The sequence below is a fragment of the Pelophylax lessonae genome (genome assembly GCF_965119305.1).
Source record: "Pelophylax lessonae genome assembly, chromosome: 9".
NCBI lineage: Eukaryota > Metazoa > Chordata > Amphibia > Anura > Ranidae > Pelophylax > Pelophylax lessonae.
Window position 1 is genome coordinate 3,207,081 of NC_138776.1, and position 72,089 is coordinate 3,279,169.

Here is a 72,089-nt window from a genome sequence, read left to right on the forward strand (position 1 = left end):
GGAGCATTTGGTAAACTTTGTTTATACTGCAATGTGGGTATTTGGATGTATCCAAATCTCCAAATAATGAAAAATTCATCCGAATATTTATTCGGAACGAAACGAGCCGCACATGTCTACTTCTCTTCCTGTGCTGGCGATGTGACAGGAAGTGAGAGGAAATCCATACAAAGTTGTGCGGTTGTCACTGTGACAGGAAGTGAGAGGAAATCCATACAAAGTTGTGCGGTTGTCACTGTGACAGGAAGTGAGAGGAAATCCATACAAAGTTGTGCGGTTGTTATGGGACCGGTGTCCCCGCTGGAAGACCTCCCCTGATCTCCACTTCTGGTGACAAATCCAACATTTTGGATCGCACCTCACTTCCTGTTTCAGTGACAACGGTCATCAGGACAAATATAAGGGTGAAATCCCCAGCAATAATCATCTGACAGGGCTTCTAACCCATCAACACTCTTTCTTAATCAAAAGTTTTAGCTCTAAATAAGACTAAACCTGCCTAATCCAACAATGCTACATGAAATATGACACTGTCAGAGCTTCATTTATGAAAGGCAGCAGATAGAACACTGTCAGTCACCCCTTCTGTGCCCCCTTTCCTCATTCTGACAGTCAGTGCATCCTCTCCAGAAGCCTGATCTGACATTTCAGCTGGTGTGCAGAGGATTCTGGGAATTGAATGTAAAGAGGTGCTGCAGCAGTGTACAGTATACAGATATGGGATTGTTTCATGATAAAAAAACCTGAGATATAAAAGTGCTTCCAACTGTCACCTCCTGTGCAGGATTTACATTTATAGGAAGGCTGTGATTGGTTGCTGCTGGAATGTGTGGCTCGGAGCGAAAACCTTCATAACCCCCGAGATATTCTTACATTTCTGGATGACTTTCTGTATCCGGGATAATGGATAAATCTAGGGGTGAGACCCCCCAGGGGGGACACAGCTGACAATAAAGATCTGTCAGGGGGTCTAACCCCTCATTACTCTTTCATAACCATAAAAATACATTTTGTCTATAGATGGACTTCAATGACTGGACGATGAGCCGGGAATTCCCCTTCATTCCCATTATTATATAAGTATATAAGTGTATAAATATAAGTGTGTATATATATATAGTAACAGTATATATGTTGTACAATGGGGTTGTGTTATACATAGGTTGTATACTATAACACACACAAATTATATATAATATATACATATAGCGTATATGCACTGCATGGTTTCTATGAGTTATATGTGGTTGCTATGGGTTATCCATGTAATCTATAGACAAAATTGTGTGTTGTTATGTTGTTGCTATGGAATCTGCCCGGTTGCTATGGACTATCCACAGACATCTAGAAGTGGGTTTTCTAGTTAAGAGGCTGGTATCTCTGTAACTATCTATGCTGTACCCTGTTGTTATGGACATTGCACTGTTGCTATGCAGTCTGTACAGCTTGCTATGGTCTGTGCATTTGGTATTATGGGTTGTCCATGGATAGTAGCAGTTTTATAGTAATGGATTGGGGTCTGTGTATATATATATATATTTACACTGGGGCTATGTGTTCATATGTTGTATACTATAACACAAACATATAGCATATATGCACTAAACAGTTGCTATGGGCTGTGCGCGGTTGCTATGGGCTGTGTGCGGTTGCTATGGGCTATTTATGTAATCAATAGACAAAAATGTAAAAAAAATATATATATATTTTCTCAATATTGACCTTTTAGCTTTCAGAACCATGGATAGGATTTAGAAGAAAGGGCAACCTGGGATGGGGGGAGGGCAGGGGAGGAGGGGCGGGGCGTATGATGGGGGGTCCTGTGTATTTTGGGGGTCCTCCACGGATCCTAATAATAATCATTTTCCCACAAAGACATTCATTTGGATCTAAAAGTTTATATTTATTTCTCTGTGGGGAATATTATCACTATATATACATGTAATATACATTCAGTCTGGTGTATACTGTGGGGGTGACTTGTGTTTTTCTGTTGTTGCTATGGAATCTGCTCGGTTGCTATGGAATATGCCTGGTTGCTATGGACTATCCATGGACATCTAGAGGTGGGTTTCTAGTAATAGGTTGGTATCTCTGTAACTATCTATGTTGTACCCTGTTGCTATGGACCTTGCGCTGTTGCTATGCAGTCTGTAAAGCTTGCTATGGTTTGTGTGTTGGTATTATGGGTTGTCCATGGATGTCTAGAGGTGGGTTTTCTAGTAATGGGTTTGTATCTCTGTAACCATCTATGGTGTTGCTATGGACATTGCACTGTTGCTATGGAGTCTGAATGGTTGCTATGGTCTGTGCATTGGTATTATGGGTTGTCCATGGATGTCTAGAGGCGGTTTTATAATAATGGATTGGTGTCTGTGTAACTATATAATGTTGTACACCGGGCTATGTTATACATACAGTATATATATATCTTAGATTGTAAGCTCTAAGGAGCAGGGCCCTCTGATTCCTCCTGTATTAAAGTGTATTTGTATTGTCTACCCTCAAGTTGTACAGCGCTGCGTAAACTGTCGGCACTATATAAATACTATACAATAATATATATATATATACTGTATACACACTTTCAATCTGGTGTATACTGTGGGGGAGACTTATGTTTTTCTCTTGTTGCTATGGAATCTGCCTGGTTGCTATGTAGTCTGCATGGTTACTATGGGCTATCTATTGACATCTAGAGAGTTTTCTGGTAAGGGGTTGGTATCTCTGTAACTATCTACAGTATATTGTACCCTGTTGCTATGGACATTGCGCTGTTGCTATACATGTGTACATATGGGGGGGGGGTGACCTATCATCAATGTCCATGGCAACCCCTATACATGTGTACATATGGGGGGGGGGTGACCTGTCATCAATGTCCATGGCAACCCCTATACATGTGTACATATGGGGGGGGGGACCTGTCATCAATGTCCATGGCAACCCCTATACATGTGTACATATGGGGGGGGGGGTGACCTGTCATCAATGTCCATGGCAACCCCTATACATGTGTACATATGGGGGGGGGGGGACCTATCATCAATGTCCATGGCAACCCCTATACATGTGTACATATGGGGGGGGGGACCTGTCATCAATGTCCATGGCAACCCCTATACATGTGTACATATGGGGGGGGGGACCTGTCATCAATGTCCATGGCAACCCCTATACATGTGTACATATGGGGGGGGGGACCTGTCATCAATGTCCATGGCAACCCCTATACATGTGTACATATGGGGGGGGGGTGACCTATCATCAATGTCCATGACAACCCCTATATATGTGTACATATGGGGGGGGGGGGGGTGACCTGTCATCAATGTCCATGACAACCCCTATATATGTGTACATATGGGGGGGGGGGTGACCTATCATCAATGTCCATGGCAACCCCTATACATGTGTACATATGGGGGGGGGGGACCTGTCATCAATGTCCAGGACATAGTTGCCAACATTTGAAAAAAATTTCCAGGGACACTTTGCAGCACAGCTATCAATTACTTACCACACCCACTTCAATGAAGCTCCGCCCACTCTGCATAATTAATCTCTGCCTACTTATCAGATTATAGGGTCTACTTCATAAAGAGAATTACAGGAAATTGAAAAGGGAATTAAAAATGTAAGGCCAAAGTAGCAGAGTTGGAATAATTCTCCCATTCAGCTGCACTTCTTCTCATCACAATTCCCTGCAATTCTAAAGTGTGAAATGTGCTCAGGTGTGACCATAGAAAACATGGAATATGGAAATATAAATAAAGTGCAAGGTGTAAATAAGTATGATTATACTATCTGCTATAATTAGGTTTTATTGTAATTATTTACACCTTTCACTTTATTTATACTTCCATATTCCATGTTTTCTATGGTCACACCTGAGCACATTTCACACTTTATTCACCTGTCTCTGAATTCAGCCCTCTGTAGGGGGATAATTTTCATTTACATAAAACAATGCGGCATCCTTTCCTTCCTAACACATTACCCAGTCCATACCAGTATAGATCCTAACACATTACCCAGTCCATACCAGTATAGATCCTAACACATTACCCAGTCCATACCAGTATAGATCCTAACACATTACCCAGTCCATACCAGTATAGATCCTCACACATTACCCAGTCCATACCAGTATAGATCCTAACACATTACCCAGTCCATATCATCCTAACACATTACCCAGTCCATACCAGTATAGATTCTAACACATTACCCAGTCCATACCAGTATAGATCCTAACACATTACCCAGTCCATACCAGTATAGATCCTAACACATTACCCAGTCCATACCAGTATAGATCCTAACACATCACCCAGTCCATACCAGTATAGATCCTAACACATTACCCAGTCCATACAATCCTACACATTACCCAGTCCATACCAGTATAGATCCTAACACATTACCCAGTCCATACCAGTATAGATCCTAACACATTACCGAGTCCATACCAGTATAGATTCTAACACATTACCCAGTTCACACCAGTATAGATCCTAACACATTACCCAGTCCATACCATCCTAACACATTACAGAGTCCATACCAGTATAGTCCAAACCAGTATAGATCCTAACACATTACCCAGTCCATATTATCCTAACACATTACCCAGTCCATACCAGTATAGATCCTAACACATTACCCAGTCCATATTATCCTAACACATTACCCAGTACATACCAGTATAGATCCTAACACATTACCCAGTCCATACCAGTATAGATCCTAACACATTACCCAGTCCATACCAGTATAGATCCTAACACATTACCCAGTCCATATCATCCTACACATTACCCAGTCCATACCAGTATAGATCCTAACACATTACCCAGTCCATACCAGTATAGATCCTAACACATTACCCAGTCCATACCAGTATAGATCCTCACACATTACCCAGTCCATACCAGTATAGATCCTAACACATTACCCAGTCCATATCATCCTAACACATTACCCAGTCCATACCAGTATAGATTCTAACACATTACCCAGTCCATACCAGTATAGATCCTAACACATTACCCAGTCCATACCAGTATAGATCCTAACACATTACCCAGTCCATACCAGTATAGATCCTAACACATTACCCAGTCCATACCAGTATAGATCCTAACACATTACCCAGTCCATACAATCCTACACATTACCCAGTCCATACCAGTATAGATCCTAACACATTACCCAGTCCATACCAGTATAGATCCTAACACATTACCGAGTCCATACCAGTATAGATTCTAACACATTACCCAGTTCACACCAGTATAGATCCTAACACATTACCCAGTCCATACCATCCTAACACATTACAGAGTCCATACCAGTATAGTCCAAACCAGTATAGATCCTAACACATTACCCAGTCCATATTATCCTAACACATTACCCAGTCCATACCAGTATAGATCCTAACACATTACCCAGTCCATATTATCCTAACACATTACCCAGTACATACCAGTATAGATCCTAACACATTACCCAGTCCATACCAGTATAGATCCTAACACATTACCCAGTCCATACCAGTATAGATCCTAACACATTACCCAGTCCATATCATCCTACACATTACCCAGTCCATACCAGTATAGATCCTAACACATTACCCAGTCCATACCAGTATAGATCCTAACACATTACCCAGTCCATACCAGTATAGATCCTAACACATTACCCAGTCCATATCATCCTAACACATTACCCAGTCCATACCAGTATAGATTCTAACACATTACCCAGTCCATACCAGTATAGATCCTAACACATTACCCAGTCCATACCAGTATAGATCCTAACACATTACCCAGTCCATACCAGTATAGATCCTAACACATTACCCAGTCCATACCAGTATAGATCCTAACACATTACCCAGTCCATATCATCCTAACACATTATCCAGTCCATACCAGTATAGATCCTAACACATTACCCAGTCCATACAATCCTACACATTACCCAGTCCATACCAGTATAGATCCTAACACATTACCCAGTCCATACCAGTATAGATCCTAACACATTACCGAGTCCATACCAGTATAGATTCTAACACATTACCCAGTTCACACCAGTATAGATCCTAACACATTACCCAGTCCATACCATCCTAACACATTACAGAGTCCATACCAGTATAGTCCAAACCAGTATAGATCCTAACACATTACCCAGTCCATATTATCCTAACACATTACCCAGTCCATACCAGTATAGATCCTAACACATTACCCAGTCCATATTATCCTAACACATTACCCAGTACATACCAGTATAGATCCTAACACATTACCCAGTCCATACCAGTATAGATCCTAACACATTACCCAGTCCATACCAGTATAGATCCTAACACATTACCCAGTCCATATCATCCTACACATTACCCAGTCCATACCAGTATAGATCCTAACACATTACCCAGTCCATACCAGTATAGATCCTAACACATTACCCAGTCCATACCAGTATAGATCCTAACACATTACCCAGTCCATACCAATATAGATCCTAACACATTACCCAGTCCATACCAGTATAGATCCTAACACATTACCCAGTCCATACCAGTATAGATCCTAACACATTACCCAGTCCATACCATCCTTACACATTACAGAGTCCATACCAGTATAGTCCAAACCAGTATAGATCCTAACACATTACCCAGTCCATATTATCCTAACACATTACCCAGTCCATACCAGTATAGATCCTAACACATTACCCAGTCCATACCAGTATAGATCCTAACACATTACCCAGTCCATACCAGTATAGATTCTAACACATTACCCAGTCCATACCGGTATAGATCCTAACACATTACCCAGTCCATACCAGTATAGATCCTCACACATTACCGAGTCCATACCAGTATAGATTCTAACACATTACCCAGTTCACACCAGTATAGATCCTAACACATTACCCAGTCCCTACCAGTATAGATCCTAACACATTACCCAGTCTATACCATCCTAACACATTACAGAGTCCATACCAATATAGATCCTAACACATTACCCAGTCCATACCAGTATAGATCCTAACACATACCAAGTCCATACCAGTATAAATATACAGCATGAGATTTTTCCCATTGAGGATTGAGGTCTGTTTTCATTTTTTTGAGCAATATATATATATATGCACACACATACACGGATATGTACACACATTTATCTAGAGCTAGAAAACTATATATATGTATCAATTAACAGGTGTAAAAATTATATCTATAAAAAAACATTATTAATAGTAGTAATTAATGGAGTGAGAGGCCTCCAGCTTGTCGGAAGGTGCTCTGCCTCCCCCTGCTGGTGGATTTCGGAAAGTGCACCATGCTGACACCCTGCCTCCGGTGACATGTTAAATTTGCGATAGGCGGGAAGAGTGAGCGGGCACAGAGAGAGAGAGAGACAACCTGCTGCCAGAACTACAACTCCTAGCTGGGGTGAGAGCGACACTGTGTGGCACAAAATGTAAAAAAAAAAAAATGATTTACATTGTCCCTGATTAACAGGGACAATGTAAATTACCCGGGACAGGCTCCTATTTGCCGGGATTGTCCCGGGAAAAACGGGGCAGTTGGCAGGTATGCCATGGTAACCCCTATACATGTGTACATATGGGGGGGGAGGGGTGACCTGTCATCAGTGGGGTGGAAGGATCCAATGAAAGGGTGTCAGTTATTTTCTATCTATGAATATCCACAACACTTACCAATCCCGGTGTCGGTATTTCGGGGCGGTCCATTGGCTTTACAGCCGGAACCAATACATGTAAGAACGGCTCTGACGCAGCGGCGCACAAAAGCCCTCCCCCTCTTCATTTTGGGGGTCTTCTTGGTTGAGGTATCTGCAGGCGGCTCACTGATACCTCCTTCCATAGCTGATCTTCCTATGGGGGGTTTCTCTTTGGTGTTTTTCAGAGAAAAAATCTTTTTACATTTAAATTGGTTCATTATTAAGAATAATGAAAAACGCTTTAAACGTCCAACGATGAAATCCAATGAAATTCAATTCAAATCGAATCAAATCCAATGAAATCGCAGGAAATCTCTGAGCAGAGATAAAGACAGGTCTTCACTGGTCAGCGTCAACACTTGTCTCACCGATCTCCCGCCGCTGCCGCTCCTTATATAGGCTCAGCCTACTCTGACTCCTCCCACTGGTCATGTGACCTTTTGTTTCTTTTAAATCTCATGGTGGCAAAAAAAATAACTGACATTTTTTCTTAAAGGAGCCTCGTCCTTGTTTATGAGCTGTGTGAATTCAGGCTGTAGGCTCAGTATACGGATCTAATAGGGATACGGCTCCGGTAATAACCGGTTTTTCTGGAAGTGACAGTTATTTTCACTGACATTTAACCCTTACAGTCCCATGGCTTAAATAAAGATCTGTATTCCTATGATAAGACGGTGAATGGAGCCTCAGAAACCCCTCCCCCGACATCAAATCTTCCCAATTATTTCACCATTCTTACTAAACTATTATTTTTACGTTTAACCCTTTAACTGACAAACCATTTTTTTCCTTTCAGCTTTTAACCCTTTCCCTGCCAAACTATATATTTCATTGTTTTAATCTTTTAACTGTAAAAAAACAATGTTTCCCCCCCCGTTTCGTTTATTAACCCTTTCACTGCCAAACCAAATAACCCCCTCCACACAAAGTTTAACCCTTTCACTGCCAAATCTAGTATAGGTCCTAACACATTACCCAGTCCATATCATCCTACACATTACCCAGTCCATACCAGTATAGATCCTAACACATTACCCAGTAAATACCAGTATAGATCCTAACACATTACCCAGTCCATACCAGTATAGATCCTAACACATTACCCAGTCCATACCAGTATAGATCCTAACACAATACCCAGTCCATACCAGTATAGATCCTAACACATTACCCAGTCCATACCAGTATAGATCCTAACACATTACCCAGTCCATACCATCCTACACTCCTACACATTACCCAGTCCATACCAGTATAGATCCTAACACATTACCCAGTCCATACCAGTATAGATCCTAACACATTACCCAGTGCATATCATCCTACACATTACCCAGTCCATACCAGTATAGATCCTAACACATTACCCAGTCCATACCAGTATAGATCCTAACACATTACCCAGTCCATATCATCCTACACATTACCCAGTCCATACCAGTATAGATCCTAACACATTACCCAGTCCATACCAGTATAGATCCTAACACATTACCCAGTCCATACCAGTATAGATCCTAACACATTACCCAGTCCATACCATCCTCACACATTACCCAGTCCATACCAGTATAGATCCTAACACATTACCCAGTCCATACCAGTATAGATCCTAACACATTACCCAGTCCATACCAGTATAGATCCTAACACATTACCGAGTCCATACCAGTATAGATTCTAACACATTACCCAGTTCACACCAGTATAGATCCTAACACATTACCCAGTCCATACCAGTATAGATCCTAACACATTACCCAGTCCATACCAATATAGATCCTAACACATTACCCAGTCCATATCATCCTAACACATTACCCAGTCCATACCAGTATAGATCCTAACACATTACCCAGTCCATACCATCCTACACATTACCCAGTCCATACCAGTATAGATCCTAACACATTACCCAGTCCATACCAGTATAGATCCTAACACATTACCCAGTCCATACCAGTATAGATCCTAACACATTACAGAGTCCATACCAGTATAGATTCTAACACATTACCCAGTTCACACCAGTATAGATCCTAACACATTACCCAGTCCATACCATCCTAACACATTACAGAGTCCATACCAGTATAGTCCAAACCAGTATAGATCCTAACACATTACCCAGTCCATATTATCCTAACACATTACCCAGTCCATACCAGTATAGATCCTAACACATTACCCAGTCCATATTATCCTAACACATTACCCAGTACATACCAGTATAGATCCTAACACATTACCCAGTCCATACCAGTATAGATTCTAACACATTACCCAGTTCACACCAGTATAGATCCTAACACATTACCCAGTCCATATCATCCTAACACATTACCCAGTCCATACCAGTATAGATTCTAACACATTACCCAGTCCATACCATCCTACACATTACCCAGTCCATACCAGTATAGATCCTAACACATTACCCAGTCCATACCAGTATAGATCCTAACACATTACCCAGTCCATACCAGTATAGATCCTAACACATTACCCAGTCCATACCAGTATAGATCCTAACACATTACCGAGTCCATACCAGTATAGATTCTAACACATTACCCAGTTCACACCATTATAGATCCTAACACATTACCCAGTCCATACCATCCTAACACATTACAGAGTCCATACCAGTATAGTCCAAACCAGTATAGATCGTAACACATTACCCAGTCCATATTATCCTAAAACATTACCCATTCCATACCAGTATAGATCCTAACACATTACCCAGTCCATACCAGTATAGATCCTAACACATTACCAAGTCCATATCATCCTAACACATTACCCAGTCCATACCAGTATAGATCCTACACATTACCCAGTCCATACCAGTATAGATCCTAACACATTACCCAGTCCATACCAGTATAGATCCTAACACATTACCCAGTCCATACCAGTATAGATCCTAACACATTACCGAGTCCATACCAGTATAGATTCTAACACATTACCCAGTTCACACCAGTATAGATCCTAACACATTACCGAGTCCATACCAGTATAGATCCTAACACATTACCCAGTCCATATTATCCTAACACATTACCCAGTCCATACCAGTATAGATCCTAACACATTACCCAGTCCATATTATCCTAACACATTACCCAGTACATACCAGTATAGATCCTAACACATTACCTAGTCCATACCAGTATAGATCCTAACACATTACCCAGTCCATACCAGTATAGATCCTAACACATTACCCAGTCCATACCAGTATAGATCCTAACACATTACCCAGTCCATATCATCCTAACACATTACCCAGTCCATACCAGTATAGATCCTCACACATTACCCAGTCCATACCAGTATAGATCCTAACACATTACCGAGTCCATACCAGTATAGATTCAAACACATTACCCAGTTCACACCAGTATAGATCCTAACACATTACCCAGTCCCTACCAGTATAGATCCTAACACATTACCCAGTCCATACCAGTATAGATCCTAACACAGTACCCAGTCCATACCAGTATAAATATCCAGCATGAGATTTTTCCCATTGAGGATTGAGGTCTGTTTTCATTTTTTTGAGCAATATATATATATATATACATACACATACACGGATATGTACACACATTTATCTAGAGCTAGAAAACTATATATATGTATCAATTAACAGGTGTAAAAATTATATCTATAAAAAAACATTATTAATAGTAGTAATTAATGGAGTGAGAGGCCTCCAGCTTGTCGGAAGGTGCTCTGCCTCCCCCTGCTGGTGGATTTCGGAAAGTGCACCATGCTGACACCCTGCCTCCGGTGACATGTTAAATTTGCGATAGGCGGGAAGAGTGAGCGGGCACAGAGAGAGAGAGACAACCTGCTGCCAGAACTACAACTCCTAGCTGGGGTGAGAGCAACACTGTGTGGCACAAAATTTAAAAAAAAAAAATGATTTACATTGTCCCTGATTAACAGGGACAATGTAAATTACCCGGGACAGGCTCCTATTTGCCGGGATTGTCCCGGGAAAAACGGGGCAGTTGGCAGGTATGCCATGGTAACCCCTATACATGTGTACATATGGGGGGGGGAGGGGTGACCTGTCATCAGTGGGGTGGGAGGATCCAATGAAAGGGTGTCAGTTATTTTCTATCTATGAATATCCACAACACTTACCAATCCCGGTGTCGGTATTTCGGGGCGGTCCATTGGCTTTACAGCCGGAACCAATACATGTAAGAACGGCTCTGACGCAGCGGCGAACAAAAGCCCTCCCCCTCTTCATTTTGGGGGACTTCTTGGTTGGGGTATCTGCAGGCGGCTCACTGATACCTCCTTCCATAGCTGATCTTCCTATGGGGGGTTTCTCTTTGGTGTTTTTCAGAGAAAAAATCTTTTTACATTTAAATTGGTTCATTATTAAGAATAATGAAAAACGCTTTAAACGTCCAACGATGAAATCCAATGAAATTCAATTCAAATCGAATCAAATCCAATGAAATCGCAGGAAATCTCTGAGCAGAGATAAAGACAGGTCTTCACTGGTCAGCGTCAACACTTGTCTCACCGATCTCCCGCCGCTGCCGCTCCTTATATAGGCTCAGCCTACTCTGACTCCTCCCACTGGTCATGTGACCTTTTGTTTTTTTTAAATCTCATGGTGGCAAAAAAAATAACTGACATTTTTTCTTAAAGGAGCCTCGTCCTTGTTTGTGAGCTGTGTGAATTCAGGCTGTAGGCTCAGTATACGGATCTAATAGGGATACGGCTCCGGTAATAACCGGTTTTTCTGGAAGTGACAGTTATTTTCACTGACATTTAACCCTTACAGTCCCATGGCTTAAATAAAGATCTGTATTCCTATGATAAGACGGTGAATGGAGCCTCATAAACCCCTCCCCCGACATCAAATCTTCCCAATTATTTCATCATTCTTACTAAACTATTATTTTTACATGTTTAACCCTTTAACTGACAAACCATTTTTTTTCCTTTCAGCTTTTAACCGTTTCCCTGCCAAACTATATATTTCATTGTTTTAATCTTTTAACTGTAAAAAAACAATGTTTTCCCCCCCGTTTCGTTTATTAGCCCTTTCACTGCCAAACCAAATAACCCCCTCCACACAAAGTTTAACCCTTTCACTGCCAAATCTAGTATAGATCCTAACACATTACCCAGTCCATATCATCCTACACATTACCCAGTCCATACCAGTATAGATCCTAACACATTACCCAGTAAATACCAGTATAGATCCTAACACATTACCCAGTCCATACCAGTATAGATCCTAACACATTACCCAGTCCATACCAGTATAGATCCTAACACATTACCCAGTCCATATCATCCTACACATTACCCAGTCCATACCAGTATAGATCCTAACACATTACCCAGTCCATACCAGTATAGATCCTAACACATTACCCAGTCCATACCATCCTACACATTACCCAGTCCATACCAGTATAGATCCTCACACATTACCCAGTCCATATCATCCTACACATTACCCAGTCCATACCAGTATAGATCCTAACACATTACCCAGTCCATACCAGTATAGATCCTAACACATTACCCAGTCCATATCATCCTACACATTACCCAGTCCATACCAGTATAGATCCTAACACATTACCCAATCCATGCCAGTATAGATCCTAACACATTACCCAGTCCATACCAGTATAGATCCTAACACATTACCCAGTCCATACCAGTATAGATCCTAACACATTACCGAGTCCATACCAGTATAGATTCTAACACATTACCCAGTTCACGCCAGTATAGATCCTAACACATTACCCAGTCCATACCATCCTAACACATTACAGAGTCCATACCAGTATAGTCCAAACCAGTATAGATCCTAACACATTACCCAGTCCATATTATCCTAACACATTACCCAGTCCATACCAGTATAGATCCTCACACATTACCCAGTCCATATCATCCTACACATTACCCAGTCCATACCAGTATAGATCCTAACACATTGCCCAGTCCATACCAGTATAGATCCTAACACATTACCCAGTCCATATCATCCTAACACATTACCCAGTCCATACCAGTATAGATCCTAACACATTACCCAGTCCATACCAGTATAGATCCTAACACATTGCCCAGTCCATACCAGTATAGATCCTAACACATTACCCAGTCCATACCAGTATAGATCCTCACACATTACCCAGTCCATACCAGTATAGATCCTAACACATTACCCAGTCCATATCATCCTAACACATTACCCAGTCCATACCAGTATAGATCCTAACACATTACCCAGTCCATACCATCCTACACATTACCCAGTCCATACCAGTATAGATCCTAACACATTACCCAGTCCATAGCAGTATAGATCCTAACACATTACCCAGTCCATACCAGTATAGATCCTAACATATTACCGAGTCCATACCAGTATAGATTCTAACACATTACCCAGTTCACACCAGTATAGATCCTAACACATTACCCAGTCCATACCATCCTAACACATTACAGAGTCCATACCAGTATAGTCCAAACCAGTATAGATCCTAACACATTACCCAGTCCATATTATCCTAACACATTACCCAGTACATACCAGTATAGATCCTAACACATTACCCAGTCCATACCAGTATAGATCCTAACACATTACCCAGTCCATACCAGTATAGATCCTAACACATTACCCAGTCCATACCAGTATAGATCCTAACACATTACCCAGTCCATACCAGTATAGATCCTAACACATTACCCAGTCCATATCATCCTAACACATTACCCAGTCCATACCAGTATAGATCCTAACACATTACCCAGTCCATACCATCCTAAACATTACCCAGTCCATACCAGTATAGATCCTAACACATTACCCAGTCCATACCAGTATAGATCCTAACACATTACTCAGTCCATACCAGTATAGATCCTAACACATTACCCAGTCAATACCAGTATAGATCCTAACACATTACCGAGTCCATACCAGTATAGATTCTAACACATTACCCAGTTCACACCAGTATAGATCCTAACACATTACCCAGTCCATACCATCCTACACATTACCCAGTCCATACCAGTATAGATCCTAACACATTACCCAGTCCATACCATCCTACACATTACCCAGTCCATACCAGTATAGATCCTAACACATTACCCAGTCCATACCAGTATAGATCCTAACACATTACCCAGTCCATACCAGTATAGATCCTAACACATTACCGAGTCCATACCAGTATAGATTCTAACACATTACCCAGTTCACACCAGTATAGATCCTAACACATTACCCAGTCCATACCATCCTAACACATTACAGAGTCCATACCAGTATAGTCCAAACCAGTATAGATCCTAACACATTACCCAGTCCATATTATCCTAACACATTACCCAGTCCATACCAGTATAGATCCTAACACATTACCCAGTCCATATTATCCTAACACATTACCCAGTACATACCAGTATAGATCCTAACACATTACCCAGTCCATACCAGTATAGATCCTAACACATTACCCAGTCCATATCATCCTAACACATTACCCAGTCCATACCAGTATAGATCCTAACACATTACCCAGTCCATACCATCCTACACATTACCCAGTCCATACCAGTATAGATCCTAACACATTACCCAGTCCATACCAGTATAGATCCTAACACATTACCCAGTCCATACCAGTATAGATCCTAACACATTACCGAGTCCATACCAGTAAAGATTCTAACACATTACCCAGTTCACACCAGTATAGATCATAACACATCACCCAGTCCATACCATCCTAACACATTACAGAGTCCATACCAGTATAGTCCAAACCAGTATAGATCCTAACACATTACCCAGTCCATATTATCCTAACACATTACCCAGTCCATACCAGTATAGATCCTAACACATTACCCAGTCCATACCAGTATAGATCCTAACACATTACCCAGTCCATACCAGTATAGATCCTAACACATTACCCAGTCCATACCAGTATAGATCCTAACACATTACCCAGTCCATATCATCCTAACACATTACCGAGTCCATACCAGTATAGATCCTAACACATTACCCAGTCCATACCAGTATAGATCCTAACACATTACCCAGTCCATACCAGTATAGATCCTAACACATTACCCAGTCCATACCAGTATAGATCCTAACACATTACCGAGTCCATACCAGTATAGATTCTAACACATTACCCAGTTCACACCAGTATAGATCCTAACACATTACCCAGTCCATATCATCCTAACACATTACCGAGTCCATACCAGTATAGATCCTAACACATTACCCAGTCCATACCAGTATAGATCCTAACACATTACCCAGTCCATACCAGTATAGATCCTAACACATTACCCAGTCCATACCAGTATAGATCCTAACACATTACCCAGTCCATACCAGTATAGATCCTAACACATTACCGAGTCCATACCAGTATAGATCCTCACACATTACCCAGTCCATACCAGTATAGATCCTAACACATTACCGAGTCCATACCAGTATAGATTCTAACACATTACCCAGTTCACACCAGTATAGATCCTAACACATTACCCAGTCCCTACCAGTATAGATCCTAACACATTACCCAGTCTATACCATCCTAACACATTACAGAGTCCATACCAATATAGATCCTAACACATTACCCAGTCCATACCAGTATAGATCCTAACACATACCAAGTCCATACCAGTATAAATATCCAGCATGAGATTTTTCTCATTGAGGATTGAGGTCTGTTTTCATTTTTTTGAGCAATATATATATATATATACACACACATACACGGATATGTACACACATTTATCTAGAGCTAGAAAACTATATATATGTATCAATTAACAGGTGTAAAAATTATATCTATAAAAAAACATTATTAATAGTAGTAATTAATGGAGTGAGAGGCCTCCAGCTTGTCGGAAGGTGCTCTGCCTCCCCCTGCTGGTGGATTTCGGAAAGTGCACCATGCTGACACCCTGCCTCCGGTGACATGTTAAATTTGCGATAGGCGGGAAGAGTGAGCGGGCACAGAGAGAGAGAGACAACCTGCTGCCAGAACTACAACTCCTAGCTGGGGTGAGAGCAACACTGTGTGGCACAAAATTTAAAAAAAAAAAATGATTTACATTGTCCCTGATTAACAGGGACAATGTAAATTACCCGGGACAGGCTCCTATTTGCCGGGATTGTCCCGGGAAAAACGGGGCAGTTGGCAGGTATGCCATGGTAACCCCTATACATGTGTACATATGGGGGGGGGAGGGGTGACCTGTCATCAATGTATATGACAACCCCTATACATGTGTACATATGGGGGGGAGGGGTGACCTGTCATCAATGGGGTGGGAGGATCCAATGAAAGGGTGTCAGTTATTTTCTATCTATGAATATCCACAACACTTACCAATCCCGGTGTCGGTATTTCGGGGCGGTCCATTGGCTTTACGGCCGGAGCCAATATATCTAAGAACGGCTCTGACGCAGCCGCGCACAAAAGCCCTCCCCCTCTTCATTTTGGGGGGCTTCTTGGTTGGGGTGTCTGCAGGCGGCTCACTGATACCTCCTTCCATAGCTGATCTTCCTATGGGGGGTTTCTCTTTGGTGTTTTTCAGAGAAAAAATCTTTTTACATTTAAATTGGTTCATTATTAAGAATAATGAAAAACGCTTTAAACGTCCAACGATGAAATCCAATGAAATTCAATTCAAATCGAATCAAATCCAATGAAATCGCAGGAAATCTCTGAGCAGAGATAAAGACAGGTCTTCACTGGTCAGCGTCAACACTTGTCTCACCGATCTCCCGCCGCTGCCGCTCCTTATATAGGCTCAGCCTACTCTGACTCCTCCCACTGGTCATGTGACCTTTTGTTTTTTTTAAATCTCATGGTGGCAAAAAAAATAACTGACATTTTTTCTTAAAGGAGCCTCGTCCTTGTTTGTGAGCTGTGTGAATTCAGGCTGTAGGCTCAGTATACGGATCTAATAGGGATACGGCTCCGGTAATAACCGGTTTTTCTGGAAGTGACAGTTATTTTCACTGACATTTAACCCTTACAGTCCCATGGCTTAAATAAAGATCTGTATTCCTATGATAAGACGGTGAATGGAGCCTCATAAACCCCTCCCCCGACATCAAATCTTCCCAATTATTTCATCATTCTTACTAAACTATTATTTTTACATGTTTAACCCTTTAACTGACAAACCTTTTTTTTTCCTTTCAGCTTTTAACCCTTTCCCTGCTAAACTATATATTTCATTGTTTTAATCTTTTAACTGTAAAAAACAATGTTTCCCCCCCCCCCCCCCCGTTTCGTTTATTAACCCTTTCACTGCCAAACCAAATAACCCCCTCCACACAAAGTTTAACCCTTTCACTGCCAAATCTTATTTTTTCTTTCAGCTTTTAACCCTTTCACTACCAAACTATATATTTCATTTTTTTAACCCTTTAACTGCAAAAACCAATGTTTTCCCTCCTTTCATTTATTAACCCTTTCACTGCCAAACCAAATAACCCCCTCCACACACACACTTTAACCCTTTCACGGCCAAATCTTTTTTTTTTTTTTTTATATATATATATGTTAAAATATAAATAGTGGGAGGGGCTTAAAGGTGTTAAACAGAACATGTAAGAGTCCCACAGACATGTATAAACCTCAGCACAATTATTTAAAAAATAAAACTCTTCCATTGTGTAGATTGGAAATAAACGCAGAGCTGACACTTCATCTGAGCCGACCATAAAGGGTTATTTCACATTTTACCTAAGAATAATAAATGTCAATTTTTTGGCAGGTAAAAAAATATAAATTTCCTTTTTTTTGTTTTAGGATCCTGTAAATCATTGCAGTGAGATTATCAGATCCCGGGATCCATGCCGCTCTCCTTCACACTGACAGTTTAATCACAAAAATCGGTTGGCAGCTAACAGGTGAGGAGAGAGAGATGGGGGGGGGGAGACTTGGCTCCTCCCTGTATACACTCTAAGATTTATCATTTGTTTCTCTTGATTTAAAAATCTGCAGATTTCTGTTTACATGACAAAAGCCAGCAATGTCCATGACAACCCCTATACATGTGAACATATGGGGGGGGGGGGGTGACCTGTCATCAATATCCATGGCAACCCCTATACATGTGTACATATGGGGGGGGACCTGTCATCAATGTCCATGGTAACCCCTATACATGTGTACATATGGGGGGGAACCTGTCATCAATGTCCATGGTAACCCCTATACATGTGTACATATGGGGGGGAGGGGTGACCTGTCATCAATATCCATGGTAACCCCTATACATGTGTACACAGGGCCGGTAAAAGGGGGGGGCGGAAGGTGCGGGTGCCATGGGCAGCACAATTTAGTGGAGGAAGGGGGGCGCAGCGCAGGTGAAGTATATGCGACTAACACACTGGGCGGGCGAGCGGCCGCTAATAGCTGCAATGAAGTGAGCCCTTCACTTCCCTGTCAGGTGGGTATCTCCGCTGACAGGGAAGTGAAGGGCTTACTTCGTTATAGCTATTAGCGGCCGCTCGCCTGCCCAGTGTGTTAGTTCATACCAGGGTGGACTGATCCATCTGACCGAGTGCCCAGGACCAGTGGGGGGGGCCCCATGAGAGGCTCCTGGGGATGAAGTCAGTGCTGGATCAACTTCCGGCATTGTTATTTACCGTGAAGATTCTAGTCAGCTTGCGCTTCTGTTCTTTCTGCCTTCAGTTCTCCGAATTCCCTGCCCGCCTCCTCTCTCCCCGCTCGCCTTCTCTCTCCCCGCCCGCCTCCTCTCTCCCTGCCCTCCTTCTCTCTCCCAGCCCGCCTTCTCTCTCCCCGCCCGCCTCCTCTCTCCCCGCCCGCCTCCTCTCTCCCTGCCCGCCTCCTCTCTCCCAGCCCGCCTTCTCTCTCCCCGCCCGCCTCCTCTCTCCCCGCCCGCGTTCTCTCTCCCCGCCCGCTTCCTCTCTCCCCGCCCGCCTTCTCTCTCCCCGCCCGCCTCCTCTCTCCCAGCCCGCCTTCTCTCTCCCCGCCCGCCTCCTCTCTCCCAGCCCGCCTTCTCTCTCCCCGCCCGCCTCCTCTCTCCCCGCCCGCCTTCTCTCTCCCCGCCCGCCTCCTCTCTCCCCGCCCGCCTTCTCTCTCCCTGCCCGCTTCCTCTCTCCCCGCCCGCCTTCTCTCTCCCCGCCCGCCTCCTCTCTCCCAGCCCGCCTTCTCTCTCCCCGCCCGCCTCCTCTCTCCCCGCCCGCCTTCTCTCTCCCCGCCCGCCTTCTCTCTCCCCGCCCGCCTCCTCTCTCCCCGCCCGCCTTCTCTCTCCCCGCCCGCCTCCTCTCTCCCCGCCCGCCTCCTCTCTCCCAGCCCACCTTCTCTCTCCCCGCCCGCCTCCTCTCTCCCAGCCCGCCTCCTCTCTCCCCGCCCGCCTTCTCTCTCCCCGCCCGCTTCCTCTCTCCCCGCCCGCCTTCTCTCTCCCCGCCCGCCTCCTCTCTCCCAGCCCGACTCCTCTCTCCCCGCCCCCCTTCTCTCTCCCCGCCCGCTTCCTCTCTCCCCGCCCGCCTTCTCTCTCCCCGCCCGCCTCCTCTCTCCCAGCCCGCCTTCTCTCTCCCCGCCCGCCTCCTCTCTCCCCGCCCGCCTTCTCTCTCCCAGCCCGCCTTCTCTTTCCCCGCCCGCCTTCTCTCTCCCCGCCCGCCTCCTCTCTCCCCGCCCGCCTTCTCTCTCCCAGCCCGCCTTCTTTCTCCCCACCCGCCTCCTCTCTCTTTTTTTTTTACCAAACATATGTAGCAGAAAACAAATTGGCTAAAATGTTATTAAAAAAATTTGATTTTTTACATTTTTTTATTAGGAATGTCATATAGCGGAATGTGAATAATATATTTTTTTTTTTTCAGAATTGTCGCTCTTTTTTTGTTTATAGCTCAAAATATAAAAATCGCACAAGTGATCAAATACCACCAAAAGAAATCTCTGTTTATGGGGAAAAAAGGACATCAATTTTATTTGGGTACAGCTTCGCACGACCGCGCAATTGTCCGTTAAAGTAACACAGTGCTCAATCAAAAATTATGGCCTGGTCATTAAGGGGGGAAAATCATCCGGTCCAGAAGTGGTTAAAATGCATTGTAAATCCTGTATTATAATAAAAATAATGATAATATTAATTATAATTTTTTCCAATTATTGCGTTTGAAAAACCGCTGCACAAATATCATGTGACTTAAAAGTGTGCAATGCCCACGATTTTATTCTCTTGGGCCTCTGCTAAAAAATATATATATATATATAATGTGTGGGGGTTCTGAGTAGTTTACTAGTAAAAAAAAAATGTTTTTACATGTAGGAGAGGAATGCACGAATTGGCCCAGAAGCGGTTAAATGAAGACACTGTATTACCAAAAGTTTTGGGACGCCGGCCTTTACACACAGATCAACTTTAACCACTTTACCACCGGAGGATTTTGCTGTCTTACGTCCAGGCCACTTTTTGCGATTCGGCGCTGTGCAACTTTAACTGACAATTAAAGTTTTACGTCGCCGTACCCAAACAAAATTTACGTCCTTTTTTTCCCACAAACAGAGCTTTCTTTTGGTGGTATTTGATCACCTGTGCGTTTTTTACTTTTTGCGCTATAAACAAAAAAAGAGCGTAAATTTTGAAAAAATAACAATATTTTTCACATTTTTTTATATGAAATTCCCCCCAAAAAAATGTAAAAATCAAAATTTTTTTACATTTTTGGCCAATTTGTTTTCTGCTACCTGTGTTTGGTAAAAAAAAAAAAATCACAATAAGCGTATTTTGATTGGTTTGCGCAAAAGTTATTGCGTTTACTAACTAAGGGAAAGATTTTTGTCATTTTTAGTGGGGTTTTTTTAACGAATAATGGCGGCGATCTGCGATTTTTTTTTTTTTGCGGGACTGCGACATTACGGCAGACAGATCGGACCCTTGACTGACATTTTTGACACTTTTGGGGGTACCAGTGACATTTCTACAGTAATCAGTGCTATATATATGCACTGTTACTGTAAAAATGACACTGGCAGGGAAGGGGTTAACTTTATTGGAGAGGGAGGGGTTAATGTATGCCTGGTGCTTACTGACGTGTGTGGGGGGAGGGGACTGAGTGACACAGGGACAGATCGCATGTTGAGCTATGCTGAACCCTGCAATCTGACCCTGCCTGTCACTTAGGAGATCCGCCCGCTTTGTTTACACAAGTGGGCGGATCTCCACACTCGATTCCCAGACGATCGGGGAAGAGCAGCGGCGATCGCCACCGCTCCTCCCCTGGCCCGACTCCCGCTGTGACTGAAAACAGCGGGAGCGAGCCTCCGGCGGCGCGCGCGCGCCGCCGAGGAAGGGGAGTGTCTGGCGATAACGAACCACTTTGCAGCAGTAGAGCTCTAGTGAGCAGACGCCAAGTGGTTAATGGCATCCCAGTCTTAGTCCGTAGGGTTCAATATTGAGTTGGCTCCACCCTTTGCAGCTATAACAGCTTCAACTCTTCTGGGAAGGCTGTCCACAAGGTTTAGGAGTGTCTATGGGAATGTTTCACCATTCTTCCAGAAGGCACTGATGTTGGACGAGAAGGCCTGGCTTGCAGTCGCCGCTGTAATTCATGCCAAAGGTGTTCTATCAGGTTGAGGTCAGGACTCTGTGCAGACCAGTCAAGTTCCTCCAACCCCAAACTCGCTCATCCATGTCTTTATGGATCTTGCTATGTGCACTGGTCCAAACCATTTGGTGGAGGGGGGGGGGTTATAGTGTGGGGGTGTTTTTCAGGGGTTATCTTAGCAGTGATCCTTAGATACTGGAGAACGTCAAGCATGCCTTCCATGGTTGAATGGGCCATTGAGGTGGACAAAATCAGAGACCTGGAATACCTTCCAGGTGCTATGCAACAATTCTCTATCACCTGGACCTCATGGTCTGTATTCCGGGCCTCGGCGGATTTCACCGGATGGGCTGAAGGCCCCTCTAATGATATTGTATGCCAGCTGTAGCCGAGTGCGTGACCCTCCCCCCCCCCCCTCCTGATTTACCCCTCTGTCCTCCTGTACCTCTTTTTTCCCATTATACACTCTTCCCCTAGACCCTAATTTTTGGTTGACATTAACCCTCCTAAACATCTGATACATAATATCCTTCCCCAATCTAACAATAGAAATTATCCCTTCAGCTCAACAATTATATGGAGAACAGGGGCGTAACTACAGGGGTTGCAGGGGTTGCAACTGCAACCGGGCCCCATGCTCCAAGGGGCCTGTGTAGCTCCCCTGTACACCTGGATAGGAGGAGAGGCGGGGGCAGCATGTAGAGAAATCACTGCCCTCCTTTTTCCTCCTGTAGCTGCAGGAGGAAAATGGAGGAGATTGGTTCCTCTGTATGCTGCCCCCGCCGCTCCTCCTATCCAGTTCACTTGTGTTCTGCTGTCTCTGGGCCCCTGTGTGCTCCCCTGCCCCCCCCCCCCACTGTGCTCCCTCCCCTCTCCTCCCGGCTGCTGCAGGGGATGTGCCACAATAGAGAAGCAGGAAGGGGTCGGTAAAAATGTAATTTACCAGCTCCTTCCTTTTCTGAAAGGACAGAGTCATAGTCAGTCACATTGTAAAAATAAAATAAAATGAAATGATAAAAAATAATACAATTAAAATACCAAAAAATAAAAACTACTGACACCAGTGGGTGAACTTCCAGGATCACAAAGGTCACACTTGCAACCGGGCCCTGGCATTCCACCACCGTGGGGAGGCCCCAAGATGGCAGGAAGGGGGGCCCACTGCAGAACCTGTGAAAGGGTCCCACTGCGGGTCCATAATAAAGGACCCTGCAACGAGAGTAAAGGGCCTCAGGATCAGTGGGAAGAGCCCCAGGCTTGAAGAGTAGTGACAGTAACACTTTTTGGCTCTGAGGAAGAGGATCCTCCCTCGAAATGCGTCAGCTAGCCAGACATTTGCGGATACCAGTATGTCATCCAGCACAGGGGTACACTGGCTAGGTTGGAGACGACCGGTTCCATTGTGTTACATGTGTGCAATCATCATTTGTGTGTGAGTACAATGTATGTTGCTTTTGGATATTAATAAATCTTTTTAGTGGTAATGAATGAGGTCGGGGCGCCTCTTTCTTGTTGTTGTTTTTCAGTGTATTTTGGATACCTTTGTTCCTGAGGGGGGCGGCAAGACCTAAAGACCACATAAGATCATTCCTCCTTTGTCACATTCCACCCGAGTGCAGGAGAATTTGTGTTTGTTGTTTATCTCAATTCTCGCCTATAGCTCACAATGTTTTATACTTTACATGTCATGCTTTCATTGTTTTCACAAAGTTTCATGTTTCTTGCCTCGATTTGACTGTTACACGTAAACGCCTCTGGAGAATGTTTTGTCTGCTTTTATATGACTTTTTCTCAATAAAATAAGATTGAACTAAAAATGACTGCTGTTTCCCTTTAAATGAAGGCATCGCTTCTGTGCAGAGCGTTTTCAGGAAGCGTCATGTGACTTGCAGAAATGTGAAAGTGAAAGACAACAAATGAGAATGAATTCGCCGTTTTAAGTGTCGGTGTGCGGTGTGAATGTACGGTGCGTACCATCCGATCGCTCCCCTCTTCTCCCTCCTCTCATCCCTACTCTCTGATCTCTTTGTAGACTTTGTTTGGTTACATTGAATCTGTCTTATTTCTGTGTTTATAAATGATTTCTTTGTGAAGTTTGTTACGTTGTATCCAATGTTTAATATTGTGTGTCTGTCGATGATTTCTTTTTTAATGTTGTTTTGTTATGTTCTATCCCTTTTATTATTCTGTTTATAGATGATTTCTTTGTAAATGTTGTTTTGTTACATTGTATCCAGTGTTTATTATTGTGGTCGATTTCTTTGTAAACGTTGTCTTGTTACATTGGGGGCTATTTACTAAAGCTAAAGTGTGCAAAATCAGTCATTTCTGCAGGGAAACCAATCAGCTTCGAACTTCAGTTTGTTTAATTAAGCTTGGGCAATAAAACCTGGAAGCTGATTGGTTTCTATGCAGAAGTGTGACTGACTTTGCACTCTGTAGCTTTAGTAAACAAACCCCATTGTATCCTTTAATTCTGTTTATAGATGATTTCTTTGTGAATTTTATACGTTGGTATCCAGTGTTTACTATTCTGGATGATTTATTTGTAAACGTTGTCTTGTTACATTGTATCCTTTTTATTATTCTATTTATAGATGATCTTTTTGTGAAGTTTTGTACGTTGTATCCAGTGTTTATTATTCTGGATGATTTCTTTGTTTTGTTACATTGTATCCTTTTTATTATTGTGCTTATAGATGATCTCTTTGTGAATTTTATACATTGTATCCAGTGTTTATTATTGTGGATGATTTCTTTGTAAGCGTTGTCTTGTTACATTGTATCCTTTTTATTATACTGTTTATAGATGATTTCTTTGTGAAGTTTTGTACGTTGTATCCAGTGTTTACTATTCTGGATGATTTCTTTGTTTTGTTACATTGTATCCTTTTTATTATTCTGCTTATAGATGATTTCTTTGTGAATTTTATACGTTGTATCCAGTGTTTACTATTCTGGATGATTTCTTTGTTTTGTTACGTTGTATCCTTTTTATTATTCTGCTTATAGATGATTTCTTTGTGAATTTTATACGTTGTATCCAGTGTTTATTATTGTGAATGATTTCTTTCTAAACATTATCTTGTTACATTGTATCCTTTTTATTATACTGTTTATAGATGATCTCTCTGTGAAGTTTTGTACATTGTATCCAGTGTTTATTATTCTGGATGATGTCTTTGTTTTGTTACATTGTGTTGTTTGTATTGTTGCGCTGTGACGGGTGTCACTCACTGTGTTGATCTTGCAGGGTGACGTTATCTGACGGTTTGTGTGGTGACATCAGAGATCGGCGTACATTTGTGGTGATCCCGGCCGGACCGAACCCAACATGGAGACGATTGGACCTCTACTCCTCGGCCTGATCCTGACACTGAGCAGTGAGAAACCACATGGGGGAGGGGTAAAAGGGTGGGGGATTTTTAGATGCAGGAAGGAGGAAGTGAATAAAAAAATGACGTACCATGTACATAATGTAATACAGAAAGGGGGGGGGTGAGGGGGTAATTACAATGCACAGGGCCCCCGTAGTAAAATGATGATGCCCCCCCTAGGGTTGCCACCTCATCCCTTTAATCCAGGACACATATGAATTACACGGGCTCTGAGGATGATATAATGCACATCAGGCACCAAGTGAGTTTATTTACCACCTTAATCAGACACAGAACCTGTAATTAATGTGTCCTGGTAAAAAGGGATGAGGTGGCAACCCTACCCCCCCCCCCTCCCCTCCCCCGGTGACTTCTCTCTGTGACACCTGGCAATGCCAATTGGGACAACAGTGTGATTGATCCAAACAGCTGAACACCCAGGGTGAGCCTCCAAAGTAGGACAAAACTGTCACATATAAAACATTCAGGTGCGACTTTTGAGGGTCACCATTGAAGTCTGCGGCCCTCAAATCGCATGAGTCACGCCAAAGTAAGGCATGAACTACTATGAAGTCACTGCGACCTTAACCAGTTCTTGACCCAGAAGATTTACCCCCTTAATGACCAGGCCATTTATTGCGATTCAGCACTGCTTTAACTGACAATTGCCCAGTCGTGCGACGTTGTACCTAAATAAAATTGACGTCCTTTTTTTCCCCCACAAACAGAGCTTTCTTTTGGTGGTATTTGATCACCTCTGCAGCGTTTATTTTTTGCGCTATAAATAAAAAAAGAGCGACAATTCTGAAAAAAAAAAATATTTTTTTCTACTTTCTGCTATAAAACATTCCCAATAAAAAAATAATAATTTTTTCCACATTTTTGTCCAATTTGTATTCTGCAATGTCGCAGTCCCGCTAAAATCGCCGCCGCCATTACTAGTAAAAAAAAGAAATATATAAAAATGGCATAAACTAGTTTGCAGACGCAATAACTTTTGCACAAACCAATCACCAATCAATATACACTTATTGGGATTTTTTTTACCATTGGGAATTTTTCTTTTTGTAAAAACATGAAAGATGTTACACCGAGTAAATAGATACCTAACATGTCACGCTTTAACCACTTCTGGACTGGAAGATTTTACCTCCTTAATGACCAGGGCATTTTTTGCAATTCGGCACTGCGTTACTTTAACTGACAATTGCGCATTTGTCATTATTACTGTAACAGTGCATATTTTTAGCACTGATTACTGCAGTAATGTCACTGGTACCCCCAAAAGTGTCAAAAATGTCAGTCAAGGGTCCGATCTGTCCGCCGCAATGTCGCAGTCCCGCAAAAATCCCTGATCCTCGCCATTACTAATAAAGAAAAATAAATAAAAATGACATAACTCTTTCCCGTAGTTAGTAGACGCGATAACTTTTGCGCAAACCAATCAAAATACGCTTATTGGGATATTTTTTTTTTTTTACCAAAAATATGTAGCAGAAAACAAATTGCCCTAAAAGGATGAAAAATTTTGATTTCTCAATTTTTTTTTTTTTTTTGGGGGGGTGGGGGGAATATTATATAGCAGAATGTGAAAAATATTGTTTTTGTTTCAGAATTGTCGCTCTTTTTTGTTTACAGCGCAAAAAAAAAAAAAATTGCACAGGGGATCAAATACCACCAAAAGAAATCTCTGTTTGTGGGGGGAAAAAGGACGTCAATTTTATTTGGGTACAGCGTCACAAACTAACGCAGTGCCAAAATGCCCAAAAAAATAGCCTGTTCATTAAGGCGGCAAATCCTTCCGGTCCAGAAGTGGTTAAAGTGTTGGTGTGTGTAAAGGACGGCGTCCCAATACTTTTGGTTATATAGTGTACAGTAAACCCCTCTCCATTGCGGGGGTTACGTTCCACACCCACCTGCGAAAAGTGAAAATCCGCAAAATAGAAATACCGTATTTAAATACACCCTGGGCATGTTTTATAACTTTTACAGTATTTTTAAAAGCGTTTTAAGGTCTTTAACCACTTAAGCCCCGGAAGATTTTACCCCCTTCCTGACCAGGGCCTATTTTGCGATTCGGCACTGGGTGACTTTAACAGACAATTGTGCAGTCGTGCGACGCTGTACCTAAACAAATTTGACGTCCTTTTTTTCCCACAAACAGAGCTTTCTTTTGGTGGTATTTGATCACCTGTGCGATTTTTACTTTTTGCGCTATAAACAAAAAAAGAGCGTCAATTTTGCAAAAATAACAATATTTTTCACATTTTTTTTATATGAAATTCCCCAAAAAAAATGTAAAAATCTAAATTTTTTAACATTTTAGGCCAATTTGTTTTCTGCTACATATGTTTGGTAAAAAAAAAATCGCAATAAGCGTAGTTTGATTGGTTTGCGCAAACGTTATTGCGTTTACTAACTAAGGGAAAGATTTTTGTCATTTATATTTATTTTTTTTTAACGAGTAATGGCGGCGATCTGCGATTTTTTTTTTGCATGACTGCGACATTGCGGCGGACAGATCGGACCCTTGACTGATATTTTTGACACTTTTGGGGGGACCAGTGACATTACTACAGTAATCAGTGCTATACATATGCACTGTCACTGTAAAAATGACACTGGCAGGGAAGGGGTTAACTTTATTATAGATGCAGTGACTATGTGTGTCCCTAGGGGCGTGCTTCTAACTGTGATTGGATGTGGCTTTTCATGTAACAGCAGAGATCTACGGTCCTACATAGCAGGACCGTATGATCTCTGCAGTTACACAGGGGAGAATGACAGATGGCTTTGTTTACATCAGCCGCCTGCCTTTCTCCCGGTGTAACCGACGATCGCGAGTGAGCGGCGGACATCGGGAGCGGGCCTCCGGCGGCGCGCGCTCGCTCCCTAGAGCCTCACAGCTAGTGACGTACCCCTACGTCACTTTGCCAGTGAGGGGCTGACTGCCGCCATATATAGTCGTGCGGCAGTCGGCAAGTGGTTAACATCTTCTGGACCGGAAGGATTTTCCCCCTTAAAGACCAGGCCATATTTTGCGATTCGGCACCGCGTTATTTTAACTGGCAATTGCACAGTCGTGCGCAGCTGTACTTAAATAAATTTGGCGTCCTTTTTTCCCACAAATAGAGCTTTCTTTTGGTGGTATTTGATCCCCTGTGCGACTTTTATTTTTTGCGCTATAACCAAAAAAAAGCGACAATTTTGAAAAAAAAAATATATTTTTCACATTCTGCTATATGAAATTCTCAAAAAAAAATGTAAAAATCAAAATTTTTAACATTTTAGGCCAATTTGTTTTCTGCTACATATTTTTGGTAAAATAATTCGCAATAAGCGCATTTTGATTGGTTTGTGCAAAAGTTATCACCTCTACTAACTACGGGAAATGGGATATGCGATTTTTAGTGGAAACATTTAGTTGCAACATTGCGGCGGACAGATCGGACCCCTAAGTGACGTTTTTTACTTTTTTGTGGGTACCAGTGACATTATTACAGTCATCAGTGCTAAAAATATGCACTGTCACTGTAATAATGCCATTGGCAGGGAAGGGGTTAACCAGTGCTGTATTTTGGCCTAGGCCAACAAGGCCCAGGCCTAGGGCGGCACTTTGCAGGGGGGAAGCAAAATATCTGCCCCCACCTCCACCTGAGAGTCTATTGGCCACTGTTTGCTAGAGCCAGCTGGCATCTAGCAACCAGTGACGTCACGGCCATGACTCCCTAGCCCTGGCCATGATTCAAAGTGGAGGAAGATTTAACTTCCTCCTCCTCCGCACCTAGAGCTCGTGGGGCCCAAAGAGTCCTGCCGGTCCGGTGACAGTGGGGTGCAGGGCAACAAAATAAAATCCACCAATCTAACGCCTACAGCAGCTGCTGCTGCTGAGCTGCGACGTCTTCACACAGCGAGCGGACAGCCGGCTGGCCTTGGAGGATAGCTAGAACTGAGAGCCTGCGAGGGAAAAGACCTCCACTGCCACAGCGCCACCCTGTCCTAAGCAGCAGCGGGTGCAGCATCTTCCCAGAGCCTGCACTCCATCTCAAACCTCCTCTCCGCTCCCAGCTGGGACATCAACAGGCTGACCGAGGGCCCAAAAGACGAGGACAGGTGGGAGGTGGGTGCATCACACACACCTACCCACAGACAGGGGGGAACAGGAGTGACTGCAGGCAGGGCTAGGGGGTCTCCCACTCCTCTCTCTCCCCCCCCTCTCTCTCTCTCACCCCCCCCTCTCTCTCTCATCCTCCCTCTCTCACCCCCCTCTCTCACACCCTCCCTTACCCATCCCCCTCTCTCTATCCCACCCCCTCTCACCCACCCCCCACTCTCTCTCTCTCACCCCCCCCCTCATGAGATCTCAGTGGTTCTTGCTGGGACTTGTAGTCCTTCAATTTTGGAGGGCGTCACATCCGTTAAACAGGAAGGGGTGGGCAAATTTAAATAGGAGGGGGGGGGGGGCCCAATTTTAGTCTTGCCTAGGGCAGCACAAAACCAAAATACACCACTGGGGTTAACCCTGTGGGTGATCAAAGGGTTAACGTGAGCCTAGAGGAGTGATTCTAGCTGTATAGGGGCGTGGCTTGTGAAATGACCATAGAGACATGTAATCCTATATAGAAGGATCACAGGCGCTCTGTGTTTATTCCAGAGAGAAGAACGGTCAGCTGTGTTTACAACATCTGACCGTTCTTCTCTCTCAGCGGGGAGCGATCGCGGGTGTCAGACGGCAATCGGAGCCGCCTGCCCCGTGCATCCGAGTCCCCGCTGCCGATTGGGGGCAGGAGCGAACCACCGGCGGCGCACACTCACCCCCTGGCAGCCTGCTCGCGTCAGACATAGACCTACGTTGATTCGCGCAGCAGAGCCACAGTGCTGCAGTAAAAAGGCGGCGGCTTGTCAGGAACCGATTAAACACACTTTTAAAACAATAGAAACACATTTAAACCCATAAAAGATACTGAGAGAGCAAAAGCAATGGAAAACACAAAAATATTTAATTAATAACAAATTAATTAATATAATAATATTAATAGGTCTTACAGAAAAAAACGGGAAATACCGGGACTGCGAGAACTGAACCGCGATATAACGGGGGTTTACTGTACGGGTGTCGGGGGTTAAGGGCAGACACTGGAGTACTAAGTCCCTTTCTGTTTCAGGTTCCCAGATCCGATGTGCGGCGTTACCCCAGAGCCAGCACCCCGTAGACGTCCTCCTCCCCTGTGAATACGTCCTCCTGGAACCAGGAGCCGCCGGCCTTTCATTTACACGACAAAAGGTGACGCTCGTCCTTCGCAACCTGACCGTAACAGAAGAACAGCAGTCGGAGACTATGCCGGAATATCAGACACCAGAAGACACAGAGGTCCCTATTCTCGAGGTCAAAGGTCAGTATTTATCATTTAAGGGTTACGGCAAGTTCATACGCTGGCAGCTGACATTTTTTTTTTTTTTTTACCTGATATCTTTTTATGAACTAAATGAGGAGGGGTTAGCCTTCATTCATCTCTGTAGCTATAGGCATTGTGAAGAAATTAATTTTCAAAATTTATAACAGAGGTGGGGCAGAATCTTGGCAGCCTGCTGGCTCTCTAATGTGAATTCACAGGAGGTATTCTTTATTTGTTAGAAATTCAGTGAAACCCGACTGTTTGTGACCTTCTGACAGGGGCTGACTGGCAACTTAGTACAAAATAGAGGCCCATGGTGCAGCAACTCATCCCTTCTCCCACTCCCCATCTTCCTGGCCTCCTCCTGACCCCCATTCCAGGCTGAAGCTCCGCTCTAGGTACTCTCTACTCACTGGCCGAATACGGGTTCCCGACCTGGCTACCAGGGAGGGGTTGGGGGGAGCTGGGACAGCTTGGCCAGGGGGGTCACCAGGGGAGGAGAGTCTCCAGTGGGGCATAGAACCGGCCTCTGCTCAGTCCCAGTTTACACCATCCATGCTTGGGGGGGGGGGGGGTCTGCGCTCTGTCCTTGTCATCATCCCGCACTCAGTAGGTCAGTGGTGGGGACTTTGTTCTTTCTTCACCAGGGATCCTTTAGGCATGTCTGTGGCAGAAGCAGGGCGGCCTTTTTATGGGGAATCAGAATGGCCTGGGGGGCAATTGCCCCCCTGCCCACTGGCCCAGTCCTCCCCTGGCTTCTGAGGATCTTTGATAATGAATTACTTCACAGTACAAACAGCTACAGAGGTCAGTGATGGCTTGTGTTAAAGTAGAACTAAAGTTATGAGAGGCGGCCTAAATAGATGGTTGGTGGGTACAAAGGCAAAATACGATATTCAGAAATTCTATGAGACTTCACCGAAGAAGAGGACTGGGTAGTTGGTATAGGGGCCCCCGGAAGGCAGTGACGGGGCCTGGGAAGACGGTGTAGGGGCCTGGGAAGACAGTGTAGGGGCCCGGGAAGACGGTGTAGGGGCCCTTGGAAGATGGTGTAGGGGCCCGGGAAGACGGTGTAGGGGCCTGGGAAGTTGGTGTAGGGGCCTGGGAAGACGGTGTAGGTGCCCGGGAAGACGGTGTAGGGGCCTGGGTAGACGGTGTAAGGGCCTGGGAAGATGGTGTAGGGGCCTGGGAAGACGGTGTAGGGGCCTGGGAAGACGGTGTGACGGCCCAGTAAGATGGTGTAGGGGCCCAGGAAGATGGTGTAGGGGCCTAGGAAGACGGTGTAGGGGCCTGGGAAGACGGTGTGACGGCCCAGGAGGATGGTGTAGGGGCCTGGGAAGATGGTGTAGGGGCCCGGGAAGATGGTGTAGGGGCCTGGGAAGACAGTGTAAGGGTCCGGGAAGACAGTGTAGGGGCCCCATACTGAGGTGTCTGCATGTACAAGGGAGAATCAAATTCCTCCTATATTATACAGCAAGTATATCTCACTCCACGTAGAATGGCTTCCTTTATTCACTCTGTTATATGTGCTGAACGTTAACTACTACAAGCCGCCATCTTTCACTTTATTTAGACTTTCACCATTGTGAATTCATTTTTGGCGCAGATTTACAAATTCAAATATGACTTTATGGTATACTCCATTCTACTTACCCCCAGGGTGTGTAGAGAACACTAGAGGAAATGTATTTATCCCCATGGAATGTAGAGATGCAATGTAACAATTGCAGAGCACGCTAGAGGGAATTTATTTACCCCCAAGGTATGTAGAGATACAATGTAACAATTACTGAGCAGGCTAGAGGGAATTTATTTACCCCCAGGGTATGTAGAGAACGCTAGAGGAAATGTATTTACCCCCAGGGAATGTAGAGATACAATGTAACAATTGCAGAGCATGCTAGAGGGAATTTATTTACCCCCAGGGTATGTAGAGAACGCTAGAGGAAATGTATTTACCCCCAGGGAATGTCCTGTATCTCTCTCGCTCCTTGCAGAGAAAAAAACAAGTGTGTGTAAAAAGATGAAGTAAATAATAATGATAAAAAAAAAAAAAAATACCTAGATCAAGGCTTGATCTAGGTCAGTGCCAGGGTTAGTATTTGGGACAAGGTGAAAGGTCAGCATCAGTATTATTTTTATTTACAGGATGTATTTTTTTTTAATTTTCAGGTTTTTTTTTTTTTTAGTATCAGTGTCAGTGTGTTTAGGTAGGATAACAAAAACAAAATCATTTTTGGGCTAAATTAAAGGTACAAACATCAACTGAAATACACATATGTGGTATGGCTGCGATCGTCAGGGGCAGGAGAATTTAATTTGAGTTGCTCTTTGGTTTTGGTAGTAGCAAGGAATCTACAGCTAAATTTAAAAAAAAAAAATAAAAAAAAAAATATATATATATATTTTTTTTTTTTTGCTAGTTTTCCTTTGATAATAAAAGCAAAATCAGGAGATATCGATTACTATTTACCACCAAATGAAAGCATGATTTGTCCCAAAAGAAAAACACGCTATAATCCCCCTGGATGCACAAAGTAGTTGATACTTCCGTATCTCTCGCTCCTTGCAGAGAAAGAAAAAAAAAAAGCGTGTGTAAAAAGATTAAATAAATAATAATGATAAAAAAATACCTAGATCAAGGCTTGATCTAGGTCAGTGCCAGGCAGAGATGTATAGTAACGAAGTAGAACTACTTCACTACTGTACTTAAGTACCGAAATGCGGTATCTGTACTTTCCTAGAGTAGAATTTTTTTCTCCTACTTCTACTTTTACTTCACTACATTTTTTCGATGATTTCGATACTTCTACTCAAGTATTTTTTTTTTTTTGTGCTGCATAGTTACTCGTTACTTTTAAAAAATTACCACTGCCAGAACAGTAGATGGCAGGTTGCATAAAGCTCAAAAAATGTGTATAATGTCATTTGTAAATCAGCGCATACGAAAATAAAGGCTGTGTATAATAAAAGCTGCTATACCAAATCTTTCCAATAAAAAGAAAATATGAAACAAATAAATGGTGCTACAGCGCTTAAAGTGCATCAAGAAACTACTAACAAACACAGGTTAATCATTTGAATAAATCATTTGAAATAATAAAAAACAATATGATGTTCAAACTTTTGACTTCTTTCGTTAATAACTACATAACACAGTACTTGTACTTCTACTTTCAGTACTTGTGTCAGTGTCAGTGTGTTTTAGGTAGGATAACAAAAATAAAATCATTTTTCGGCTAAATTAAAGGTACAAACATCAACTGAAATACACATATGTGGTATCGCTGCGATCGTCAGGGGCAGGAGAATTTAATTTGGGTTACTCTTTGGTAGGAGGTTTTGGTAGTAGCAAGAAATCTACAGCTAAAAAAAAAAAAAAAAAAATTATATATATATTTATTTATTTATTTATTTTACTATTTAAAAACAAAATCAGGAGATATCCATTACACCCCGTTCACACTGGGGCGACGCTACTTCCCAGGGCGACCTGTGAAGTCGCGGTGCACTGCTCGCACCGCGACCTCGGAGCGGCCGGCACGGACTTCATAACATTGAAGTCAATGCAGGTCGCTCCGGGTCGCCCCAAAGAAGCTCCGGACCCTTTTTCTAAGTCGGAGCGACTTGTGTCGCTCCTATTAGAACGGGTCCACAGCTTCCCTATGGAAGGCGACCTACGGCGACCTGTCAGGCGACCAGGTCGCCTGACAGGTCGCCCCAGTGTGAACGGGCTCTTACTATTTACCAGCAAATGAAAGCACGATTTGTCCCAAAAGAAAAACACGCTATAATCCCCCTGGATGCAGTAGTTGATACTTATTTACTAAATTTACTAAAGGGGTTTATTTACTGAAGCTACAGAGTGCAAAATCAGTCACACTTCTGCATCGAAACCAATTAGCTTCCAGGTTTTATTGCCCAAGCTTAATTAAACAAACTGAAGTTAGAAGGGGATTGGTTTCTCTGCAGAAGTGTGACTTTGCAACCTCTAGCTTTAGTAATAGTAATAAAATATATATATATATATATATATATATATATATATATATATATATATATATATATACAGTAAAACCTTGGTTTGAGAGTAACTTGGTTTGAGAGCGCTTTGCAAGACAAGCACATTTTTTAAATAAATTTTGTCTTGATATACAAGTAGCGTCATGTATAAAAAAGAAGAGAGGAGCCTCTAAAGTGTAGCAATATTGTTACATTTAATGAAGGTTCAATATTTAGCAACTCACATGGTTGATGATTAAAAGAGGCACATCTAAATATGCAGGCATCTGGGGTAAAGCTGTCCACATAGATCATCGCACAGCCATCTTCATCATCCCTTCCCCGCTGCACTCCACGAGTGATTCAAAGTCTCACTTTCAGATCACTCTACTGCAGGCTATTCTTCCCAGTCAGGATTGCAGACTGACAGTGGTGAGAGCCGGTGGTTCAGAAGAGGCTCCTCTTATCTCTCTTATATTCTGTAGCTCTGCTAGATTTTGATTCTAATCCCCTTGGGAAGGCTGCATATTGTGTATGGACATTTTATGGTTACACAACCTATCACATTGCTATAATCTTTGTATATAGACTATAAACCAAAGGACTTGTGGAACGAATCATCGGAGTTTCCATTATTTCTTATGGGGAAATTTGATTTGATATAAGAATGCTTTGGATTACAAGCATGTTTCCAGAACCAATTATGCTCGCAATCCAAGGTTTTACTGTATTACAATTTTTGGTTAATTTTTCTTGGATAATAAAAACGAAATCAGGAGATATCCATTACTATTTACCACCAAATGAAAGCACGATTTGTCCCAAAAGAAAAACACGCAAACAAGTAGTTGATACTTCGTATCTCTCGCTCCTTGCAGAGAAAAAAAAAAAGTGTGTGTAAAAAGATTAAATAAATAATAATGATAAAAAAAAATACCTAGATCAAGGCTTGATCTAGGTCAGTGCCAGGGTTAGTATGTGGGAGGTGAAAGTGAAAGGTCAGCATCAGTATTACTTTTTTTACAGGATTTATTTTTTTATTTTTCAGTTTTCTGGGGTTTTTATTTTTTAGTATCAGGCCCCGTTCACATAGGGGCGACGCTACTTCGCACCGCGACCTCCGAGGTCGCGGTGCGAGCAGCTCGCCGCGATCTCGGAGCGGCCGCCACGGACTTCATAACATTGAAGTCTATGGCGGTCGCCTCCGGGTCGCCCCAAAGAAGCTCCGGACCCTTTTTCTAAGTCGGAGCGACTTGTGTCGCTCCTATTAGAACGGGTCCGCAGCTTCCCTATGGGAGGCGACCTACGGCGACCTGTGAGGCGACCAGGTCGCCTCACAGGTCGCCTTAGGCTGCATTCACACTTGAGCGTAGCGTTTTTTTACCGCGATTTTACCGCGATTTTTACCGCGATTTTACCGCGATTTTTTCAGGCGTTTTTCATTGACATCTATCAAAAACGCTGGTAATCAGCCCAAAAAGAAGCTCATGTACTTTTTTCAGCTACAGGCGTTTTGCAAAACGCTCAGATGTGAACAGGGGTCATTTAAATGAATGGGGTTTTACTTGTTGGGCGTTTTGGAAGCGTTTCTTTTGAGCGTTTTTGGAGCTGAAAACGCTCAGGTGTGAATGGAGCCTTAGTGTGAACGGGGGCTCAGTGTCAGTGTATTTTAGGAAGGATAACAAAAACAAAAACATTTTTGGCCGGTACTACAGGTACAAACATCAACTGAAATACACATATGTGGTATCACTGCGATCGTCAGGAGCAGGAGAATTTAATTTGAGTTGCTCTTTGGTGGAGGGTTATGGTAGTAGCAAGAAATATACAGCTACATTTTAAAAAAATGTATATATATTTTTTACTTTGATAAATGAAATCAGGAGAAATCCATTACTATTTACCACCAAATGAAAGCATGATTTGTTTCCAAAAAAAAAAAAAAAAAATTGGAAAATATTTGGAAAAAATTTGGAAAAATTTGGAAAAACTTTTGGAAAAAAAAAATGATTTGTCCTTTTGTATCAATTGACCCTCCCTTTTAGATTGTAAGCTCTGAGGAGCAGGGCCCTCTGATTCCTCTTGTCCCAAATTGTATTTTAACTGTAATGTCTGCCTTCATTTTGTTAAGCGCTGCGCAAACTGTTATAAATCCTGTATAATAATAATAATAATAATTTGTCCTGAAAAAAATGCGGTATAATCCTCCTGGATGCACAAAGCGGTTGTGATGATATGTACAGTTTTACTAACACATGCCAAAGTTTCAAAATTGTGTTTAGGCATTAATATTTGTTTTACCCAAAAGGATTAAAGGAATCAGCAATGGCTGCAAAAAAAAAAAATCTACAATCAGATATTAATGTGTGCGGCCTGGAAAAGGGAAAAAAAAAATAAACTGTAAGGCAATATTTTGCAAATCTGTTTAAAAAATTTTTTTTTCTTATATTTATATTAATATATATATATATATATATATATATATATATATATATATATATATATATATATATATATATATATATATATATATATGTATGTATATGTATATATATATATATATATATATATATGTGTGTGTGTGTGTGTATATATATATATATGTGTGTATGTATATATATATATTTATTTATTTATTTATTATAATATATATGTATGTTCCTATATTATCAACACCACCTAGTGGCCATAATGATTTTTGTTCCTGATTGAAGTATTTATGGGGGAAAAAAATGCATTGTGGTCAGTAGGTGGCGCTGATGATATAGGAACTACACATATTAGAGAGAATACGGTGATTTTCGTTCTAAATGTGTGGATGTTTGACACTTCTCCGCAACAAACATTTTATATCCCTTATTGTAAGGAATCTACCAGACACTGGGTACCCTAAATCTATTTTGGACCTGTAATCCAAGGTTTATTATTTTGTGTTCTCCATCCTTTAATGAGTTGTATTTTTTTTTCCTCCCCCCAATCAGTGAATCTGCCCCCTCTGCCATTCGCAGAGCGCCTGCTTCACATAGAATGTGATGGAGAAGAGATTGTATGTGAGATCACCCCGCTTTACTCCCAGTTCTTCATCGCCCACATCCGTCTGCCGGAGATCAACATCGCCCTGGTGGCCAAGGCGGAGTCCGCTGTAGATTCAGACAAGCCGCTGGATGAAAAAAGCATCATACTGTTATCAGGTGAGTGTCATGTGACCAGATCCCACGCAACCTACGTTATCAGGAGGAGATCGAGCTGATCGCCCTCATGTGGCAGGGGAGAGATATTTTCCAAAAGGCCTGCAAAGAGGTGATCTCAGGATTCTCAACTCAGCAGTTACTCATTTGAGTTTGTTGACCGTTTTTACCCACTTGCCTACCGGGCACTTCCCCTCCCCCTTCCTGCCCAGGCCAATTTCAAGCTTTCAGCGCTGTCACAATTTGAATGGCAATTGCGCGGTCATGCAACACTGTACCCATATGGCATTTCTATCATTTCTTTCACACAAATAGAGCTTTCTTTTGGTGGTATTTAATCACTTCTGGGGGGGTTATTTTTTTTTTTTTTTTTGCTAAACAAACAAAAAAAGACTGAAAATTTTGAAAAAAAAAAAAAAAATTTTTCATAGTTTGTTTATAAAATTTTGCAAACCGGTAATTTTTCTCCTTCATTGATGTGCGCTGATGAGGCTGCACTGATAGGCTGCACTGATGAGCACTGATAGGTGCCACTGATGGGCATTGATAAGGCGGCACTGGTGAGGTGGCACTGATTGGCGGCACTGATGGATGGCACTGGTGGGCACTAATAGACAGCACTGGTGGGCACTGATGAGGCTGCACAGATAGGCAGCACTAATTGGCTGCACTAATGGGCACTGATAGATGGCACTGGTGGGCACTGATGAGGCTGCACAGATAGGCACTGGTAGGTGACACTGATGGGCAGCACTAATTGGCTGCACTAATGGGCACTGATAGATGGCACTGATGAGGCTGCACAGATAGGCACTGGTAGGTGACACTGATGGGCAGCACTAATTGGCTGCACTAATGGGCACTGATAGATGGCACTGGTGGGCACTGATGAGGCTGCACAGATAGGCACTGGTAGGTGACACTGATGGGCAGCACTAATTGGCTGCACTAATGGGCACTGATAGATGGCACTGGTGGGCACTGATGAGGCTGCACAGATAGGCACTGGTAGGTGACACTGATGGGCAGCACTAATTGGCTGCACTAATGGGCACTGATAGATGGTACTAGTGGGCACTAATAGGAAGCACTGGTGGGCACTGATGAGGCTGCACAGATAGGCACTGGTAGGTGACACTGATGGGCAGCACTAATTGGCAGCACTAATGGGCACTGATAGATGGCACTGGTGGGCACTGATGAGGCTGCACAGATAGGCACTGGTAGGTGACACTGATGGGCAGCACTAATTGGCTGCACTAATGGGCACTGATAGATGGTACTAGTGGGCACTAATAGGAAGCACTGGTGGGCTCTGATGAGGCTGCACAGATAGGCACTGGTAGGTGACACTGATGGGCAGCACTAATTGGCAGCACTAATGGGCACTGATAGGTGGAACTGGTGGGCACTGATTGGCAGCACTGATAGGCACTGATAAATGCCACTGGTGGGCACTGATGAGGCTGCACTGATAGGCACTGCTACGTGACACTGATGGGCAGGAAAAATTGGCAGCACTAATTGGCAGCACTAATGAGCACAGATAGGTGGCACTGGTGGGCACTGATAGGTGGCACTGGTGGGCACTGATTGGCAGCACTGATGGGCACTGGTCAGCAGTGGCATCACATGCACAAGAGAATGTACATGAACGCCCTCCCCTCAATTTAGACCCGTGCTGTAGCTATCTTTCGGCTGTAGCGCGGTCGGCAAGAGGTTAAGGGCCCACGTGAGAACATGAGAACAGGCCATGTTTTCTGGATCTCCCCTGGGAACCGTAGGCAAAATATAAGGTGAGTTTATATGAATCTGATCTTCGGCATCCCCGTCTTGCACAGATGTTCCGGCCCCTCTCTTGGCTTAAATGGCTTCCTTTGATTTCACTGCACACTGTGAGCTTCTCACATTTTACATTATGGTGGGGGGGGGGGGTACTTGTGGAGGCTCACATATATGTAGCAGCTACCGTAACATACTGTATGTGCACCTACATTACCAGTCTACACTTCCAGAATCATCAAAATGTATCTTTTCGAATTTTCCATATCTTCAACCCGTATTAAAAAAAAAAAAACGTAGCTGGCTCTCCTTTGTAACTGCGTGTAAATTTGTTCTCTGCAAACGGGGCAAAATCAAATGTTCTCAAGCTATGTTCTCTGTCGTTCGAGGGTGTGAATGCCACTAGATGGCATTGAGGAGCGTACATATTTCCTATAATAAGGTAAACTTTCAACACTTCCCGACCGCGCTATAACCAAAAGATGGCTACAGCGTGGTCATCCAGTTATAGGAGGGGCATCCATGGATAACCTCCCAGAACCACGCCCCCCACACGCCCCCCCCCCCCCTCCTGGGCAGGGCCGGTTTTAGACAAAGTGTGGCCCTGGGCAAACGTAAAAGTGGGGCCCCAAATTTTTTTATATTCTACCAAAAATATAGGCGCATTTAATCAATTTAGCCAAATAAAACATACAACTACATAAAGATATGCTTTAATTAAATAACATTAAATTAATTATAATCATAATCATTATAATCACATTAATTATAATATTCTATTATGTTTACTGCTCCTCACCCAGATCTATTATAAGTAGGCCTGGGTGAGGAGCAGCAGAGCCATATAAAGAACATACACAGCTCTGCACATAGCGCTACTCATTTACACTAAATAGAAAGCCCCAGGGCAACAAATATAGAATAAAAACTCTAATACTATCACCAATGACGGATTACACTGTAAAAAAATTGCGTGACTTAACAAACAATCATTAGGTTGGTTCAAGAATGACCAGCGTGTCCCCATTCAATGCACAGTGACCAGCATGTCCCCCATCAATTCACAGTGACCAGCATGTCCCCCATCAATGCACAGTGACCAGCATGTCCCCCATCAATGCACAGTGACCAGCATGTCCCCCATCAATGCACAGCGTCCAGCATGTCCCCCATCAATGCACAGTGACCAGCAAGTCCCCCATCAATGCACAGTGACCAGCATGTCCCCCATCAATGCAGTGACCTGACCAGCATGTCCCCATCAATGCACAGTGACCAGCATGTCCCTCATCAATGCACAGTGACCAGCATGTCCCTCATCAATGCACAGTGACCAGCATGTCCCCCACCAATGCACAGTGTCCAGAATGCCCCCATTCAATGCACAGTGACCAGCATGTCCCCCACCAATGCACAGTGACCAGCATGTCCCCCCACCAATGCACAGTGACCAGAATGTCCCCCCACCAATGCACAGTGACCAGCATGTCCCCCATCAATGCACAGTGACCAGCATGTCCCCCATCAATGCATAGTGACCAGCATGTCCCCCATCAATGCATAGTGACCTACATGTCCCCCACCAATGCACAGTGACCAGCATGTCCCCCACCAATGCACAGTGTCCAGCATGTCCCCCATCAATGCACAGTGTCCAGCATGTCCCCCATCAATGCACAGTGTCCAGCATGTCCCCCATCAATGCACAGTGACCAGCAAGTCCCCCATCAATGCACAGTGACCAGCATGTCCCCCATCAATGCACAGTGACCAGCATGTCCCCCATCAATGCACAGTGACCAGCATGTCCCCCACCAATGCAGTGTCCAGAATTCCCCCATTCAATGCACAGTGTCCAGCATGCCCCCCATTGATGCACAGTGTCCAGCATGTCCCCATCAATGCACAGTGTCCAGCATGCCCCCCATTGATGCACAGTGACCAGCATGTCCCCCACCAATGCACAGTGACCAGCATGTCCCCCACCAATGCACAGTGACCAGCATGTCCCCCACCAATGCACAGTGTCCAGCATGTCCCCATCAATGCACAGTGTCCAGCATGCCCCCCATTGATGCACAGTGACCAGCATGTCCCCCACCAATGCACAGTGACCAGCATGTCCCCCACCAATGCACAGTGACCAGCATGTCCCCCACCAATGCACAGTGTCCAGCATGTCCCCCATCAATGCACAGTGACCAGCATGTCCCCCATCAATGCACAGTGACCAGCATGTCCCCCATCAATGCACAGTGACCAGCATGTCCCCCACCAATGCAGTGTCCAGAATTCCCCCATTCAATGCACAGTGTCCAGCATGCCCCCCATTGATGCACAGTGTCCAGCATGTCCCCATCAATGCACAGTGTCCAGCATGCCCCCCATTGATGCACAGTGACCAGCATGTCCCCCACCAATGCACAGTGACCAGCATGTCCCCCACCAATGCACAGTGACCAGCATGTCCCCCACCAATGCACAGTGTCCAGCATGCCCCCCATCGATGCACAGTGTCCAGCATGTCCCCCATCAATGCACAGTGTCCAGCATGTCCCCCATCAATGCACAGTGACCAGCATGTTCCCATTCAATGCACAGTGACCAGCATAGCATGTCCCCCATCAATGCGCAGTGATCTGACCAGCATAGCATGCCCCCCATCAATGCACAGTGACCTGACCAGCATGTTCCCATTCAATGCACAGTGACCTGACCAGCATGTCCCGACTCCCTGGTGACCATGCAGCTCGGGAGTCGACTTCATCCTCCTCCATGGCGTCGCGACTCGGTCGGACCGGTGTCCTTCGACCGGACACTGGACTATTCTTCCTCCATGCGCGCCGCCCACTGCCTCTTCTCTGACGGCGGGTGGGAAGGTGACGTCGGGACGGGGGGGGGATAGGTAGTAGTGAATGATCAGGTCTGAAGGGGATCGCATATTGGGATGGGGGGGATCACAGTATTGTGTTGAATTTGGGGGGAGATCATATATTGGTGGGGGGGGGGGCAGTGCTGAATCGTCAGCCCCGAGTGTCAGTGGTGAATTGTGTGTTGGGGAATGAGAGCAGTATTGAATTTGGGGGAGATCACATTTTGTGGGGTGTAAGGGGGGGGGTGACACAGCAGTGGTGAATTTGGTGGGGGATCACATATTAGGGTGGGGGGTGTCAGTGGTGAATTGTGTGGTTTTGGGGGGGCTACACCACCATTGTATCATACCCCCCCGCACACAATTCACCGCTGATCTCCTCACCAAATTCACCACTGCTTTGTCATTCCCTCCGAATGACAAAGCAGTGGTGAATTTGGTGAGGAGATCAGCGGTGAATTGTGTGTGGGGGGGTATGATACAATGGTGGTGATTGGTGAATTTGGTGGGGAGATCACATGTTGGGGTGGGGGGGGTGTCAGTGGTGAAATGTGTGGGGTATGACACAGCAGTGGTGAATTTGGTGAGATTACATATTGGTGGGGGTGTCAGTGGTGGTAAGGGGGGGGGGGGGGGGGGGGAATGACACAGCAGTGGTGAATTTTGTGGGAAAATCACATATTGGTAGGGGGTTTGTGCCACACCCCCACCCCCCAAAACAACACAATTCACCACAGAATCTGAGTCTAAAAAAAGTCACAGAGTCTAAAAAAAAAAAAGCAATTCCAGAGAGAGAGAGAGGTTGGAATTGCTTTGACAAAATTTGTTTCCCACCATATTAAGGGCTGCTTCCAAAGCCTATAAATGTAGCACACTGACACCCCCCTCCCCTTGCTACTGTGCTTCGGAATCGGAACTTACACAGATAAGCACAGTAGCAGAGCAGCAGACTCTTAATCTCCATTCTTCTGCACGAACTTCACAGAAGCACAGTAGCAGCCAGCAGAGCAGACTAGAAATCTCCACGTACCTGTCACAACCTGTGGGTGGCTGTAGGCTGGGCTGGCTGAGAGATGTCTTCCGCTCTCTTCTCTCTCTGCACTCTGGCTGCCCCCCGCGGCGGGAACGTGTGGCCCCGCCCCTCAGCTAAGCAAGAGTGTGTAGGCACCTCCAGGGACAGACTGCTGTGGGGCCCCCCCCCCCCTCAACCACGGGGCCTCGGGCCCCTCGCCCGCCGGCACATAGTGTCACGCTGCCTCCGCTCCGCTGACAGGGGGCGGCTGGGGGCCCCTGGACACTCGGGGCCCTGGGCAGTTGCCCAGTTTGCCCCCCCCCTAATGCCGGCCCTGCTCCTGGGGCATGCATCCGGCATGCTCTGTGATTTCTGTGTCCTTCTAACACAGCTGATCACAGGTTGTGGTAAAGGGCTAATTGTAGCTGATCACGTGTAAAAACACATGCTGGGTATCAGCATTCCTTTCCCCACGCGCTGTCACAGCATAAGGAGAGGAGAGCCGGTAACCAGCAATTCTGACAGGGCCCATTTACACTGAATATCAGTGCAGCACCATCAGTGCCCATCAGTGCTGCCTATCAGTGCCTGCTCATCATTAAATACCATAAAAATGCTGTGCCAAATAAGGTAAATAGCTTACTAAAGTGCGATGTGATACAGAGACACCGTCAGACACTGTCTCTGATTACATACGGTGCAACCAGGAGGAATAAATCCAAAGTGAAAAAACAAATAAAAGAATGAATGAATGTGATAGCACTGCTAAAAAAAAAAAAAAAAATTAGTACTGCATATAAAAAAAGCATATATTATGTACCATACATTAAATCATCATTGCTTCTCATCATTGCTGTCTATCAGTGCCCATCAGTGCTGATCATCAGTGCAGCCTCATCAGTGCCTGCTCATTAGTGCTGCCTATCAGTGCCTATCAGTTCCTGCTCATCATTACCGCCTATCAGTGCCCATCAGTGCTGCTCATAAGTGCAGCCTCATCAGTGCCTGCTATCAGTGCCCATCAGTGCTGCCTATCAGTGCCTGCTCATCAGTGCCTGCTATCAATGTCCATCAATGGTCAATCAGTATCTGCTCATCAGTGCCACCTATCAATGCTCATCAGTGCTGCCTATCAGTGCCCATCAGTGCTGCATCTTAGTGCTGCCTATCAGTGCCGCCTATCGGTGCTCATCAGTGCTGCCTATCAGTGCCCATCAATGCTGCCTGTTAGTGCTGCTTATCAGTGCCTGCTCATCAGTGCTGCCTATCAGTGCCCATCAGTGCCCATCAGTGCTGCCTATTAGTGCTGCCTATCAGTGCCTGCTCATCAGTGCTGCCTATCAATGCCCATCAGTGTCCTCTCATCAGTGCCACCTCATTAGTACCATCTCATCAGTGCCCATCAGTGCAGCCTCATCTGCGCACATTAGTGAAGAAGAAAAATTACTTATTTTCAAAATTTTATAACAGAAACTAAGAAAAACATTTTTTTTTCAAAATTTTCGATCTTTAGTCATTTATTTAGCAAAAAAATTAAACCCCCCAGTGGTGAATAAATACCACCAAAAAAAAGCTCTAATTTTGTAAAAAACAAATGATAAAAATGTCATATGGGTACAGAGTTGCATGACAGCGCAATTGTCATTCAAATTGTGACAGCGCTGAAAGCTGAAAATTGTTCTGGGCAGGAAGGTGGTGAAAGTGCCCGGTATTGAAAGGGTTAAGAAAAAAAAAATTTATCTTGTAAATTTGGCAAAAATAAATAAAAAAAAACCTCACTTGACACATTGTAAATGACACGTTAGAAATGACTCACAGTGAATGAGCACACAGGGTTACAAGTTGCCCCGCCGGTCCCATAGCATTCCTCTTTCTTTTTCCTCTCCTCCATCTTCCTCCAGTTCTTTATTTATTTTGTGATGTTTCTCTTCAGGGGATCTCCTGGTGTCATCCGGTCCACCTCTGCAAAGGGCCTCCATCTCCAAGGAAGCCAAGCTGACCTGTGAAGTATGGGGGGACGTGGAAGGCGTGGACTTGGAATGGCATCTGCAGAAGGACGGCAAAGGGAAAAGAATAAACCCAGAAGAAGATTCCAGTGTCTCTGTTGTAAAAAATGCTCAGGAAGGGAAGGAAGATATATCACTGACCATAAACCCACTTACTGTGCATTTTGAGGGCACTTATATATGTGCCGTGAGCCTGGGACCACACCGCCTACAGCAAATCCTCACGCTGCAGATCAAAGGTAACACATGGAGGCTAGGGGGGTGCATGCAGAGCTGCTGTTAGAAACCATGGGGCCCCACACAGCCTACCTGACAGGGCACCTCCCCCAAATAAACACAGTTTACTATGCTTCAGTTATGAATGAAAACAGTGTGTAATTGGTACTGATCACTCATTGTGGTCATTCAGGAAAGGAAGGATCCTGAAGGATCTTATTGTGTGCTTACAGCTTCCGACAAGGAGAGGAGAGAAGCTGGCAGCACTGCGAGGTAGGGGGTGGCAGGACCTGGGCAGCAGGGGAAAATATATGGTGCACCGGATGGGTGTCACAATCAGGGGTCAGGCTTGAAGACCAGTTGCTATAACGGTGGAAGCTCACACAGGAGCCAGCAGGATAGCAACACAGGCAGGTCACTCTGGCAGATTACGCAGGCTCACCTTAGGTGGGGAATCTAAGTACTAACCGGTGTTCATCAGAGCTCCTGATGGTGGAGATGGATTTTGCTGCCTGTTAGCACCAGGTTGCAGTCCTCAGTATCACCCCACCAGGAGGTGAGCAAGCCGGGGTCCAGTAGCAGATATAGCAGGTAGGGATCAAGCAGAAGCGTAGTCAAGGAACAAGCCAAAAGGTCGGTAACGAATAGTTGCAGGTTGGGATTAAGCAGAAGCGTAGTCGAGGAACAAGCCAAAGGTCAGTAACAAATGTTTGCAGGTTGGGATTAAGCAGAAGCGTAGTCAAGGAACAAGCCAAAGGTCAGTAACAAATGTTTGCAGGTTGGGATTAAGCAGAAGCGTAGTTGAGGAGCAAGCCAAATGTCAATAACGAATGGCAGCGAAGATACGGACGACAGCAGGAGAGACAAAAGCGAGATATTGGCTGGAGAAGGCACAATATTCTGGCAACCAGGAAGTGCAGAGACATGGCTTAGATCAGGAAGTTCATGGGAGGAGCAAAGAGTTCAAGGTTCAAGGCAACTAAGATTCACGGCAGGATCATTCCAGAAATTGTCCAGGGAATGGTCCAGCATTCCGGCGGCTCAGCAAGCAGAGACATTGCCAGACACAGCAGAGGTCTCAGGTGTAAGTCCAGGTCCTGACAATGGGTGATCAGTGTGCCAGGGGCAACTACTGGAACCGATCGCCTGTATGGTTCTCTCTGCAGCAGCTGGAAGGGAGAGGAGAAGAAGCCAGCTTTTAACTGCTGCAAAGAGAACCACATAGGAGATCGGTTCTAGTAATTGCCCCCGGCCTCCTTCGCTGCGCTGATCACCCTCCCTGCCCACATCCGATTCACTCTGCTGCCTGGGTCCCATACAGAAAGACCAGTGGTGCCCCCTTATCCACGGCCCTGTGTGCATGTGAGGGGTGCCATGATAGAACAGTGCCTGGGTCCATAATGCTGGGTCTCCAATCATAATGGCTCCAACTGGGTGACTTCTTTACACTCCACAGTATCTAAGGTCATGTTTCCAGCCAATGAGGATCCTTGTTTTGGCAGAATAATAGGTCCAAGGTGGTTCAAAGGAGTATCCATAAACTTGGAAGTCATTTAAAGCTGCAAAGCTATCCTAACTCCACCTTGACTCCACCAATACTTTTGGTAATATAGTGCAGATATTTTGAGACATGGGTGGAAACCCTTGTGCCAAGAAAGATTGGTCCAGGCTCACTTGTGCTCCATGAACGATCAATGATTATTTGTCCCATTCTCCTAATAACAATGTTTTATTTATGATTTATGTTGAGCCACCATATAATAAATAGATCTCTTTATAGAGTATATAAAAGAGATTACATTAATCCCTGCCCGATGAGTCTAATGTCTCTACCACACAGGGACACTTGGACTAGACGCCAGTTGACTTACCGGTGGGGTTAAAATTTATCTCTATAATGTTACAGATAGCAGTATGGCTCACTTTAGGGTTAAAGGTTACTACAAGGTTGCCAGTTTGGTGTAAAGGACTCGGTTAAGGTTATCTTTAGGGGTATGGTTAAGGGTTAAATTTAGGAGTTAATAAAAGAATAAATTGTATCTAAACCACCCCCCAAAAAATATAATATTCTGTGGTTTGTGTTACCCCAAAAATGCCAATTTTTATAAAAACTACACACAAATTTGCTATTATACTGCCCAGCCCGATTTTTAATTAATGTCATATTATGAAGAATGGAAGAGCTGGAAGACACAGAGGTGGATGGGAGCCAGGGGCGGACTGACCATTAGGGCACTCGGGCACTGCTCGAGGGCCCGGGGCCAATAGGGGGCCCCATGAGAGGCATTGGGAACACAAACTCCGAGATGGACAGAAACAGAGTCAGGACGTATGTGACTCACAAGACACAAGGGAAGTCAGGGGCAGACTCGGCTTTTCACAGTCATCCTAACATTTTGGTGCACTAAACTTTTGAAAATATCTCTGACCAAGTGCAATGTTTAGGGAAGAAGAAGAATCTTTCTGAATACATTATTGCACAACAATTTATTATTAGAATGATCTGGAAAAAGTATAGATAAATATTTATTTTCCAGAAATTAGAAGCACAATAGCTTAGCGGTTGGCAATTCTGCCTTGCAGCACTGGGGTCATCGGTTTGAATCTCAACCATGGCACTACATGCATAGAGCTCGCATCTTCTCCCATGGCTTGCGGGGTTTCCTCTGAGTTGTCCAGTTTCCTCCCACACTCCATATACATGCTGGTAGGTTAATTAGCTGAATAAGGGAGCTTAGATTGTAAGCTCCTTGAGGGTACAGACTGATGGTAATGTACAATATGTAAAGTGATGGGTAAATTATTGATGCTTTATAAATACCTGTAATAAGTAAAAGAATTGTGTTTAGATTAAAGTGTATAGACATGTGGTCCTGATGGGGAAGGAGGGACCAGGGGCAGACATACCATGGGTGTAGAGACTGTCCAGCTAGACAAAAGAATCTTGTGGGACCTAGGGGCCCATTTGCACTAGATGGGTACTGGGAATCCATGGCGCTTTTCCACTGCATGGAACCGAATGGTTCGGCTTGCTTTTGTGCTTTTTCTGCTGGTACCGCATGGTACGGTGTTGGAACGGTTCGGTACGGTACGGCGGCGCTTTTACACTACATGGAACCGAACGGTACGGCTCGCTTAAACAGTACCACCTCAGTTGTGGTTCCAACAGGGCCGTACCGGTACCATATCCCACAATCCTTTGCATGCAGCCTTGACTGTTTGTCACTAATAGCCACTGATTGGTCAGAGAATCGTTGTTATCCCACCCACTTACTTTAATACTACTTTAGTGGAAATGCAAACCATACCAAACCGTACTGAACCGTTCCAACACCGTACCATGTGGTACCATGTAGTGGAAAACCAAACTGGGCCAAGCAGGGCCGAGTAGAGCCGAGTCGGTACTTGCAGTGGAAAAGTGCCGTAAGTGCCATGTACACACAGGGCAGCCATCAGAAATTTTGGGGCCCCTTACACAGATTTATGACCACCAACAATCCGCAGGGCCCGCCCTTTGGCCATCTCACCGAATTCGCCCACTGGCCATCCCACTGAGTCCTTCAATGCACCCACTTCTATTTTAACACTCTTACAACTTAATATATGAAAATTAATCCAAGCCAGCAAAGAGACATCCCCATATACAGTATTCAGCAAAAAGACATCCCAATCTAGTAAAGAGACGACCTCATATTTTCAGCAAAGAGACATCCCTTCAGCTGCATCGGCTTACTCTGCAGCCGCCCTGCTTTAAGAATTGCTAGTTACTACAGCAGTAAAAACTCGGTCTCATTGGTTGGGGTCTGGGCGGCCGGGCCCCTCGGAATGCCCGGGCCCCCAACATGTGTATGGGCTGTCCCCCCCTGATGGCTGCCCTGTGTACACAACTTACTCCTATTTAGCACTATCTGTTTTACATGGCCAGAAGTCAAATGTAGAAGAGGCCCAAAAATTGTTCTTGTGTAGGGATCCCATGGTAAATATGTCCCTCTGTAAAGACAAGAACCTCACTTGTGTCTCTCTTTTCTTAGAACCTCCTCAGGTGACTCTTTCTCTAATCGAAGATCCAGTCCCAACCCTGACCTGCCGCACTGACCACTACTATCCTCTGGATGTGGAAGTGGAGTGGCTGCTGAACGGAGCACCGATGACAGACGCTACCCCTATCACCTCCAGCCATCGTAGGAACAGTGATGGGACATACAGTCTAAGCAACCAGCTCCAGGTGTCCATCCCTCTGCCCGGAGCTCCTCCTGATAAATACAATTGTGTTGTGTCACACGTGTCCAGCGAAGAACCCATCCAGGTTGAGATCACCGTCTCCCCACCAGGTATCATTGTCGTGTTTTTTCCCCAAATTTTCTGTCTGTTAGGATGGGTATAGGTGATATGATAAATCTGTTTTGGCAAGGATGTCATGCACCATTTCACCTTGCACCCACCAGCAGTCTCAGGGCTTTTAGATGTATAAAAAAGAGAGCCTTTTATGTGGAAATAACATACAAACACGTTAAATGCACATATAATCTTACAGGAAGATTGTGTTGAATGGTCTGTTGACAGGTTTCTTAAAAATGACTTTGTCATGAATTTTAAAATTGCCCAAATACCCTGCCATAAACACTTACCTTTTCTGATACCCTTGTAACCAAATATTGATCAATTCAAGAAGTATGGTAATCCGAGGTTTGCTGGGAAACCCAACCTTCTCGGAGTGTCCATTTCCAGTATCCTGAACTATCTATGCTCAATGGTTTCTCCTGCCGACTTCTAAATTACTAAAGAACAGAGTATTGACATAGGAACTGACAGGACCAGGGCCACCCTGAAGCCCCATAAGGTTTACCTGACAGGCACCACTGATGCTATGCAGTCACGGGGATCAGCTCACCTATCTGCACATAACACAGCAGGAAAAGAGTTACCAGCAACATTCTATTTCAGAGAGGGGATATGCAGGGGTGTGAACCCCTCATCAGATGTCCCTTCTCGGTCAGCTCACAGGAGTCCTTGGTGTTCCTGATCCAGCTCCTCCTTACCCATCATCAGTAGGGTGGCAACTGCCACTCCAAGACCTTATCAACATTGTTACATTGCAAGGCCCTGCAACTATGTCAATTTAGTTCATGGTTAGAAAAATGACACAGGATTCTCATATTTGCAGTCTGAGACGCTTCAGTAAGTGTTTTGTGAGCAGAGAAAACTGTGTTTTAAGTTACATAGTTACATAGTTTGTGAGGTTGAAAAAAGACATCAGTCCTTCCAGTTCAACCTATGATGTGTGTGTGTTTGCAGTTAACCGTACATTGTATACTCCTGTATGTTGTACATTGTATACCCCTGTATGTTGTACATTGTATACCCCTGTATGTTGTACATTGTATACCCCCTGTATGTTGTACATTGTATACCCCCTGTATGTTGTACATTGTATACCCCCTGTATGTTGTACATTGTATACCCCCTGTATGTTGTACATTGTATACCCCCTGTATGTTGTACATTGTATACCCCTGTATGTTATACATTGTATACCCCTGTATGTTGTACATTGTATACCCCTGTATGTTGTACATTGTATACCCCCTGTATGTTGTACATTGTATACCCCCTGTATGTTGTACATTGTATACCCCCTGTATGTTGTACATTGTATACCCCCTGTATGTTGTACATTGTATACCCCTGTATGTTGTACATTGTATACCCCTGTATGTTATACATTGTATACCCCTGTATGTTGTGGTCTTTAAGGTGCCCATCTAATAGTCTTTTGAAACTATCGATGCTCCCTGCAGATACGACTGCTTGTGGAAGAGAATTCCACATCCTTACTGCTCTGACAGTGAAGAACCCCTTACGTATTTTAAGGATAAACCATTTTCCTCTAGTTTTAGTGAGTGGCCACGTGTCTTATTGTATTCCCTTTCTCTAAAAAATGTGTTCCTTATGCTAGGGTTGCCAGTACAATATTTGTACATTGATATCATATCCCCCCTCAATCGTCTCTTCTCCAGAGAGAATAGGTTCAGTGCTTGTAGTCTTTCCTCATAGCTGATGTCCTCCATTCCCCTAATTATTTTTGTTCCCCTTCTCTGGACTTTCTCCAGTTCCAGCACATCCTTCCTGAGGACCGGTGCCCAGAACTGGACAGCATACTCCAGCTGTGGCCGGACCAGAGTCTTGTAGAGCGGGAGAATAATCTCTTTATTTCTGGAGTGAATCCCCTTTTTTATACATCCCAGTATTCTGTTGGCTTTGCTTGCAGCGGCTTGGCATTGCATGCCACTGCCAAGCCTGTTGTCCACCAGTACCCCCAAGTCCTTTTCCATCCTAGACTCACCCAGAGGTTTCCCCCCTAGTGAGTAGCTTGCTTTCGTATTTCTGACGCCCAAGTGCATTACTTTACATTTTTCCACATTAAACCTCATCTGCCATGTAGTTGCCCACCCCATTATTTTGTTCAGGTCCGCTTGTAAGGTTTCCACATCCTGCATAGAAGATGTTGGCATGCTTAGTTTAGTATCATCCGCAAATACTGAGATTGTACTAGATATCCCCTCCTCTAGATCATTTATGAATAAATTAAACAGGATTGGTCCCAGGACAGAACCCTGGGGGACCCCACTTTCCAACCCTGGGGGACCCCACTTTCCCCAGGGCTTTTTAAGTTTGATAGTCCTGGAGTTTAAAGATTCCAAAAAGTCTTGGATAGGATGGAACCTTCAATCCCGTGTCCAGGTTTTTCTAGGGTTCTACAGGTTGTGTGCGTCCAGGTGCACACACACACAGTCGTTATAAACCAGGTTAGGTGAGAACTCATGGAAGTTGCTGCCATTTGGAGAGAGTATCTCTGTGTAAAGATAGCGGTGTGCTCCAGCCAGGAGGGGTGACCTTCTAGGAAGACAAGACCCTATGCTTGGGGAACTTCTTGCCCATAGGACTGGAAAAGTCAGGACAGCTACACGGGTCTAGTGAGGCCAAGAAAGCTGAGGTCACTAGCGAGTCCACAGATAGGACTGGGGGGTGTCCTGTGTTTCTGAGAAGTGGGAGATGCGGGAGAACCCTATTTGGAGGCCAGAAGTGGGCCCGTACAGCGAAGTGCTGACTGAGTGAGCCTGAAAAACCTATGGTCAAGGCCAATAGTGGAGCTGCTGAAGTGTAGCCAGATGGACTAGTATTTTTTATTACTTGTTGTTGCTTTGTGAAGCTGAAACCCCTGCTTGGGCAACCTTGTAAAGACTTTAATTTTGTTTAATAAAAGTGGGCTGCCGTGCCCTTCAAACACAGTTGGGACAGGCATGGGCTTCATTTAAAAAATGCATCCCCATATCACCACAACATGTAAACTCTTCCTTCCTTCAAGCTGAACCCAGCTCCCCTGCTGTCCTAAAGAGGTCAAGGTCCAGTATGGATGTATTGACTTAACCCTTCTATCGACGGCCCTGGGAAGAACCACTAGGTGCAGCAGGGGTATTGGAGATCAACACTCAAGTGTTGTTTTTTTCCAGTGGACATCGGGGACCAACCCCAATATCACAACATGCAAACTCATCCTTCTTCCAAGCCGAACCCAGCTTCCCTGCTGTCCTGATGAAGCCAAGGTCCAGCATGGATGTATTGACTTTACCCCTCTATCAATAGCCCTGGGAAGAACCACTATGTTCAGCAGGGGTACTGGAAATCAACACTCAAGTGTTGTTTATTCCAGTGGACTTTAGGGGACCAACCCCCATATCACAACATGCAAACTCATCCTTCTTCCAAGCTGAACGTAGCTTCCCTGCTGTCCTGATGGGGCCAAGGTCCAGTATGGATGTATTGACTTAACCCTTCTATTGACAGCCCTGGGAAGAGCCACTATGTGCAGCAGGGGTATTGGAGATCAACACTCAAGTGTTGTTTTTTCCAGTGGACATCGCGGACCAACCCCCATATCACAATATGCAAACTCATCCTTCTTCCAAGCTGAACTTAGCTTCCCTTCTGTCCTGATGGGGACCAAGGTCCGGATGTGTTGCCTTTACCCTTCTATCGACAGCCCTTGTAAGAACCACCATTTGCAGTGGGGGTACTGGAGATCGAGACTCAAGTGTTGGTTTTTCTAGTGGACTTTAGCGGACCATTCCTATTGATTGGGGCAGTGTTAGGCAGCATGGGTAGGGAGGGACACTTTAAAGGAAACCTGTACTGAAGAAGCATAAAGGCTGCCATTGTTGACCTTCGCTTCCTAAAATGCCTGTATTCTTTTTAAAAAAAAAAAAGTACAATAAAAAATATTTTTGTTTCATAGATTAATTGTCGTATTTTTTTCTCCCTTTCCACAGAACCTGGGCTGCTATTCCAGATCATCTGCTTTGCTTCGTCACTCATCTTATTGGCCTTAATGCTCAAGGCCATCTACATGTTTGCACGGACAGTTCCTCACGGGGTGGAGAAAGAAAAAAAATTATCTTAAATTTTGTCCTGTGCTGAACAGAAGGACCGCACAGAGTTTACAGGAATTTTCTACTGGTAACAATTAGAAGTCAGACACACAATCGGTTTTGCACTGGAGGATGTAGATGATCTTTTAAATTTATGTATTTTTTTAAAGGTGTTGTACGAACCCAATATGAGGACGTTGGTAAAAGGCGATCATTTTAAGACCAAGTGCTTTCTTTACTGGTCTAGCAATATGAGAATGTGATTGGTTCCATGTGACAGTACTGAGCTAATCAACTTGAAGCATCGGGCCAATCAACTGTTCTACATAGTCCTTTACATAGTTAGTCAGGTTGAAAAAAGACACAAGTCCATCTGGCTCAACCAATAAAAAACAAAAAACAGTAAAGAAATCCCAACCATACAATCCCATATACAGAATCCTATACCCGCAGTTGATCCAGGGGAAGGTGAAAAAAACTTGAAGCACCGGGCCAATCCAACTCAAAGCACCGGGCCAATCCAACTCAAAGCACCGGGCCAATCCAACTCGAAGCACCGGGCCAATCCAACTCGAAGCACCGGGCCAATCCAACTAGAAGCACTGGGCCAATCCAACTAGAAGCACTGGGCCAATCCAACTCGAAGCACTGGGCCAATCCAACTCGAAGCACTGGGCCAATCCAACTAGAAGCACTGGGCCAATCAAACCCGAAGCACCGGGCTAATCCAACTCGAAGCACTGGGCCAATCCAACTAGAAGCACTGGGCCAATCCAACTGGAAGCACTGGGCCAATCCAACTCGAAGCACTGGGCCAATCCAACTCGAAGCACTGGGCCAATCCAACTAGAAGCACTGGGCCAATCAAACCCGAAGCACCGGGCTAATCCAACTCGAAGCACTGGGCCAATCCAACTAGAAGCACTGGGCCAATCCAACTAGAAGCACTGGGCCAATCCAACTAGAAGCACTGGGCCAATCCAACTCGAAGCACTGGGCCAATCCAACTCGAAGCACTGGGCCAATCCAACTAGAAGCACTGGGCCAATCCAACTAGAAGCACTGGGCCAATCAAACCCGAAGCACCGGGCTAATCCAACTCGAAGCACTGGGCCAATCGAACTAGAAGCACTGGGCCAATCCAACTCGAAGCACTGGGCCAATCCAACTTGAAGCACTGGGCCAATCCAACTAGAAGCACTGGGCCAATCCAACCCGAAGCACCGGGCCAATCCAACCCGAAGCACTGGGCCAATCATACTGGAAATCCCTTTCACAGTTTAAAATGATGTCTCCAGCAACTCACTGCTTATACGAGCCTTTGTTTTTACTCCTAGCAACTAAAATAAGCTGCAGGGGAGCAAAAACGAAGTTATGTATATGCATCTGTGGGAGTCTTCGGTGGAGTGCAAGACCTTCATCCTTGCTTCATCCATGCATTGCCTTGCATGGATTCACATTAAATTTTGGGTACTTTTTACATTTATTGAATGCTTACTTTCTCCATTCATTTCTTCCAGGTCCCAGTTTGCCTAGTGCCTATATATAGTTATATACAGTAGTGCCTTTACAGAAAGCCATGGATTGGTGACTCCTTCTTAGGGCTCATGCACATGGATGTTTACATATTCTCTAAAGCAGGGGTCTCCAAACCATGACACGTGGGCCACACGTGGCCCTTTTCTTGCCTTTATCAGGCCCTTGGGGCACTAATTCTTCCATTAACTCCAAAGGTGGGGCACTATTCCTCCCACTGACACCAACAATGGGGTACTATTCTTCCCACTGATATCAGCAATGAGGAACTAATTCTCCGACTGACACCCATGATGGAGCACTATTTCTCCCACTGACACCAATGATGGGACACTATTCCTCCCACTGATACCAATAATGGGGCACTATTCCTCCCACTGATACCAGTAATAGGAGACTATTCCTCTCATTGATACCAATGATGGGGCACTATTCCTCCCACTGATACCAATAATGGGGCACTATCCCTCCCACTGACACCAATAATTCGGGCACTATTCCTCCCACTGACACCAATAATTCGGGCACTATTCCTCCCACTGACACCAATGATGGGGGACTATTCCTCTCACTGATGCCAATGATGGGGCACTATTCCTCCCACTGATACCAATGATGGGGCACTATCCCTCCCACTGACACCAATAATTGGGGCACTATTCCTCCCACTGACACCAATGATGGGGCACTATTCCTACCACTGATACCAATGATGGGGCACTATTCCTCTCACTGATACCAATGATGGGGCACTATTCCTCCCACTGACACCAATGATGGGGCACTATTCCTCCCACTGATACCAATAATGGGGCACTATTCCTTCCACTGACACCAATAATGGGAGACTATTCCTCTCATTGATACCAATGATGGGGCACTATTCCTCTCACTGATACCAATGATGGGGCACTATCCCTCCCACTGACACCAATAATTGGGGCACTATTCCTCCCACTGACACCAATGATGGGGCACTATCCCTCCCACTGACACCAATAATTGGGGCACTATTCCTCTCACTGATACCAATGATGGGGCACTATTCCTCCCACTGACACCAATAATGGGAGACTATTCCTCTCCCTGGCACCAACAGTGTAATTTTTTTCTATTCTCACTGATGCCCAAACCTATGGCATTTTCTGGCCCTCCTAAAGTTTGAAGACCATTAAACTGGCCTTTTGTTTCAAAAGTTTGGAGACCCCTGCTCAAAAGTATCCTTTCTCAACCTTTTTAACCCTAGGTTACCCCTTAAATTTTTTTCCAGGCTCGGGGAACCCCTAGCAATCTCTGAAGGAACCCTAGAGTTGCACAAAACTCTGGCTGAGAAAGGCTGCTCTAAAGTAATATTCCCAGCCCGGGGAGCCACAGGTGGCACTTATGCACTTCAACTCATGTAAATGCTCATGCTCTTTTGCATGGGCATTTACTTGCATGTGCATGTAAAGTGGAGTACATGTTTATACAGACATTTTCTTCTATGATTGGCTGCATGTACCACCAGGTGCGGGAAAACATAGGAAATGTTACGCTAGAGGACACTGGCATTGGCAAATGTTTTTGCGCACGAGCCTTTATATGGTAATGTCCCGACGAGTAAGGACACAGTTAGGGGTCTACCATACTTATGCATATGTAGGTGTAGCTGGTAGCAGTTTTTCACATTCAACTGGAATTGCTCTGTAGTGTTGAAGACATTTAGCTGCCTCGTAGCTTCTTCAGCTCTGATGAATGCCAGGAACATATCCCAAAAATGTACAGCCTGTCCTGATGCTGCACTATGTTCCTGACACTCACCAGTACTGAGGAAGATGTTTGGATGAGGGGCGAAGGGTTTTCAACATTACAAGACAAGCCTCGTTTTCACGAACCTGACTGGAGACGGACTTGATAAGAGGACTTCTCTTGAGGCTGAGTACCGAGTACCCCTAAAGGTGGTGACAGAGGGTGCTTTGTCCAAAGATGCAAGGGTTGCCTGAAGGTAAAGCTGCCTGATGATTCCGGATGGGAAGACACCCAAGAGCAGAGAAGTACTCACAGCAGATGTGTCTCTGGAGGTGCTGGTGGATCTTGATGGATGGGTAAGGCAGGAAGCAAGGTCAGAAGCCAGACCGGGGGTCAAACAGGGGAAGTAAGTCAGGAGCAGAGGCGTGGCCAATATCAAGCCGGGGTCAAACACAGTATGTCAATCAGGAGCAAGGCAGAAGCAGAGCCGTGGAGCAAGCCAGGCCTAGAGTCAGGAGATAAGCCAGAGCAGGTCAGGGGTAAGCCGGGTCGTTAACGTGTGATAAAGAAGAAGCATAAGGATTACAGGATGCAAGGCTTACAATAATCCAGCAATTTATGAGAAGAACTGCTGTCTTTATATAGGCCAATGGAAGCTGGCAGTTAGCATGCTTTACGTGCGTCGGGGCGCCGATATGAAGATTCCCCATTGCGTGCCATTCGAATTAGTGTGGCCATATTGGATATTGGCATATTTGCCAGGTCTTCTTGGAATTCTTCCCTGACACCAGTTGACTAAGGAGGACAAAACCAAAGAGATCCCTAGCTCAACTCACCAACCAGTCTGCCAACCAGTCTACAGTCCTAACTCCTGTAAAATTTATGAGAGTGTCCACAGTGGGAGCACATGTATTCTAATGGATAGATAGGGGGCAGGTGGGTCTGGAGGCAGTCCAATCCTCCCTAAAGGTACAGGGGCACAATATTGTCCCCTCATCAATATTACATCAGTAACAAACAAAATGGCCCCTGCCTCCACCTATAACTGGCCTTCTATGCATTAGAATGCACGTGCTCCCACTGTGGAGACTTTACAGGAGTTATGACTGCAGGTAATACAGGGTGTCGTGGAGTGGCTCTGCAGCTTATACATGCGTTTGCAAATGTGTGCTAACTAAACCCCTGTTTTTAACGCATACTGTTAGACAAGATAATTCGGTTGGTAAGCAGACTGGTTGGTGAGTTGAGCTGGGAATTTTTCTGGTTTTGTCTTGCATGTATTGCCCTTCCATGTGCTCCTTGCTGTGAAGGCCAGTTATAGGTGGGGGCAGGGGCCATTTTGTTTGAATACGACTAAGGGCTTGTTCACGAGGTGGGGAAGGAAAAAAAGTGTACACCCATGAGTGGGTCCTTGTTGGGCCGTGGTCCTTTCACGGGCTTATGCTTAAGTATGCTTATGTGAATGAGGCCTAATCAGTGCCGGGACAAGACCATCCAGCACCCAGGGCAAAGATGCCAAACTTCACCCTCCCTTCCCTTAGTGTTAGGTTCAGGGTGCCCCCATCCCTGCAATAAACTATTGCACCCAGGGCAGCTGTCCCTCTCCTACTCCCCCCTTGTCCCAGCCCTGGATGCCCCCAAACCTCGCATGATATCATAGAGCCCAGGGCAGCCGCCCCTCCTGCCCACCCCTTGTCCCGGCCCTGGATGCCCCCAAACCTCACATGATATCACAGTGCCCAGGGCAGCCACCCCTTGTCCCGGCCCTGGATGCCCCTAAACCTCACATGATATCACAGTGCCCAGGGCAGCCACCCCTTGTCCCGGCCCTGGATGCCCCCAAACCTCACATGATATCACAGTGCCCAGGGCAGCCACCCCTTGTCCAGGTCCTGGATGCCCCCAAACCTCACATGATATCACAGTGCCCAGGGCAGCCACCCCTTGTCCCGGTCCTGGATGCCCCCAAACATCACATGATATCACAGTGCCCAGGGCAGCCACCCCTTGTCCCGGCCCTGGATGCCCCTAAACCTCACATGATATCACAGTGCCCAGGGCAGCTTCCCCTCCTGCCCACCCCTTGTCCCGGCCCTGGATGCCCCCAAACCTCACTTTATATCATAGTGCCCAGGGAAGCAGCCCCTCCTGCTGACCCCTTGTCCCGGTCCTGGATGCCCCCAAACCTCACATGATATCACAGTGCCCAGGGAAGTCGCCCCTCCTGCTGACCCCTTGTCCCGGCCCTGGATGCCCCCAAACCTCACATGATATCATAGTGCCCAGGGCAGCCATCCCTCCTGCCCACCTCTTGTCATGGTCCTGGATGCCCCCAAACCTCACATGATACCACAGTGCCCAGGGCAGCCGCCCCTCCTGCCCTCCCCTTGTCCCGGCCCTGGATGCCCCCAGACCTCACATGATATCATAGTGCCCAGGGCAGCCATCCCTCCTGCCCACCTCTTGTCCCGGCCCTGGATGCCCCCAAACCTCACATGATATCATAGTGCCCAGGGCAGCCCACCCTCCTGCCCACCCCTTGTTCAGGCCCTGGATGCCCCCAAACCTCACATGATATCATAGTGCCCAGGGCAGCCATCCCTCCTGCCCACCCCTTGTCCCGGCCCCGGATGCCCCCAAACCTCACATTATATTATATTGCCCAGGGCAGCCTCCCCTCCTGCCCACCCCTTGTCCCGGCCCTGGATGCCCCCAAACCTCACATGATATCATAGTGCCCAGGGCAGCGGACCCTTCTGCCCACCCCTTGTCCCAGCCCTGGACCTAATTACCACTAGCTATACCATGCATACCTCCCAACTTTTCCAGATGGAAAACGAGGGACACCTATTAGCAAAAGCATGTCAGCATAGGACACATCCCCTGCCACGCCCCCTTAAAGGAGAATTCTACAAAAAAATGATTAGTTAAATCCACAAGTGATTTTTTTTCCCACTACTATTCCTTTATATTGGCTTTTGAAATTTACAAATGCAACAATTTAGAAACTGGATGAAAGGTTTAGCACTGGGAAAAACTTTTTGAGCGATAAATAGTGCATTTTATATACAACTATAAAGATCAGACCAACATGAGGGACAAATGAGGAGGAAAGAGGGACAGAGGAACTTTGTTTCAAATCAGGGACAGTCCTTCGAAATCAGGGACAGTCCCTTGAAATCAGGGACAGTCCCTTGAAATCAGGGATAGCCCCTCGAAATCAGGGACAGTCCCTCAAAATCCGGGACAGTTGGGAGCTATGTGCCATGACCTTGATAAATGAGAACCTTCACAGAATGAATGCACGTTTTACTGCATGTATTATGCGGGGGGGGGGGGGGCTACTAAAACTGGAGGATGCAAGATTTGGTGCAGTTCTGCATAGAAACCAATCAGCTTCCACGTTTTAATATCAAAGCTTAATTGAACAAGCTGGAGATAGAAGCTGATTGGCCGCCATGCACAGCTGCACCAGATTCTGAGTGCTCCAGTTTTAGTAAATCCCCCCCCCCCCATGTGTTGTATTGTATTTAATTGAATTATTACTGTTTCATTCTTTGCACAAAGTGAGTGAATCACCCAGAATAAAGAATTCCTTGGTTTATGATATGCGTTTCTGTGCACCTACCATCTATTTTTCGTCCTAAATATTTTATTTAACCACTCCCGGACCGCCTGCCAAAGTTTTACGTCGCTACTTTGGCGTTAAATACCGGGGTTATGGCAGCAGATAGCAGATAGCAGCCATAACCTCAGTATTTTTTTACAGGGTGACGCACCTCTTTCTCATAAAAGTGGTCCCAGTGGCAGATTCGCTGCGGGATCACTTTTATGGGCAGCGGGAGAAGGGTGCACCCCCCCCCCCCGCGCTTCCTGGTCGTTTTCCCCGCTTACCGGAGCCATCAGTAGCGGGGAAAGTGATCCGGTCCTTTCCCCTCCTAGGCAGGAAGTCTAGTGAGGGCAAGCCACTCCACTCTATGGCCTTGGAGGACCAGAGCGACGTCATACATCACTTCCTCCTTACGCCCATAAAGGGCTCATTTTTTTTCCAGCATGAAAAATGAAATTTTTAGTGTAGTGTTTATTGTTTTTTGGGGTTTTTTTTTGCTCTTCGACCCAAGATCTCACATTAAAGAGGACCTGTCCTGCTTATTTCTATGACAAGGGATGTTTGCATTCCTTAAAATAGAAAAAAAATAATAATAATAATAATAAATAAAAGAGAAAATAAATAAGAAAAAAAAATTTAAAGCGCCCGAGCTCACGCGCATATGCAAGTCACGCCCACATATGCAAACGGTGTTCATACCACACATGTGAGGTATCGCCGTGATCGTTAGAGTGAGAGAAATAATTCCATCCCCAAACCTCCTCTGTAACTCTGAACTGGTAACCTGTAAACATTTTTAAAGCGCCGCCTATGGGGATTTTTAGGTACCAATGTTTGTTGCCATTCTACGAGCGTGCGCAATTTTGAAGCATGACATGTTGGGTATCTATTTACTCGGCGTAACATTATCTTTCACATTACATAGTTACATAGTAGGTGAGGTTGAATAAAGACAATAGTCCATCCAGTTCAACCTGTGTAGGTGTGTGTGACTGTAATCATCTCTCATACCCCTGAATGCTCTGATCCTTGAGATGTACGTCTAAGAGTCTTTTGAAAGCCACCATACTTCCCGCAGAAACCACCTCTTGTGGTAGAGAATTCCACAATCTTGTTGCCCTAACAGTAAAGAACCCTCCTCGTTGCCTGAGGTTAAAACGCTTCTCCTCTAATCGCATTGTATGCCCTCGAGTCCTCATGCAATCCCTTCGAATGAACAGCTTTTTTTCTAAGCTGGGATCCCCATTAAGATATTTATAAATTGCTATCATGTCCCCCTCAGACGTCTCTTCTCCAGGGAGAATAAATCGAGCGATTGTAGACGCTCTTCATAGTCAAGGTCCTCCAATCCCCTAATTAGTTTAGTTGCCCTTCTCTGGACTCTCTCCAGCTCCAACACATCCCTCCTGAGGACTGGCGACCAGAACTGGACGGAATACTCCAGATGCGGTTGGACCAGAGTTTTATAAAGTGGAAGGATTATAGTCTTATCTCTGGAATACATCCCTTTCTTTATACATGCTAATATTCTGCTGGCTTTGGCAGCTGCAGCTTGACATTGCATGCTGTTGCCTAATCTATCATCAACCAAGACTCCCAGATCCTTCTCCATTACAGAACAAAATTGAGCTAACTTTACTGTTAATTTTTTTTATTTAAATATGTAGCAGAAAACAAATTGGCCTAAAATGTTAAAAAATTTTGATTTTTAAATTTTTTTTTGGGAATGTTATATATCAGAATGTGAAAAATATTTTTTTTTTTTTTAATTGTCGCTCTTTTTTTCAAAAATTAAAAATAGCTCAGGTGATCAAATACCGCCAAAAGAAAGCTCTATTTGTGGGGGAAAAAAAGGACATAAATTTCATTTGGGTACAGCATTGCACGACCGCGCAATTGTCCGTTAAAATAACGCAGTGCCGAATCGCAAAATATAGCCTGGTCAGGAACGGGGTAAAATCTTCCGGTCTTAAAGCGGTTAAAATTTTGGCTCATTGAGAATTTTTTTGTCAAAGACATGTAGCTAAATACATTTTGGCCTAAATATATGACAAAAATTGAATATATTGGATATTTTTTAACCGTCAAAGTAGAAAATGTCAATTTTTTCACTAAATTTTCGCTATTTTTTTATTAATATTGCAAAAAATGAAAAGCGCAGAGGTGATCAAATACCACCAAAAGAAAGCTCTGTTTGTGGGGAAAAAAAGGACACAAATTTTGTTTGGGTACAGGGTTGCATGACCGCGCAATTGTCAGTTAAAATCGCGCAGTGCCAAGTTGCAAAAAGTGGCCTGGACGTAAAGCAGGAAAATCCTCCGGTGGTAAAGTGGTTAAGTAGTTAATGCCATGCAACAGATATAATAGAATGGTAACAGAACATATCGGTAATATAATGTAGATATTCTCAGCCAGAATACAGGTTACATCTTTGCAATAATAAAGCCGCTGTATGCAATAGTAAAAAAGTATAACTACAGTATATGCAGGGCTTTTTTCAGCGGGAACGGGGGGGGGGGGGGAACACAGTTCCAGCATCTCCAGAACTGAATGTATGTAATGTAAGGGGTGCTGGGCTGTGCTGGAGTGTCTATTGAGGCTGGCTGCTGGGGGATCTATTGTTTCTGGAGGGGATCTCTTTTTACATGGTGGTGGTCTGTTATTGTTGCTGGGGGTGCGCTCTAGTTGCTGGGGGGGGGGGGACAGTTGTTGCTGAAATGGGTCTACTGTTGAGTGAGGGGTCTATTGTAGCTGGCTGTTGGAGGATCCACTGTTGCAGTAGGGCATCTATTTTTGCATGGCAGTCTGTTGTTTCTAGGTAGGTCTATTGCTTGAGCGACCCAGACTTGAACCCGATTGAACATCTCTTGAGAGATCTGAAAATGGCTGTGCACCGACCCTCCCCCATCCAACCTGATGGAGCTTGAGAGGTCCTGCAAAGAAGCTCCCCATAAGACCTGATGGAGCTTGAGAGGTCCTGCAAAGAAGAATGGGAAAAACTTCCCAAAAATAGGAGTGCCGAGCTTGTAGCATCATACTCAGAAATACTGGAGGCTGTAATTGGTGCCAAAGGAACTTCACCAAAGTATTGAGCAAAGGGGGTGAATACTTATGTACATGGAATTGTTTTCCTTTTTATTTTTAATAAATTTGCAAAGATTTCCAACAAACATCTCTCACATTGTCCTTATGGGGGATTGTTTGTAGAATTTTGAGGAAAATAATGAATTTAATCGATTTTTTAATAAGGCTGTGACAAAATGTGGAAAAAGTGAAATACTTGCCAGAGATGCACTGTAGTTTCCAAGCCTCATGTGTCTCCTAGTGAATTCCTGAGCATGTCTATAATGATCCTGTGTGACTCCTGTATTCCAGTCTGCAACCTGCAACCAGTAGGGATGATCGAACTTTTGAAAAGTTCGGTTCGGCCAGAACATCCGAACTACCCGAAAGTTCGGCCCGGATTTCAGAACCCCATTGAAATCAATGGGACCCGAACTTTGGTAATCAAAAAACACAATTTTTAAGCCCTAAAACCCAATAAATGCCCCTAAAAAGTGCCTAGGGTTCTGGGCCATGACCCAGGGACTATTAATCACACAAAAGAAAGTTAGTAAAAATTGTCGTTTTTGATAGAGAGCCAATTATTGAAAAAATTAAAAAAAAAAAAAAAAAGAGATTTTTTTATTTTGACTTTGGATTTAGTATCTGGGGGGTCTAAAAAGTGTACATGTGAAGTTTCAGCTCTGTAGCATGTCCAGAACCAGAAAAAAAGAGATCGTTTGTATTTTGTCACTTTCAGATCACCAATATAGCTTCACTCCCGTCAGCATTTTTTTTTTGCTGTAGGCGTTAATAGTGCTTTTTTGAGGACATGTTTGGAGTCAGACATGACATCTGAACATGTCTATAGGGGTATATATACAGACACCCATGTATGTATATATACACCTGCACATATATAGGTGTTAAAGGAGCAGAACACTATACTTGCGCTAATTAAATAATTTGAACTAATATGGCTCCGCTCCTAACACACCTATATATGTGTAAGTGTAAAATACATATTGGTGTGTGTGTATATATATATATATATATATACCCCTATACAGAAGTTCAGATGTTTTGCCTGCCTCCAAAGAACCCAAAAAATGCCCAAAAAAACGCTAGCGCCAAAAAAAAAAACGCCCAGGTGTGTTGTTGCAGGCATTTTTTGGGGGTTTTTGGAGGCAGACAAAACATCTGAACTTGTGTATAGTGGTATATATACACACATACTTATATGTATTTTACACTTAGACATATATAGGTGTTATAGGAGCGTAACTATATTGGTGTAAATTATTTCATTAGCGCAAGCATATATTTCTGCTACTATCACACCTATATATGTCTATGTGTGTATATACACAGTGTTGGGGTAGTTACTCAAAAAATGTAATTAGTTACTAGTTACTTCTGTAAATTGTAATGAGATCACTTTACTAGTTACTGCATTTGAAAAGTAACTTCACTACTTATTACTTTACTTTCCTCTTTCATAATTGACCGTGTAGAAGAAGATACATGACACTCTTTCTGCATAGAGTTTATTGTATAAACACAGGCTTTGGGAAACATAACCTGAAAAAACAGAATAAAACATAAAGTGCAACAAAAAGTCATAAACTTCATCCCTCTCTATTCTTCGAAATAACGATTGTATCGCACGGCAGGAAAGCGCGTTCCTATAGTCTAGTAAAGTAGTGTAGTTACCTCCTATAGCCTAGTAAAGTAGTGTAGTTACCAATATTAGTATTGTAACTAGTTACTTTACATAGTTACCAAAAAAAGTAATATAGTTACTGTAATCAGTTACTTTGTAACTAGTTACCCCCAACACTGTATATACATATAGGTATGTGTGTATATATACCACTATACACAAGTTCAGATGTTTTGCCTGCCTCCAAAGAACCCAAAAAATGCCCAAAAAAACGCTAGCGCCAAAAAAAAAAAAACGCCCAGGTGTGTTGTTGCAGGCATTTTTTGGGGGTTTTTGGAGGCAGGCAAAACATCTGAACTTGTGTATAGTGGTATATATACACACATACTTATATGTATTTTACACTTACACATATATAGGTGTGATAGTAGCAGAAATATATGCTTGCGCTAATTAAATAATTAACATTAATATGGCTCTGCTCCTATAACACCTATATATGTTTAAGTGTAAAAATACATGCAAGTATGTGTGTATATATACCACTCTACACAAGTTCAAATGTTTTGCCTGCCTCCAAAAACCCCAAAAAAATGCCTGCAACAACACACCTGGGCGTTTTTTTTTTTTTTTGACGCTAGCGTTTTTTTGGGCATTTTCTTGGGTTCTTTGGAGGCAGGCAAAACATCTGAACTTCTGTATAGTGGTATATATACACACATACTTATATGTATATATACACCTAGACATATATAGGTGTGAAAGGAGCAGAAAAAACGACTTGCGCTAATGAAATAATTAACACCAATATAGTTACGCTCCTATCACACCTATATATGTCTAGGTGTGTATATACATATAAGTATGTGTGTATATACACCACTATACACAAGTTCAGATGGTTTGCCTGCCTCAAAAAACCCCCAAAAATGCCTGCAACAACACACCTGGGTGTTTTTTTTTTACGCTAGCGTTTTTTTGGGCATTTTTTGGGGTTCTCTGGAGGCAGGCAAAACATCTGAACTTGTGTATAGTGGTATATATACACACACACTTATATGTATATTACACTTAGACATATATAGGTGTGATAGGAGCAGAACTATATTGGTGTTAATTATTTCATTAGCGCAAGTAGTTTTTTCTGCTCCTTTCACACCTATATATGTCTAGGTGTGTATATACATACATTGGTGTGTATATATACCTCCTATACACATATTCAGATGTCATGTCTGACTCCAAACATGTCCTCAAAAAAGCACTAGCAACGCCTGCAGCAGAAAGAATGCTGACAGGTGAGAAGCCATATTGGTGATCTGAATGTGACTTCAGAGAAACTAGCTTTTCTCTATTGCGGTCATCCTGATATGGAAGGGTTTGGTCCCCCTGCCATAGCAGTCACTGTCAGTTCACCCTACACTACACTATGGTCCCCTGACACTTAACACTTTCCCTACAGAAACTAAATTTTTGCATCTAACTTAAGTGTAAAGGAGCACCCTAACTACACTAGATATCCCTTTCCTGACACTAATAAATGCTAAATGACACTTTTAAAGTAAAATTAACAGAACTGCTTCCACTCTCTTCCATGTGCTGTATAACAATGCTAGGAATTTGGCGGGGGCTATCTTATATACTGGGGGGCGTATTCACTAATGATTGGACTATGGACCCCCTAGTCACTCCAATCACATTCCTAGCATTCTCCTACCCCCTCAATTGGCTTTTGCTAATGGTTCTGGTCCAATCATGGGCTTTTAAAGCCCATTTCCTGTCCCATTGCATTTTGGTCGGTTCTGGTTGCCGAATTCCGAACTTTTTGGGCAAAAAGTTCTAAATTCGGCCGAAACCTCGAACACCCAATGTTCGGGCCGAACCGATGGTCGACCCGAACCGTTCGATCATCCCTAGCAACCAGTACCTCTGTGATCTCCTGTGTGTTCGAGCCAGCAACTTGCATCCCAGGATCGGTGTGATGTTTTGGGGCACTCCAGCTTGCACCCAACATTTCCTGTACCTGTGACTTTTTTGTGGACCTCTTTCCCCCTGATGGAACGCTTTGGTTAAGAACAAGCAGCTTCTTAAACCCTGCATATCAGGCCTTCTAAGTGTTCTCTCCTTTTCTGAACGAGTGGGCATGGTGACCCCCATTCCATGCAATGCCATTGGGTATCCAGTCTCCAAAGTGTCCCTTGCCTCTCCTTGGCTCCGTGAGGCTCTCTGAGTCTCCTCTTTTGCCTTTGCATAGCCCCAGCAGCTATTACTAAGTCCTGGCCAGCCAGTCTTCCCCTAGTGGAAATGGATTCTCCATCTGTAGATGTTGCATTGTGTTCACTGGGGGAAAATCAAGGCCTGCCTGCAGTAGACTAATGGCTTTTTTCCAGCCTAGGCAAAGACATTTTAATTCATGTACTGCAGTCCCATAATCCCCTGCTTCCTATTAAATCTTGAGAACTGGTCACACCTAGAGGGGAAATGACCACACCTAGTGGAGAACCGACCACACCTAGAGGAGAACTGACCACACTTAGAGGAGAACTGACATGCCTAGAGGATAACTGACCACGCCTAGAGGATAACTGATCACCCCTAGAGGATAACTGATCACCCCTAGAGAAGAACTGATCACCCCTAGAGGAGAACTGACCACAACTAGAGGAGAACCGACCACGCCTAGAGGAGAACTGACCATGCCTAGAGGAGAACTGACCACCCCTAGAGAAGAACTGACCACAACTAGAGGAGAATCGACCATGCCTAAAGTTGAACTGACCACACCTAGAGGAGAACTGACCCCCCTAGAGGAGAACTGACCACAACTAGAGGAGAACCGAGCACGCCTAGAGGAGAATTGACCATCCCTAGAGGAGAACTGACCACACTTAGAGGAGAACTGACACGCCTAGAGGATAACTGACCACACCTAGAGGAGAACTGACCCCCCCTAGAGGAGAACTGACCACAACTAGAGGAGAACCGACCACGCCTAGAGGATAATTGACCATCCCTAGAGGAGAACTGACCACACTTAGAGGAGAACTGACCTCCCCTAGATCAGAACTGACCACGCTTAGAGGAGAACTGACCACCCCTAGAGGAGAACCGACCACGCCTAGAGGAGAATTGACCATCCCTAGAGGAGAACCGACCACACTTAGAGGAGAACTGACCACACATAGTGGAGAACTTACCACCTCTAGAGAAAAACTGATCACCCCCAGAGGGGAACTGACCACACCTTGGAAATAAATTGCTGCTCAGCTGAGTAAAGCAGAGCCAAAAACTACATCTATCCAGCCTAGGACAGGGTGATCTACGTAAACCAGATTTAGGTTATTATTTATAATGTTTGTGAGGCTGTCAAGGCTGAACATATTTAAAATAAATCTGTTATTGGCAAGATACGGGCTGACATTGCTGACCACTTTCTGAAATGTTAGTTGCCTTGTTATAGGTTCCAAAAAACCTTGTTGGAGCAATAGTGCCTGAAAGAATCAGCTTAGAACATTCCATATCTGCTGGTCATTACTCTGTTCTGCAGCTCAAGTATCTGAAGTGCACATCTGCGTAAATAACAGGTGCTTAAATAGGCTGCTGGACATTTAGTCTGTAACTGATCAACTGGTTAGTCTGTAGTTCCCACTAAAGACTGCGGAGGTCTGAGGGCCACACATCATATAGCAAAGGGTCACAGGTTGGGCACCAGTGTAAATGTTTAGTCTGCTTTGGTTGAGAGCTGGTATTTGGACCGTGCCGGTGTACTATTCGCCATCTTTAACACCAACCAAAGCAAACAAAGCTCACATTTCCTCTCCCCTGTTTGCATAATGAGTTTGTTTGAATATTGTTGTTATAGAAGGTCATCTAATGCTCCTGAGGTTTGCATGTGTCCTTTTATTTTATCTGTGAACCATCAACTCATTGTTGTCTCCATCATGGCCACAAGCTTCATACTAGCTCTTACAGCCCTTCAGGTTGTGGCTTTCTTGGTGGGATTTGTCACCAATGGGTTCATGCTTGGAGTTAATCTTTCAGACTGGAAGCAATGCAAGGCCCTCACTGCTGTCGGCCACTTCATATGTGCCATTGGCTTGTCCAATCTCCTCCTCCAGATATGGTCGGGATTCGGTTGGATTTGTGACCTTTTCTGGAACTCGGACCTCTTCTGCCGATCTGCCTATGCTCTGAAAATGATCTCCATTCAGTGCAGTCTATTCCTGTCGGCGCAGCTTTGTGTGTTCTACTGCATCAAAATCCTGACTTTCAGTCACAGTTTTTTACGTTTTTACCAGCGACATTTTCTGAAGTCATACAGAATCATAATCCTTTCTGCTATTATCCTGTCCACGGTGGTTGGGGGGCCACTGTTCTGGATTGGAGAGAATCACCTCCATTTTCACAACGGCAGTTCAGTCTTCAATGATACTGAAACCAATGAGGAAATGTATTCTGGAATCTATCGTTTTTTTGTTTTGTGCTATGGGTACACCTTGCCGTTGGCATTTACCATTGGTTCGGCGAGCCTTATAATAATTTCTCTAATGCAGCACATGAATCGCATGCGTGACAGTTTAAATACAAAACATGGGGCTTTCATAAATACCCATCTCCGGGCTGGATTCACCGTTCTCTCTCTTCTTCTGTTATTTGTTATGTGCTTTATAGCTGCCGTTTTTAATATGATTCCACTTTTTAAAAAAGGAGATCCAGGTTTTGGCCTCTGTCAGCTAGTCCTTATGCTATATGCTCCGGCACATAGCATGGTGCTCATCACAGGCAGCTCCAAACTCAGGAACACGGCAGGTAAAGTTAAAGAGAGGATTGGGAGGCTTTTAACGCCAAAGGGATGGATTAAAGAAGATGCAGCTGTCTAAATCACTCAGCTTTAAAGTAGGATAGGGGGTGGAGGCCGCATTTTTCTCAGAGATGATTCCAACTTATTTTATATTTTTGAAGAAAAAAAGTATAAAGTGTATGTAAACCTTAACAATGAACTTATTTGCTCCATTTTGGTCTGTTAAATATGTGTATATTGCACTATAGCTTTTAGTCCATATAATGTTAGTGTGGGAGTGATTCTACTCAAAAACACCATAGTCCATATAAAGTAGAGCCGTGGTGTCCTATCAATAAAAATATGGGCTTCAACAATTATAAGTAGGTTTAGGAGTGTGTCTATGGGAATGTTGGACCATTTTTCCAGAAGCGCATTTGATCAGGCACTGATGTTGTAGAGAAGGTCTGGCTCTCAATTTCTGCTTTAATTCATCCCAAAGGCGTTCTATTGGGTTGAGGCAGGACCGGCCCTACCATGGGTCCCACTGGGTCCATTGAAGCCAGACAGAACTTGGGGAGGGGCAGCAAATTGACTCCCAAGATTTTTTTTAACAGCAGTTTTGTGTGTTATCAGTTAGCGGCGCGTTACGAGCGGCATTTCCCCATCTCATACTGCCGCCAGTAGTGAAAACGGATGAGTATGAGTAGGCGGAGTGTCTACTCCGGGGAACTTCCCTCACGTGATCGTTAAGAGGACTGAGGACAGACAATGAGTGTTTGGTGGACCGGTCCGTTGGTGAGTTATGGAAGAAGATAACAGTATACATAATATTTACTAAAGGTTATATTTATATAAAATAATGGATGTGGGAGCCTTTTGTTGGGTGTGATTTTTTTTTTTTTGGGGGGGGGGGGCAGCATTTCATTCTTGGACCCAGGCAGCTCAATGTCTTTGGTCAGCCCTGGGTTGAGATCAGGATTCTGTGCAAGCCAGTCAAGCTCCTCCACCCC

At 44.3% G+C, this 72,089-nt stretch overlaps 1 protein-coding gene across 1 annotated transcript; it reads left to right on the plus strand.

Moving 5' to 3' along the window:
• Window positions 1–25,679: 25,679 nt before the first annotated feature.
• Window positions 25,680–55,030, plus strand: TAPBPL (TAP binding protein like). Its single transcript, XM_082266837.1, has 6 exons — window positions 25,680–25,823; window positions 30,983–31,210; window positions 38,197–38,406; window positions 46,003–46,314; window positions 50,323–50,622; window positions 54,619–55,030. Exons 1-6 carry the CDS (start codon window positions 25,775–25,777, stop codon window positions 54,747–54,749), a joined length of 1,230 nt encoding a protein of 409 aa, XP_082122963.1. The 5' UTR covers window positions 25,680–25,774; the 3' UTR covers window positions 54,750–55,030.
• The last annotated feature ends 17,059 nt before the right edge of the window (window positions 55,031–72,089 follow it).

Coding starts and splice junctions, on each gene's coding strand:
- TAPBPL (XM_082266837.1), top strand. CDS start 25,775: ATGGAGACGATTGGACCTCTACTCCTCGGCCTGATCCTGACACTGAGC. Junction 25,824..30,982: donor CCTGATCCTGACACTGAGCA/GTGAGAAACCAC, acceptor TTTCTGTTTCAG/GTTCCCAGATCCGATGTGCG. Junction 46,315..50,322: donor CCTCACGCTGCAGATCAAAG/GTAACACATGGA, acceptor CTCTTTTCTTAG/AACCTCCTCAGGTGACTCTT.